Below are 72089 nucleotides of genomic sequence, written 5' to 3'. Positions count from 1 at the left end.
CAGCATAATCAGCACGGTCAATCATTGAAGCATCCACCTTCGGGATATTATTTGAAGAAACCTTCACGAAACCTGATTCCATGATAAGCACTTAAACGTATTTCCCTTTACACAGATCAGATCTACCAACTTTTTCTAATGCACACGTAGTTTATTGTATCATATAAACACGATCATAACACGATAAACACCTTGCACGCTGAGGAGATAAAACAGAATGACGTCACATACTGAGGAACCAATAGATGAGCGTTTTCGTCTGCCCAATATCGTTGCGAAAACAATGCATATTAAATATTAATTTTAAAAAAAAGTAAGCTACAACAAATGCTGTTAATCGAAAGTAATGATATTTACCATACACTTTATCGAATAAACTGCATTTCAATCGTATTCCTCCCGGGTGCACATACATTGACCATTAAATTTCGTCTAAACTGGGATTTTTAAAACCAAATAATTTGTATATTATGAATACACTAATGGTGGGTAACGAATCGCAATCAATGCCCCTCGTTTTCTTTGATGAAGGAAACTACCCTATTGTGCCAAAAAATTGTTCCCAAAGCAACAATTAATGCTGTTAATCGAAAGTAATGATATTTACGATACACTTTATCGAATAAACTGCATTTCAATCGTATTCCTCCCGGGTGCACATACATTGACCATTAAATTTCGTCTAAACTGGGATTTTTAAAACCAAATAATTTGTATATTATGAATACACTAATGGTGGGTAACGAATCGCAATCAATGCCCCTCGTTTTCTTTGATGAAGGAAACTACCCTATTGTGCCAAAAAATTGTTCCCAAAGCAACAATTAATGCTGTTAATCGAAAGTAATGATATTTACGATACACTTCATCGAATAAACTGCATTTCAATCGTATTCCTCCCGGGTGCACATACATTGACCATTAAAATTCGTCTAAACTGGGATTTTTAAAACCAAATAATTTGTATATTATGAATACACTAATGGTGGGTAACGAATCGCAATCAATGCCCCTCGTTTTCTTTGATGAAGGAAACTACCCTATTGTGCCAAAAAATTGTTCCCAAAGCAACAATTAATGCTGTTAATCGAAAGTAATGATATTTACGATACACTTCATCGAATAAACTGCATTTCAACCGTATTCCTCCCGGTTGCACATACATTGACCATTAAAATTCGTCTAAACTGGGATTTTTAAAACCAAATAATTTGTATATTATGAATACACTAATGGTGGGTAACGAATCGCAATCAATGCCCCTCGTTTTCTTTGATGAAGGAAACTACCCTATTGTGCCAAAAAATTGTTCCCAAAGCAACAATTAATGCTGTTAATCGAAAGTAATGATATTTACGATACACTTCATCGAATAAACTGCATTTCAATCGTATTCCTCCCGGGTGCACATACATTGACCATTAAAATTCGTCTAAACTGGGATTTTTAAAACCAAATAATTTGTATATTATGAATACACTAATGGTGGGTAACGAATCGCAATCAATGCCCCTCGTTTTCTTTGATGAAGGAAACTACCCTATTGTGCCAAAAAATTGTTCCCAAAGCAACAATTAATGCTGTTAATCGAAAGTAATGATATTTACGATACACTTCATCGAATAAACTGCATTTCAATCGTATTCCTCCCGGGTGCACATACATTGACCATTAAAATTCGTCTAAACTGGGATTTTTAAAACCAAATAATTTGTATATTATGAATACACTAATGGTGGGTAACGAATCGCAATCAATGCCCCTCGTTTTCTTTGATGAAGGAAACTACCCTATTGTGCCAAAAAATTGTTCCCAAAGCAACAATTAATGCTGTTAATCGAAAGTAATGATATTTACGATACACTTCATCGAATAAACTGCATTTCAACCGTATTCCTCCCGGTTGCACATACTCTAATAGAGCATACTCTAATTTCGTACTCTAGTAGAGTAGTACGAAAGAGTTTGGTAAAAATGACTGAACTAATTTAATACGATTCTGAGTTTGGTAACTTTCATCGAAGTTATGATTAATTTTACGAAAGTGATTGCTTGATTGGTAAAAAATTATCAAACTCTACATTGTTATGCAAATTTAGTTTGATAGAATTTACTAGGCGTTTCGTAATTTATCGAACGGTCTGTCGTTCCTCTTTTGTTTATACCAGTACACATTTGCCGTTGAAAGATTCTTAAACAGGCCTCACATAAAAGATAGGTTCTTAGAAATGATTTTGTTATCATAATTTGTGATGGCGATAACGTTTTAATTTTGTTTACGTTCATTTTTCTGTTTGTTCCTGCTTTAAATTGCAATGTTATCGTAAGCTGGTGCATCAAAGACGATTGAATAGCGTATTATCATGGATATTATAACTGTAAGGTAATGTTTGTGTATTTCGGCACATTAAAACTTTAATTAGAGGTATCCCTGAGGTATAACTATTCGTGATCATGTTTAATAACATGTGATAAAAGTCGTCATACTAGACCTAATCCATGCCAAGGATATCACTCAGCACGTTAAAGTAATTTCTACATCGATGTAAAAAGCCTGCAAATAAAGTTTTCTTGCAATATCTGCACTAAATATTCATATGGAGTAACTACGTACCTAATGCAATGGTGTGCATCAAGTATTCCTCTTAAGCTAACATAGGGAAACTGTAGTCACACTTTATTCACAATTCAAAGCAAATGTTGATTATTTAAAATAATATAATGTTATGGTGTTTGAGTAAGCAATTATTATGGCAACCGATTTAGACTAGTTGTTGGAGTCCGTCGCTACCTCGCGGGGAACCCACGTTCAATGCTTCATGCAAGCTTATTTTCTTCCACTTTTTGTTTGTATTCCTTTTGCAGAATCTTACGTTAAACTTCTGATTTTATGATTATCAATCAGAATAGTGTTTTCTGGGTTGAAAATCTTTCACATGTGCACGCTAAATCGGTTATATTATCCTTTCGATTTTGATAGTTTTTATCGAACTGCTGTGGCCATTTCGGTAACAATTACCAAATCAGTTTCATAGACTTTATCAAACTGATTTGGTAATTATTACTGAATTTTTCAATGTACCATATGAACCCAAAAGTTTGATAAATTTTATCGGAAATCGATAGTTCTAACAAAACTTTTTTTTCCGTGTAGATGTTGAAACGCGGGTCGTGCTATTTAAAATAAAGTGTGAAATAAAACAAAGTTATTTTATTTTATTCTATAATGAAGCAATTCCACAAAATAACTCCTGAGACCGTGTCTTATATTAATGTGTACTAGTTGTACTTAAAAACATACCGTAAGTTATTTAGGACATGAAAATGCCTCAATTTGCTTCGAAAACACACCTAGTATGAAAAATATGCACTTATCTCCAGTTTTAGGCTATTCCTGATGTCTATACAGACGAAAGATTGCAGAGTGAAATGAATAAAAAACACGTGTGGTAGTTATATAACAAGTACTGCTCTCGGGGGTGACTTCCCAAATCTCTAAAACTCAATGCATCGCCTACCTACTGCCTATGCCTAGCAACAGATCCCTGAACTACGTCGCTATGCTGATGTTGATAGCACGCAGAGAAACAAATTTCATTTTTCAGTTTTTTGGCTCAAGTTAGACCACAGGGCTCAAGTAGCCCGCGTTTACGGTACCTAACCATGAAACGATAAGACTGTTACAGAAGGGAGTGAGGGTCCCTATACGGATTCAGGGAAAGAAAATTCACTAATGTGCAAGTGATGCAGTTGCAGATGCAGTTGCAAAAGCAGTGAAACCCCGTGTACCTACCATTAAAAATAACCTCGATAAAATATTCTCATAGATAACGGCCTATGAAATGGATGTTAACACAATAGAATGCAAAAAATATAACCTCCGCGAGAAGCTGCAATGTGTCATGAGAAATATTAAAGAGAGTACAAAATAAGCCAAATAAATGGCCTAGGGGAATGCACAGAGGAGGCATACCCAATCATATTACCACAGAAGGCTGATATCTGTTGCCACTTCCGTCGCATTTAAATCGGTTTTCAAATATGTCCGCGGCGCGATGATGAGTTCAATGCGATCCACTTTTATCCAATATTTTGCAGTGTAATGTTTGTAATTGCGACGAATAGCATTGAAAAGTCATGAATTTGATTGATCACATACCATCAACTGTATTAATTTCGGTTGACACCCCTGATCATGCCCTATTTCCCCCTCGAACTCCGATCAACTACAAAAATTTCATTTCAACACGAGAAAACCTTCATACTTCCAACGGTATATCACAAATTAACACTGATCAAGCATATTTAGTCAAAGTCATATCAACGCAAAGTTTGAAATAACACACAAATGGTATCAAAATGCAAAAGTTAACACTTCCAAATAGATAGCGTAAAGTATGTCACTCAAGTTCACAATCACTACACTTGACGCGATGATACTGATGATACCTTCCGTGACATCCGCGGAATCTCGGTGTTTTTCTCAACGAATGTATTTTAAATAGCCCAAAATGTGAATTCAAGCGACAAAAATGTTTTCTAATTAAATAATTACCCTTGTGGAAGTATCGGACTTACGGCGAACAATGAGGCAAACGATGTAAACAAGCCGTGGCTCAAGATTAGTACATTGTTACAATACTAATAAAAATAATTTCGTCACTGCTAATCCCAAGAATACAATTATAATAAGCGTAGGTGAACAATTATGTAGCAGACAAAGTCCTCTTCAAGACAATTATACTTGAAAATTCCAATACATTGAGCACCTAATGTTGCCGGTGTTCTTCTATCAACGACCGTTGAATCCTTGAATATAAAGGCTTTTTTACTTGGGCTAGAAAAAATCCGATGGTAAATACAGCAAAATCTCGGAATACAAGCCACATCGCACCAACGGGAGTAAGAAATTGTGATCGCAGAGTGATTAAACATCGTAAATATTTCACAAAGCAGTGATCAACTCTTTTTAACTTCTTCGCGGGCTGACGAATAACAGATGGCGTTTTCGGAGCCTCATTTGTTTAATGCAAACAAAGGAGAAATATGATTGGTCGAGGCACCTAGCCTCGCGTGCGGGTGCCACTTTCGTACCGACAAAAGCATTACGTCACAAATTTGTCGGTTGCACCGACAATCTGTCAGTAGCGGGGTTTTGTGAATCACATTTCTATCGGTGCAACCGACGATCGTCGGTAGCTACCGACACCGACGATCGTCGGTATCCGTGTACAGAATTCCGCCCCTGGTGTCAAAACAAACTGATCAATACGAAAAGAGGGGCTAAGGTGGCCAGTCATTTCAAAACAGGTGAAGTAGGAGGGTGTTGAAAATCATGAAAATAATACATATATGGAACTAGAGCAATGGTTACGGCGTTACTGGAGGGTAGAATTTATCCATAGAAACTATTTCATGTATCATTAATTATTCAGCCGAATTTTCAATGATATTTCAGTGCCAAAACAAAATATTAATATTATTATTTTACGAGTATGTGCAACAAGAACTCCCATGATTGATACATATTTTGATTTATGAAACCATGCTTAGCTAATCAGAATGTTAAACCAATTATTAAACTTCAATTTTTCACCCATATTAATAATAGCTTCAAATTATCTGAAATAATTTGAGATTTTAATACTACCCGCCCTGACAACTAACAAAAATCAAACAATACTAGGGAGCCAAAGTCGCTCAAAACTTTACGCCTTAACGACGCAATAAACACCTATATACTTGTGAATCATTGATGCTGATTTTACCACGTGACTTCTTGTGTTCTATTCATAGTTCATGCCCCAAAGCTGGCAAAGACCCATCTTCCATTTATGGCGGCGCGCGCATGCACGAGGCAATCTCCGAATGTGGGGTCGAATGTAATTGGTCGTAAAGAGCATGGCCGTTGCGTTTGATACCACAGCGGCTTTTTCCATGAGCGATACCACCGCCGCGCAGCCGTGACAAAGGCCGGCATTACATAAAAGAGTCACGTTGCACGAAACAATTACATGAGGTGAGTGCGCAGAGGGTGGTGGGGGGGGGGAGGGAGCATTGAAAGTGTTCCGCTGGAGAACCGCGACAGAAAGGAAGTTGGAGTGAGGGGCTGTCCATCTCCAATTCAGCGGACACCGTGCTCTTTAACTTCGGGGGATATCATTCACAGACTATTTCCTCCCTAAATAAGCATATCCATAGAATTCTATTTGGGAGTGGGATGAACTGTTCATTTTTCACGATCAACTTGATTCTGTTCCAAAAATCTGTGTCTTGACATTTAACAATTAAATATTGTTTTTAGGGAGTGTCAAAAACATTACAGCTAACAGTGATATCAGAAAGAATGAGTGCAGCATGATTAAGAACTAGTACAGTTTACTCTGTTCTGTATCGGTTATCCTAGTGAAAGAAAATACATGTTTATTTGCGATGCTAGCTAGAAATGATACATTCATATCTTCTCTACGTCTGTTATTATTCATGTGTGTGGTGGCAGACAGTTATTGAACAATGTTTCTTTGATGAAGCATTCAAATTATTGTATGAAACGCCATATACTTCATAAATATTAGCAATAATAACATGAGAAAAGATAACAAAACAAGCTTTTCCCAAAAAAGAATAAAATACACTAAAAGTAATAAATAAGTTCTTCATTATGTTGAGTTAAAACTTTTGGGCTATGTCGCCGCGTCAGATTTTGGGTGGCCCCAACGTTTCCCGACCGATGCTGGTCGCTTTCTCAAGGGAATCTGAAGAGGTGGGATTTAAAATTGATATATATAGGTATACGTGTCAGGTGGTGGGGGGAGGGGAGTGAGAGGTTGGAGGAGTAGGTTGTCGATTATTTTTGCCGATTACGGGTTGCCAAGTACGGCTGATTTTAAGGCCAGTGTCTCTGTTGAAGTTGTTTTTCTCCTCTTTAGATATTTCTATTGCTTCTCTTACGAGTCTCTGTTTAAAGCCTTTCACTCTCGCAACAATTTTTGCTTCCTTAAGGTCGATTGTGTGGCCCAGCGCTGCGTGTTCGGCTACCGCGGACTTCGTTGACTGCCCCAATCGAATTGCTCTCTCGTGCTCCTCTAGACGTGTTTTAACCGATCTGCCTGTTCCGCCGATGTAGTTCTTCCCACAGGTCTGGCAAAGGAATTCGGTATAAGAAGTTTTTCATTACTGGGAGAGTTAAGCGTGGTTCCTTATTAGGGTTGTGAGAAATGGGTTTAAAAGAGAGAAGAATGACAGGTGAATAACGATTGCCACCCCATATTAATTGGTAAACACAATCAGTACCCACGCTCCGAGTGATTAGAAGTTCATTCCTTCCTTTTTAGTGAATTTTATACTGCTTTTGGAAAATTATTTTTATTACACATTTATCTTATACTTCATCTACATTATACCCCGCCAGCCGCCTAAAAGACGTGTGGCAGGGGGTGTTAGGACACCAGCCGTTTACACTTAAGGAAGTGCTATAAGGAAATTACGACCAGCATTTATTGAAATCCTCTATGGCTCGGGGGAAAAACGAATTCCCACATCTATCTGTTCGGCAAAAAATCTCTCTTAATTTATCGCTTCTATCGGACCTGGAAATATAGTGTGTCTCTAATTTTATGTTCTCTGTGCCACTCTTAAAGATATCCATTCTCAATTGTTCAAGCAATCTAAGCCTTGCGCACAGCCTCCGAGTCTCCATCGGCTTCCAGTCTAATTCGATTTACATCTGGGTACCACTGTCTGTACGCCCGTAGCAGTTTTTGCCGAACCGCGCAGCCTTCCTTTGTATTTTGTTCAGTTTGCGGATTAAGTCCTGCACCGGATCCCATACACTCGCTGAATATTCAAGGTGCGGTCGGACGATAGCGAAATAGCACCTTTCTTTTACTTTCTCATCCAAAAATCTTCCCACAATATACTTGACGAATCCTAATTTCTTCCAGGCTATGCGGCAAATATTTCTTACGTATGTGTTCGCCACGATAGGTTCGAGGTTATCGTAACTTCCAGGTACTTCAATTCGTCTGTTGCCTCTATATTAATACCATCCAGAGCTTAAACATAGTTTAAGGCCCCACTCTTGGGTCCACAAATGAACGTTGTTTAAGTTCGATGATAGAATTTCGTAGTCAGAGTGATCACTGATTTCGCGATAGATGACAGCGTCTTCAGCAAATACTTATTTTACTGCTAATTCGGGAGCAGAGATCATTAATGTGTATAATGAACAAAAGTGGGCCGATTACGCTTCCTTGTGGAACACCTGGTGTCACTTTAACTACATCATAGCTGATTTGCTCAAGAACTACTTTTTGTTTACGATCATTCATAAAGTCGCGTATCCAGTTTACCTCTGTTTCGTTTAATCCGCATGACTGTAATTTGCATAAAAGTTTATTGTGAGGTAGTGCCGAAAGCTTTCTTAAATCTAGAAACAATGCATCAACTTGTCTTTTCGATTCCCCAGATCTGAGAACGTCGTGAAGGTGTAATCATGTAATGTATGAAACCAGACATGTTAAAGAAATTTATGCCAAAATGTATAATCATCGCTATCGATTGAGAAACTTTATTTTTCTCATATGGAAATAGAATTAATTGATTAGAATACAATGCAACGAAAACTTCATATGTTTGATCATTGTATGCGGTATTGTCTTCAGAGGAAAGCAAGTGAGCAAAGTGTCAAGCCGATCCCACTAAAAATGGGAAGAGGGTTCAAAGATAAATAACAAGACTCCATTGATGAAACAGAGAAACAAGCGAAGCAAATTTTTTTATTCTATAGATTCGACTCGACAGTAGAACGTCGATATTTTTACCTTACTCACTAGAACCTGAGTCCACCGAGCAGGTCATAGCATGGGATTTGGCAATTTCGTGAAAACTGGTAACCATCCGCTATGATTTCAAGATTTTCACTTGCAATAAATACTCGAGGTTCTTGCAGTAAAATTTCAAATTTTACTCCTGCTCATTAGAGATTCGAGACTGTAGTTGTTTTATGTTGCCAGGAAACCTTTGTGGGCAAGAGAGCAGCGCTGTCAGCATACTTAAGTACGCCCGCTGTTTGCAACTAGATTGCGTGCTGAGTTGGATGGCCAGGCACAAGACATAAGGAGAGGAGTTGTTCCCCGTGAAATCCGGGTTGCTCTGCCGTCAGCGACACGAGCGGCGATTTTTGTAAACCCATTTAAATCCGCGTTGGATGGAATCACATTTAGCGGCAGACATGAGAAGCTCCTCCATTGGAATATTTTTGGCTGTAGCTTTGATACGAAGCACGGGAGTTTATGGAAGCATCTAATCGTATTCAGATGACCCAGCGTTTCACCGCCCGTGATTACTACTAACGACGGGACATTTACATGCACGTAATACCTGTGTTTTCGCAGCGAACGATGGCAGTGAAGTTTTCTCGGATATCACACCGGGTAAGATTCATTCTCATCGCAACGTAGGAAGCAGACATGGAAAATTTTACCCCGAGTGATACCCGAGAAATCTTCAATGCCACATGGATGTGCCTGAAGTAAGCTCCCCTCCCCCACCACAACCCCATGCACACCAACCGATTCACTGCGTTGACGGTCGAGTTTCTCCATTCAAAAAGTGGAATCTGTTTCCTATAAGTACTCGATCATAAGTAGGCCTCCTTCAAATGGTTTCCAGCGCGATGGAATTCAACCGAACCAGTCCTAAACTTGGCAGACTAATGCTAATACCACGAGAGCGATGCAACCCTGCCTTCAGCCTCTGATAGTGCCTTTTCTCCATGATGCTTCCCTACAGTCGAAGCGAAATACGGGCTGAGGCCATCCTTCACGACTCCTCCGTCGGAGCGTGACGGTGTTTCACTTACTTTTTCAAAAAGAAAAGCATCGGATAAGAGCACAATATTTCGCTAAACGGATCATTATTTTCAGTTATTTATGGAGCTTCGTTGAGTCTGTGCCTTCAAATAGCAGATATTTTGCCCTCAATCGGCTCCTTAATCTCATAGCAGAGAAGACATCCGCGCGTGGAAAAATGGCCAAAGCGGATAAACACGGCTCGGATGCAGACTGATTGCCGAGAATGGCTTCGCACCGTTTGCTGCGCCGCAGCGGTCGTCATATCGCCCTAAGTGTTTAATGGCGGCCGAGGATTTATCTGCCGAGGGCTCATAAGCGCTCGCCGATACCGCCACGGGAGGGATTTTTGAAGTCGCCAGAAATGAATGGGCAAGTTTACATCCTCGGTGGACCCTGCGACGGGTGGAAGGCTGAAAGGGAAGAATGGCGGCGCAGAACAGATGACGGACGATAAGGCGAAGACGGAAAAACAAAAGGAGAGAGAGGGGAAAAGGTAATGAGGTCGAGCGCACTGCAGACGGAGAGACCACTTTGACAAATCAGGAGGGCATTTCTTTCTAGTAATTCAGTCTCGCCCCCTCCACGGAACAAGGCAGCGCCTATCTATACGAGAGCGAGAAGAAATATATGGCAATGAGAGCGTCAGAGTGCTCCGAGGCAAACAATGAGAGGAAATAAAAAGGTGGAAAACGCGTGTATTACCCTGCCATCGCGAAAGATGGTGCTAGCGGCGGGGAAGATACTCCCCCGCGGCTCCGGACATCCCTCAAGCCTTTCCCACAAGGCGATGCGCGCGACTCGCTGCTCCGGACGCATTGGAAAAAAAGGTCCGTTGGAGAAGGGGAGAGTTCAGGTCGAAATGATGGAGACATCATTGGGAAGTGACGGTGGAGGCTGGGGGCCATTTGTAGCAGCCGCAGTCGAGATACGCATCGCACGTGATTTACGGGAGACTTCGACGCGCGCTGGAGACTTGTACGAGCGAGGCATCTCCATTAGCGCGGCCCCGACGGCAAGACATTTCAAATGGCCCAACCCACACTCCACCCCCCCCCCCCTCGTATTCTCACGGCAACGCACTCCCCTGCTGATGACACGAACGGCAAGGACCCGAAAACAAAGCCGCAAACCGTGTTCCATCCACGCTTCGTGGCGCCGCTCCCGAGGACGAAGGCAGCAGCCATGGTCCGTCCCTTTCTCAATTTAACACGCAGAGTTTATTTAGTAAAAATAAGCACAATGGCGTAAAGAAATAAAAGTAATCGGTTCACTCGCTCGATGCAATAACGTTGGTAATATTTACTGATAACGTATACGCATTGGAATAATTTTTAACCATTAGTCTCCTTCAAAGCACATTTACACAATAGCTACATTTAAATTATAATTCACTCAATTATTCTACCGGAAGGTTTGTTTGGATAGACGAGAGTAGAGCTCGCCCCGCCCCAGACTAAGCCACAGGCATTTGACGTTCAAACTCATTTCCCCTCGCTGTATCATCAGCAATATGCGCAATCTAACCCTCTGCCCAGAGAAGGCTACCTATGCTACCCTCAGGAGTTCTTAGGGTTTTAGAGTGAAATATTCATTCATTAAACGAATTACGGGCTATTTTTACTGCATTAACACATACATTCGCAAATGCAAATCATGTATATCGTCGGCATCACATGTCAACAACCTTACGATTGGTTTGACGCAGCTCTCCACTCAATTCTCGTATCAGCTAATCTCTCCACCTCTACGTATTTCTTCTCTTACAAATCCTTCTTTACCCGTTCCACATATATTACTCGAGGTGCACTGCATGAGCCTTTGGCAAAGTGAAAACATCGTTGCTATCCGTGTTGCCAACCCTCCCATTGATTTTGAAAGGATTAACAGCATCACAAAAAATGTTGAGGAGCGGCTTCTTATGGTCGTCATGTTGAGCTAATATTTAACGAAAATATATTGCGATTCATTTATCATCGGATTGGTGGCAGCATGAAAAGTCCGAACACTCTCGTTTATTTTGTGCGACCTTTGCACCCTGGTCACTTCATGAGAGTAGGCGCTGTTTAATCAAATGAAAAATTTGATGAAATTACAATTTTTGCAATAATTTATGAAATTGGGTTCTTATTACTCCATTTTAGTCTTACCTTAATCATAAGTTTCCCCTTCAGCGGGACAAGAACGCTGTGGAGCATGGCGATGCATAGAATTTAGACATACACACCAGAGAAATTAATTAACGACGGCAGGAACCGTTAGCTCAATCCAAATTCGAAACCGAATCTCCCGATCTCCGGTCAGGCCAACCACCATTGATACAGGAAAAAACAAAGCATAGTTTTCATAGATTACATCCGTGAATAAAATACTTTATTACACCGTATTTGCCCTCGCTGAAAAAAATATTCTCAGGGTTACTTTTTCCCCATTTGAATGCAAACAAATTCTCTATGATTACTAGCTCCGACACCACCAACATGCAGATCCAAAAATCCAGTCGTTAGAAATAAATTTTAAATTACACCATCATGTGGGGATTTATTGTGCTTAATTATTATTATTGCAAAAAATATATATTTACATAAAGAGGTTGCCTGTTTGTCTGTTCGCCATAAGTTTACATACGGCTCAACGGATTGCAACCAAAGTTAGTGCATATGTTCATCTCATGCTCCAAAATTCCGTACTTCTACTTCCGGTTGCTTCCGATGCATCGTTTCCTCATTACTGTTTGTTTCGTCGCGTCATACAACTTCTGCGATTGGGCATCCTGTGGAGTAGGCACACCTCTTCACTTGCTCACAGGGAAAACATAATTCAAAGGATACTACTTCACTTAACTATTAATCCTCTCGGCGCAAACCTATTTGCAGGGGTATGAAATGCAGAGGGGAATGTCGTGGAGTGGGGAGGAAGCTGGTCCCGTGCGCAGCGTACGGAAAGCGTTTTTCAGATTGTTTGCTGTTTAACGTCTTCCGCTCACTATCTCACTTCAATTTTGAGTCAAAAGAATTTGTTCAAGGGCACATTTGGAGGAGGTCGGGGTTATCATGCATACCTACACACCGTAACCATACCAGCTTTGTTCCTCTACCTAAAAGTCCTGCAATGTGACCATGAATTCCAAGTTTCCACTTCTCTGGCTACTATCCTTAACCCTAGAAGGGCACACTGGGGTCCGGTGGACCCCAGGAGTTTTTTTCATTGCTGTAACTTTTGTAATGCACAAAATATTGAAGTCTCATACCAATGTAAATTTCCTTTTATATCTTAGTAAAAGTTTCTAGTGTGTGGTGATTTTTTCAACGCGCTTATTGCTTTATAATTTAAAATTGAAAATGGTCTGGGGTCCATTGGACCCCAGTGTGCACTTCATGAAATTTTTTTGAAATTGCGAAAAAAAATTAACGCATTTTTTTATTGCCTTTTTTGCTGCAAATACATTTGTTATAATCGTATTTATACGTTAAAAGTAATTAAAATGCCATTTATCATTTTTTATCAATTTGGGATATTTGAGGGAATCAACTTTTTTGTGAAATTTCTTGGTTTCCTCTTTTGCAAATAATTTAGGAGTTTCGGAGTAAAAGACGTACGAACAAACTTCAATGGAATGGATTGTAGAGCAATAGTTTTGAACATATATTACTCATAATAGTAAACTATTCATCAATCATTGACGTTTGAAATCATTTGGAGATCGAAAGAGAGAGCGAAATTTGGTTTCGGATCTGCCTGGACCAAAAGGAGCAGCGCGCGACGTCAAAACTTCCCGGCAAGCTTGGAAATTACTGTTGGATAGCGCTTTACGAAATAAAATAATGACGCACACAAATGAGGAAACACAACGGCAGCGTCAAAATGTCACAATTCCTCAATCGTACCACGGTGATGTAGATGTTGAGGAGATTGAGGCTTTTTTTGGACTTCTATGTTTTTCTGGGGTGCAGAAGACGTGCAACACAAATTTGTATGAACTGTGGTCTACTGAGTTTGGATCTACGTTGTATCAATGCACCATGTCTCTTCACCGATTCCTGTTTTTGCTGTCAACCTTGCGTTTTTATGATAAAAACACGAGAATGCAGCGCAGATCGATCGATAAATTTGCACAAATTCGTGAAATTTGGGAAGGGTTTGTAGATAATTGTAAGAAATATTACATTCCTCACTGCCCCTTTCGGATATATATGAAAGGAAAGCCAGATAAGTATGGCATAAAAATTGTAATGATGAATGATGCAAAAACGTTTTACATAGTAAATGCCTGTCCTTACATAGGAAAAGTAGTTACCAATCCAGATGAAACTGTTCCGACATATTATGTACCGACATTGTCAACACCAATTCATGGCACGAATACAAATATTACGGGCGACAATTGGTTCACTTCTGTTGAGCTTGTAAAGAAGATGCTAAAAGATTATTCAATAACGATGGTGGGCACCATTTTTAAAAACAAGCGTCAAATTCCAGTGGATTTTACAAGAAGTGCTGTTGTTCAATCTTCACGATTTGCCTTTGACCCTGACATGACCCTGGTATCTTTCACACCAAAAAGAAATAAAATAGTGAATTCGTTGTCATCTTTTCATTTGGATGAAGCTATAAATGAAGACAATGGAAAGCCCGAGATTATTTGCATGTATAATGCTACTAAAGGAGGAACAGACACATTTGATCAACTTTGTCATGAATATACAACAGCCAGAAAAACCCTTCCATGGCCAATGCAGATTTTCTATGGCATGCTAGACCAAGCTGGTATAAACGCAATGGTTCTTGGCTCTCATGTTGATAGTAATGAAAAAATAAACCAGAGAACATTTTTGAAAAACTGGCTTTGTCACTCATCAAACCTCATTTGCATCAACGGATTTTGAAAAAAAAACCTGCGTTCTTCAATCAGGAGTACCAATGCGGAAATTTTGAAAATTGAAATATCAACAATTGATAAACCTGAAATACTTCAAAGCAAAATACGATGCAGCTTATGCCCAAGGAATAGAGACAGAAAAACAAGAATTATATGCTCATCGTGCCGCGCTCTGATGTGTGACGAGCACCGAAGTTATCTGTGTACTACCTGTACTGGAGTGAGAAATTAACAACAAAGCACTTTTTTCTAAAAATTTATATTTTACCTGTAAATAAATAATACTAATGTACATTTTTGAGCAATAGTAAGTCCTGATGAAATTTGTGAAAAAAATTAAAAAAAAAATTCACAGGAAAATTTTGTTGTTTTCAATTGTTAAAATTAATACGTTTTATGGAGAGAAAAAATATGAAACATTTTTTAAAATGAACTACACAATGTAATACTTAAGCTGTTAAAACTATTTGTCTGTACATCTAAAACATTCGTAAGAGTAAATAAAAGTAGGATTGGTGACTTTCTTAAAGAATTTTTATGTCTTTAGAATGAAAAATATTGTTTTAATTTCATTTTCATTTGTTTAAATAACTTATATTTTCATATTAGTGTAAAAAACACTTCTATAATTGATATTTACTATATTAATAGTAAAAAAATATCAGGGGGTTGAAATTAAAAAATTTAAAAGTTATGGGGTCCACTGGACCCCAGTGTGCACTTTATGAATGAAAAAAGAAGTGTGCACTTCTAGGGTTAAGGAGCAACGCCGGGTAACCTTATTAACATACATATATATTCGTGACGTTGATGGCATCCACATGTAACATTCGATCAATAACCGTTTCCGATACACACATATTTGATTATACAAAGGCCAACTACGATTTTCTCTCATGTTCCCATTATAATTCAAACAAAATAAATTTCTATTGCATCAATATATAATATGGCCTTCGTGGTTGATTTAAGATATAAAATAATGTTCCTTTATGTCCCGAAACAATAATTTTGAAAACTCCAGATTTTGACCAAAAATTAATGAATGAGTAAGTAATCCAATTAAACTAGCGGGTTCCGAAAATTCAGGCAGGAATCACGGATTTCAAGGTTTTCAAGTTCCCGCGGACAGCTTCTTTTTAAAAAATGCTTAATTTTCCCATCCGTCTTCCAAAATACAACCTTCTTTAGGCTTTCTTTGCTGTTCAAGGGCAAATTTCAGGCGCAAACACAGGTTAGAGATGATGACCTACCACTTGCGGTCTCCCACAAACTTTTGGCACAAGCAGAAAACCGCAAGACATGATACCAACTGGAGAGGATGAAAACCATCCAAATTACTCCTCAGGTCAACGAGTCTCGGTGGATTGTAAAATCAAGGCACAAATTTTAAAAAATGAACTCCAAGGCGGCGAGGGACGAGTGTGTTAGACACTTGCTCCGATTGGTTTCGAGACCGTCAGAAATTGCGTTTTTCGAAATTTGAACTCACCTCGAGGGCTCATACGGTCATTAAATGTTTTCAAGCACATCAAAATCCGGAATGAAAAGCAATCGGAAAAATTCACATCAGTGTCAAGCTATTCTACGGCGGATTCAATGAGATTTTCAGTTTAAATTAACTTTTACGCTTAGAATTCCGTTAGAAGATACTGCCAAAACCTGATATTGAGCTTTTGCTGGGTAGCACAGTTTTCTACGAGAGAAAGTGTTATTTTGAGGCTGTCCACTTTTCACTCCTTTCCAGCACTCCGCTGGCAAATTTGACTAATTTAAACCATGAGGAGTATGGATTCAAACGACGAATAGTGGGCTGAAATCGAAAAATGCTGACCACAAGCTCAATTTTGACCAGCCAAAATCAGCCTTGACCTCATAAATGTTGACATCGCGCGGTCGCAGGAAAACATAAATCCGGCAAGTTATGCAAAAATGTTTCGAGAATTTCTTTGCGAAGTTTCAACTGCCTACCTCGAAAAAAAGTTACTGAGGATTTGGCCGGCTCTTTTCGATTCCAGCGTAGTTTGAATTAATACCTCCCCCATATCATATAAATTAGCCAAATTTGCGAGCGGAGCACTCGAAAGGAGTGATCGCCTCAAATTAACACTTTCTCTCGCAGCAAACTGTACTACCCAGCAAAAGCTCAATACTACTATCGAAGTCATTTATAATTCAAATCGATCAATATTTTGTGCCGGCTTTATATACCTATTTGTTTAAACTTTTTGACAAGAATCAACTAAGTTGCAATTCTTTCGAAATAGGTGACATTATATTCGAGTAAAGAGACGATGACATCAGGGATCATTGGCCCTAAAATCTCAACATATCAGATGCATGTCCATTTTTAAATCTTTCCTACGGTCGTTCCCACAGACCCGAATAGGCATTGTACTAGTTTTGCAATTAAAAACAACACGAAAGTTTCCGTCCGCTTATCACTACCTTATCATCATCAGTCAACAATCCTAAGATTGGTTTGACGCAGCTCTCCATTTCTCTCTCCTATCCGCTAATCTCTTCATAGCTACATATTCATTCTCTTTTACATCCTGTATAACCTGTCCGATATAACTCATTCGGGGCCGTCCCTTGCCCTTTTTCCCTTCCACTTGTCCTTCAACGATTGTCTTCATCAGACCATCGTGCCTCAAAATGTGGCCAACTAAGTTGTCCCTTCTTCTGCTTAATGTTTTTAGGAGGCTTCTCTTTTCTCCTACTCTCCTTAGCACTTCATGGTTACTCACACGGTCAATCCATTTTATCTTCATCATTCTTCGGTAGCACCACATTTCGAATGCTTCCACTCTTGACTTCTCTGCTGCTGTCAACGTCCAAGCCTCGCTTCCATAGAGAAACATACTCCATATGTAGCATCTGATGAATTGTTTCCTTACTTCTATGCTGGCATTTTCAGCTGTAAGAAGATTCTTCTTTTTGTAGAAAGCCCTCTTCGCCTGCGCTATTCTGTGTATTTCTTTCTTGCTCCGTCCATCGCTGGTAATTCGGCTTCCCAGGTAAGAGAACTCGATCACCTCTTCAAGCTTATGCTTTCCTAGGTTGATGTTTGTTTTAGCCTCCTCTCTTTTACTGCAAACTAATATCTTAGTCTTCTTTTTGTTGATTTTCAACTGATATCTGGCCATTGTCCTTTCCATGTTTGTCAACGTCTTCTTCAAATCCTTCTCTGTCTCGGCTATGACTGCCATGTCGTCAGCAAATCGCAGCATACTAATTTTTTCTCCGTGGATATTGACATTATTATATGGCTTTCTCTATGTAAACATTAAAAATTAAGGGGGAAAGCGCACAGCCTTGTCTCGCCCCTTTTCTTATTCTCGCTTCTGCACCATTTGGTCCACATTTGATCACAGCTACTTGGTTTTTATACAAACTATGAATAATTCTACGATCATTGTAGAGTACGCCGATTTCTTTCAAAATTCTAAGCATTGAATTCCATTCCACGTTATCAAAGGCCTTCTCTAAATCGACAAATGCTATGAAGGTTGGTTTGTTTTTCTCCATTCTCTTCTCTATGATCATCCTAAGAGCCAAATTGCTTCCCTTGTGCCCCTGCTTTTCCAAAATCCGAATTGGTCCTCATCCAGGAATTCTTCTGCTCAATAGTGTCAGGCTCAACTTTGTGGAAGTTAAAGTTCACAAATGAAAAAACAACTTCGTTTTCTTCCACTAATTTATTTTCACGGTACGACATGTTTCGACCTTGAGCGGTCATTTACGAGTACCTCGGTACCTTTAGATACTCGTAAATGACCGCTCAAGGTCGAAACATGTCGTACCGTGAAAATAAATTAGTGGAAGAAAACGAAGTCGTTTTTTCATTTGTGAATTCTTCTGCTCTTCGTTCAATTCTCCTGTAAATGATTCTTGTCAGAATCTTCGACGCATGTGTCGTCAGGCTTATGGTCCTAAATTCTTCGCACTTCTCAGCTCTCTTCTTTTTGGGTATGAGAACGATGATGTTCTTCTCGAAGTCACTAGGTAAATCTCCTGTTGAGTACATATCGCAGATAGTTTTATACAGTTGAGTTAAGACCTTTTCTCCTGCATTTTTTATTAACTCTGCTGGAATGTCATCTATTCCTGGGGCCTTATTCTTTCGCAGGTCTCTTACTGCAGCGTCAAATTCCGATCATAAGATGCTTGCTCCAATGTCATCCTTTTCAACTTCACTTTCCTCTTCGAGAACTTTTGAGCCAAGTTTGCTCCGGTTGTATAATTCCTCCAGGTATTCCTTCCATCTCTCGGCTTTGTCTTCGTTTTCAATTAGAATGTTTCCATTCCTGTCCCTTATGCTATTACATTTTGTGTTTCGTTCCTTGAAACGGTTCCTCACTATTCTATAGGCCGCTTCCACTTTCCCTTTTACGAGGTTATTTTGTACGTCCTCACATACGTTCCTCATCCACGCTTCTCTGGCTTTCCTCGCTTGGCGGCAAATCTCGTTCCTTATTCTCTTGTAGCAAGCCTGTCCTTCCTCATTATTCGTATTCTTATACTTTCTCCTTTCTTCAATGAGGTCTAGGATTTCATCCGCGATCCATGGCTTTTTCTTAACACATTTTCTTATCCCTAGAACTTCTCTAGCGGCCTCCTGAAATCCACTTATTAAGGTAGTCCAGTTATTCTCAACTGAGTTTTCAGACTGATCTAGTCCTATATTGCGCTCCACTACTTCTTGAAAGGCCTGTTGATTTTTTGGCTCCTTAAGTTTCTCTAATTGCCAGGTGTTCTTTGCTGATTTCTTCAATTTCTTGAATTTTAGATGGCATTTCATCATCACTATTTTATGATCACTGTCGATATCTGCCCCCGGGTAGCTTTTACAGTCCTTTATCTGGTTTCTAAACCTCTGCTTCACTGAAATATAGTCTAGTTGAAATCTTCTTTTGTCTCCTGGCATTTTCCATGTGTATCTTCTTCGCATGTAATTCTTAAATAGAGTGTTGGCAACCACTAATTTGTGTTCTGTGCATACCTCTAACAGCCTTTCTCCTCTTTCATTTCTATTTCCTAATCCATATTTTCCGGTTATTCTTCCATCCTGGCCTTCGCCGACGACAGCGTTCCAATCACCTAAAACAATTAGGTTTTCTTCACCCCTTACCTTTCTGATTACTTCCTTTATATCATAGTAGTCGTCTTCAACTTCTTCATCCTCGTAGTCTGTCGTGGGCATGTAGACTTGTACCACTACGGTATCTACTGGCTTACTCTCTATCTTCACTATAACTATCCTTTCATTGTACTGTAGGAAGCTTTTTACACGCATTCCGGCGCTCTTTCTGAGCATTATCCCAATCCCAGCATTACCGTTCAGGGATCCTGTGTGTATAATCCTATAGCTTCCACTCCAAAAGTCTCCCTCCTCAGGCCATTTCATTTCGCTGATTCCTAGCACGTCGATATTCAATCTTTCCATTTCCACTTTAAGGTTTTCTAGCTTACCGCAAGTCCTGAGTGATCTCACGTTCCATGTACCTATCCTCATATCTTTATCACAATTGACCGATGTACCCTCTCGGGTAGTCCCCGCCCGGAGATCCGAATGGGGGACTAGTTTACCTCCGGAATTTTTTACCTGAGAGAATTCCATCATGTCAGACAATTTAAAGTTGGAGTAGCTGCGCCTCCTCGGGATAATAATGTGGTGGTTTCCCCTTGCCTTCCACATCGCAGTACTACAGCCGTTAAAGTAAATGTTACCACGCCTGAAGTGTAATGAGTGTCGCTGTACTGACCATCGTGATCTCCACCTTCACTCACATGAAGAAGAGCTGCTGCCCTCTCCTCCGGGTGATGTGAGGCATAATTTTTGGCGGCCTCTCATCGCCAAGTCACGGTATCTTCACAGGTTTAGTGTATCATTTAGATGGCCTATCTCACCCAGGGATAGACCCATACCACCTCGGATAACCGCCGCTTTTTGTCCACGACTGCTTATTCGACAAGTAAACTTGCTTATATCGCAGCTAACCTCTATATCTAGAGGTTGACCCACCATCCGCAACCCGGTGGACGCACTCAGTGGCTTAAAGCTCAGCTGTCATAAATAATTGGGCTCAGGCATATATTCGTTCCTTAAGGAATGAATCACTCTCTAGAGGATGTAAGCAACTACGATCCACGCGATGCCAGTGCAGAAGGACAATAAGTGGTGACCCACTCGGCATGAGTTCGTGACATCACCAACTTACGTACAGTTGATAAAAAGGCCGTCCATTTTTCACAACGCACAGCTGGAGAAAAAGGTGACAGATCGAAAAATGGAAAAATACTAGTGAGTACTTTGATACTTCTAACTATGACGATTGACAGTAGAAAAAATTAGTGATCGAGCCCACACTAACAATGAGACACCCAAATACATGTGGGCAGAGCTCAACAAACATTCGCACTTTACTCATTTGAAGTTCCGATCGAACACGGAAATAAAACCGGAATATTTGTAAGCAGCAGGTGGAGCGAGGGCTAGCGGGGTTACACTTCCGAGGGCCGGGTCTACAAGCCTTCGCTTTTCAACCTCGGAAGGGGGAGGAGAGGGTAGGAAAGGAGGGGCCTCCGCGATGAGGGGCCGACGACGCCTCCAGGGACAGGGAGAGGGATAGGGACGGAAAAGGGAATACCAACGCCGTCATTAGGGCTACGTGGGCCACCACTAACGAAACCATAATTCAATGTTTCTACGGAAAGGAAGAAAAAATCCTACGATTTTCCGTAGATATTAGTAAGAAGCAGTAGAGAAGAGGCCGAGGCAAAGTCTAAACTAAGAAATAAAAACTTGCAGAGGCGAAAGACTCTCCTTAACATTAAAAGGCCATACCAAAAAAAAATTGGGAAAAATAAATTTTTGAGGGATTTATTTAACACTAGGAGTCTTACACCTACACTATCCTCCCAGGGATTTTTGGGAGAGGGAGGTTCAACCCTTTCACTTAATATCTCAAATTGTTTGCATCGCCATTAACACCTTGCCTCCATTCCTTTATTCTCATCCCAACTTTCTCTTCATACGAGCTTATCACTTCATCAATTGCCTACATCCTGACAATGTCCACATGTCAGGGAAAAACCCACATCATTAGATAAAATTGCTTTGCATGGAACATGACCAGTATTTTATATTTATTATTATTATACTTTATTTTATGTGATCAGAGTTCCTCCAAGTTGTGCCTGAATCCCTCCTCCACCATGAAATATTGCCTCCACAATTGAAAATTTAAATTAAAAAATATCTCCTAAATTATGAGATGAGTTTATTTTATACCATCCCCCACAATTCTGAGAGGTGCTGCTTTTTAAAAGTGTAGTTCTCACATAGGTATTTGACCAGCAAGAATTTTTAAATGTAAACAGTTTGATATTATCAAGACTGGCAAGATTGCTGGAACTGATGAAAGATGTGGAAAGTTTTTCTAACCATCCTTCAAATGAGATTTTGATTGTATTGGCATTTTATATTAACATAAATTATGTCTTTACAAGTTAGAATTCATGAAAATGAGATTTCAAATATATCCTACCCTAGAAATTTTCCAAACTAGATGAATATGCATTTTCCACTGGAAAAGAGGTCAGAAAAGATTCGGTTATAAGGTTATAATTTAATTTTCGATTGAAAATTTCCAACAAGGGAGTAATAAAATAATATATCAAATGGATCAAGCAAGCCACTAGGTACTATTTATAACCAAGCCATGTATGCATTAAGATAGAAGGTATGATACAGCATACATTTGCAGTATTAGAGTAGTTAGGCACAAGGGTGGATCCAGGATTTTTTCTGGGGGGCTCCAGGGTCTGACAATGAGTAAGTGAGTTACTGAAAACTCAAATTACCTGTCCCGAGTACGATGAGAAAGAAGGATGATACAAGGTTAAGAAAAATGCAAGTGTATCATCAATCAGACTATCGGAGGAACAACCCCATACGCAAACATTCAGGCACTTCCGAATTAAGGCAATTGGACAACATCAAATGGCAATTACCAAAAACCAAAGAAATGCTCACAGAAGTCAATAATAAGAAGACGATATTAAGAATTTGTCTAAAATAGGTATCATCCAATGAATAAACATGAGGAAAATGCAACAAGACGTAAGGATATGTATTTCCAACACTCATCATCTTGGTGACGCACATATGTCTGCAAAAGTTACTGAAGGGCAGAAATCGACAAATCAATTGTTCTGATTGTAAAAAACACGAAGGGGTCACAGTGATATTGAGGGGCAATACAGTTTAGCCTGGCATTAGTCTCCACACATCACTTGTGGTTAAGCTGAGAAGTAAAGGTCAAGAAGCCCCTTTGAGGATGTTCACTTCAAACCTCCTGCAGTGTAATAAAGGCAACATGTACTACTGGGTGGCCACGAACCAGGCCTTGCACGAGGAGCCCTGCTCGTACAGAACACAGCAGATCGAGACAGATGCCTGGTGGTGGACAACAGCAGCCACCAGTACTAGATGGGGCCAAAGATTGAATGTGTGCGTAGGGCCCATATCTGGACATCATCTGGTGGAGCTGATGGGACAGTAGTATGACAGATAAACTTAATAAACTTCGGGGAAGGCAGGGCTTTAGGCTGTGGTAGAGACAGACTGTATAGGAGAGGAAAACTCCAAAATCACAGTACCTATTCCCTTGGTTGGGGGTTAAGTGTAGGGTAACAAATCCCTATACTATAAAACAAATTTGTCATGGATACAGATGATTTTCCGCGGTATAGGCCAGGAATCTTGGAACTCATCCAGTGAACAAATGGACTGAGTAAAGTTAAAAGAGGTACCATACCACGAAAGCGGTGGCTAGATGATGCAAAGACCAGCTTGAGAAGACTAGGGGTTGAGAGATGGAGGAGAGCCGTGGAAGATATAGACGAATGGCGGCAGATTGTTTTGGAGGCCAGAGTCCCACAGCACCAATGTTGACAAAGATGAGATACCACCAAAAATTAACTAAACTAAAACAGCAAAGCCCAAATGGCAAACAGAAAAACTGAAGGTGGTACATAGTGTGTGGTATTTCAAAAAGGAATGAAGAATAAATTAGGAGATCTGATGGAGAAATCATTAATTAGATATCTCTTTGAATCAGAGATGCATGGTCAGATCAAACACTCATGGAACGGATATTCATGCTCAAATGAAAAGTGGAGTAAGGAAAACCACAACCAGAATCAAGGACAAGAAATAGGGACATCGATGACCAACATTCCCAATCGATATATTAAAAACTGAGGAGAATAGAAATACGTAATGTGAATGAATAAAAAGACATACAAGGGTGGTTGACGAATAAATACATGGAGTGAGCAGTTATAGGTTGAGGAGCTCAATAAGATTTCCTGTTTTTTAAGAAGCAATTTAATTATTCATTTGAACAATGGCTTGAAGGAGAATGAACACAAGTGAACAAAGTTGTCATTCATGGTGTGGCATAATAGAGCCGTTATATCATGAAAAACTATGGATGACCTCACCAATGGAAAAACTATTGCACTATTGGTCATTCAGACTCCAATAACAAAGGATTGACCCTTGGCACATCAGATTTTGAACAAAATTAATGCATGTGTATTCACCTCAAACCAAACATCCCATTCTTCACACAAAATTTCTATAATTTATGCACATATAAATTTTATCATATTTTTGTTCTTGAATCAAACTACTGTTAATATTTCTCCTACCAAAAATTTTAGAGCAATGATTTTTGACTGATTTAAAAGCTTAGCCTTGGAAAATTATGTACATAAATTGATTTTACGCCATATCTCTATTAAATATTGTTACATTCAAGGGAGCTCAATACATAGGAAAAAGCGTAGACCGTCATGATTTTCATTGGCACTATTTTATTCAGACTTTACGGATAATTTTGATGAAATAAATTTGCAGAGTCATTAAGATATTTTTTTTTAACGTTGAATTTTAGAAAAAATAGACTTCGACCTTACTTTTTTCCCCAGTTTTACAACATATATTCACGCAGTTTTGATCTCAAAAATGAAGACGTCATGTAACTGCTACAAATATTGGTGGTTAGTCATCAAATTTCAATAGCCTTGTTTATGAAAAAAAAAAAAGTCCTCTTCTACTACTCATTAACAACTCTCTCCAGCTAGGAATTTTCCCAGATTCTCTAAAGAGTTCTAAAGTTATCCCACTTTACAAGAAAAAGGGTTCTGCTCATGATTTTAACTCCTTTAGACCAATTTCAATTATCAATCAGCTTGGCAAGGTTTTCGAGCAAATTTTCTACAACAGATTGACCTCTTACCTGGAATCAAATAACTATCTTTCTCCCCATCAATATGGTTTTCGAAAGAAAAGATCAACTTCCCAAGCTATTTCTCAGGCAGTCAATATAATTCTGAATGCTCTAGACAACAAAGCTGAAGTACTTGGCTTGTTCTATGACTTATCTAAGGCCTTTGATAGTGTCAACCATAAAATTCTTATGAATAAGATATCCTATTTTGGTATTAGAGGTATTCCATTTCTCTGGTTGGAATCATACCTCGCCAACAGATCACAGACTGTTGCTGTAGTGTCCAATGGTGTGAAATTTATTTCCCCACCAAAAGTTATTTCCCAAGGTGTCCCCCAAGGATCTGTTCTTGGCCCTATCTTGTTTTTAGTATATGTGAATGATCTCACTAACTTTGTCTCTCGATCCTCTGATATCACCCCAGTGTTATATGCTGATGATGCCAATTTTGTGGTTACTTCATCTCAAGTGAATAGCTTATGTACCTCTGCTAACTCTGTATCCCAGCAGTTGTATAAATGGTGTGTTAAAAATTGTTTGAAGCCTAATGTTTGTAAATCTCAACTTATCTACTTCACAAATATTGGAAAAAATAATAGGCAGATCACTGTGGACCTTAACGGTGCATGTATACCACAAGTTGAGAGTACAAAGTTTTTGGGTGTGACTATTGATTCTAATCTTTCCTGGGCAATGCATATCAGCGAATTGGCACGTAAGCTCAGTTCTGTGTGTTATCTAATCAGGTATATACGCTCCACTGTGTCACTAGATGTTCTGCTACTCTTGTATTATGGTGAATTCCACTCTCATGTTCTGTACAGCATTCTGCATTGGGGTTCATCTCCACATGCCGTTACCATATTCAAAATTCAAAAAAGAGTGGTACGCTTATTGTCCAACAAACCCTATCGGACACCCTGTCGGCCATTGTTTAAAGATCTACGAATATTACCTGTGCCCTGTCTTTATATATTCACCATACTTCTCAAAGTAAAGACTAACTTCCAAGACTTTGTCCCAAACGCCAGCATTCACACTCATTATACGAGGCAGCACAAAGATTTGCATGTCCCCTATGTACGGACTAAAAGTGCTGCCTGTGGTGAACAATTTATGAGTCTACTTTTGTACAATAAGCTCCCTATGGAGCTAAAAGATCCCATGAGTCAAGGGGTATTTAAAAACAAGCTGAAAGACTTTTTACTTTCAGGCTGCTTTTACTCTATATCAGAGTACCTGTCACAGTAATATTATATATGCTCACCTCACTTTGCTGTTTGTGCCTTATATCTTTTATTTGTACCCAACCTGTGTTTTTGACGTGCCTTATACAATTTATGTATTGCATATAATTGTCTTTCCGGCAAATAAAGATTATTATTATTATTATTATTGGCATTAGCAAATATCCAAAAACTACCCACCATATAGAATCCTTTGATTTATATCATCTCCAGTTGTGAAGCTCAGGATTAAAGCATATCGTCAAAACTTGAGCAGGTGAGTAAGTTGAACTATTTGGGCAGATCTGCTAGACACATGACGATAAGAGGATGGATTCCACCGATGGCAACCAACAAACCTACTCTGAGTGTGCTGTAAATGTAGCGATGGAATTCAGATACATATGTGGGATACTCACGCACTACTTACCTGGCACACAAGGTTTTTAGGAGCAACTAATTCTGGGGGGTATGGAATATCGGAGGTGCAGGTGCCCTCCCCAAGAAAATTTTTAAGATAAATGGCTCAAAAAGGTTTATGGATTTCTAAGGGATATTTTATTAATCCTTACACTATTCTATAAGCAATGACTATCTAATTAAGTGAAATAGATTAAATTTTAAAATTTCTCTGAGTTCAGGTGGAGTTTATTCCTCAAAACTCCCTCTAAGCTGCACACTGATACCTATTTCTTCTTTCATCAAATCAGTCAGTCCAATTGGTAGATTACAAAGCAGAGGACCAGAGATGGGTTCAATCAACACTTCTCAAACTATAATAATTAAATATTTATCTTCGCTATTATTCAAGATATTTTTAGAAAGGAGTTGAATTGAAAGTAATTGCTATTTGTATGTACTGAGATTTTATGCATACTGGAACTGTCAGTAATTTGAGCTATGCTAGCTACGGTCTACGTGCGATTCTCATTGGTTTTTTAGCATGCATTTTATAAGCTTTTTCTGGATCAGAAGATTTTTTTTCCAACAATATTGCTGACAGACCCCAGAAGACTATTCCATACTCTGGAGTAGAAATTTAAATGGTAAACAGATTTCAGCACATTGATACTGTTTCTGTAGGAATCTGACTTGATATAGAAACGAGTGTAAAGTAGAGAAGAGTTAGGTGACATGAGTTGACAAGTTACCCGACTGATGGCTGTGCAATCCCAAAAACTTAGCGCTAGATGATGTTGTGATTGTTTCGATCAAATGACAGATTACTAATATATTGAGTGAGCTGGTATGATTAAAAACAAGAAACTTAGTTTTGCTGGTATTTATTTGCAAATTATTATTAACATACCATTCTCATATGATCTTCTTAATTTCTTGTGCTGTATTATGGAGTTCTCTTATTCATTTATCATAAATTAGAAAAGTAGCATCATCTGCAAATAAAAGTTTGTTAAGTTTTTCATTAATCATGGATGATAATTAATCATATACAGTTGAGGACCTCAAATCCAGAAAGCTTGGGACCAAAGGGTTTCTGGATTTCTGGTCTTCAGCATGCAGAAAAAGTGGCACTTTTTTTTTAGAATTTTTATGCAAGAAAATCATTACTCAGAAATTACACATGAAAGGGATTTTAACATTAATTAGCATAAACCATAATCAAAAAGATCACTGCATTGAAGGAGGTAAAAAACTTGTTGTATAAGTCGTCTAATCGCAACCGTAACTTTCGCAGAATAAACTATGCATGCTTAATCCCATTGCTGCTGCTCAATCTCCGAAAACATACCCCTCACATGCGGTAAAAGTGCTGAGTGCATGTGAGGGGTAATAAATACATCTTTTTCTCCATGCTCAATAGCTCTCGTTGACAGCAATCCCTAGCAGCTGTTAGGATATCTATCGATACTTTCCTTAATCCGACTGTAAATCTGTGCAAATGCTTCTATGTTTTGTAAATTAATTAGAGTTTTCAGGTTCTTGGGCTTGATATTTGAGATCCCCACCTGTCCCTGCCTAGGTTGTTAGTGAATGTTCATAGTGTTTGCTAACTTCCTACTCATCCCAGAACAAGACTTAAAGAGCGGTGGCACATGGTGGCAAGTCAAAACACTATAGTATATATGCAGAGGAATTTTCAAACGTTCCGGGTTTCTGGATTTTCCTGATTTAAGGTCCTCAACTGTAAACAAAGTAGAATAGAAAGGGATGTAGTATTGATCCCTATGTGGTACTCAAGTCTGAACTGCACACGAATCAGACATATGTTTCTCCCCGATTACTGTAATTTCTACTCTTTGAGATCTTTCACTTACATATAATTTGAAGCAGTTCAAAGCAACATCCCTGATGCCTATACATTTTTTCATTTGCACAAAAGGATGGTATATAGTCAAATGCCTTGGAAAAGTCTATAAAAGAACCAAGAACCCAACTGTAGTTATCTAAAGCCTTGGTTTTGAAGTTGAAAGCACTATGAAGAGCTGCTTCATTTGATCTATCCTTCCTAAAGCCCAACTAACAGCCGGGAAGTATATTAAATTTAGATAAATAATTCGTCAATCTATTTGAGTAAATATTCTCCAATGATTTCAAAATTGTGGTACCATCGATATTAGTCCATAATTGCTCACATCATTTGTGTCTCCCTTCTTTTCGGTACACAGCAATGACTTTGATAATTTTTGGATTTGGGAAAAGCACCATCGTCTAGCTACTTGTTACAAAGATGTACAAGAGGATAGATGGTACATAATTTCAATAGTTTGTCATTAGTAGATTAATCACGCAGTATACCGTAGTAATAAGGACGCGGAAGCTCAACAGATTTTCGGCGTCATAATTATGTTTATAACGGTCAATAAAGAAAACTAACCTTTTCTGGCGGTTTCCGAGAATCAACACAGGAACATTACGGACGCTGAAATCTCCTCACCATCATCTTCCACCCAACTCTCGGTCTCTTGAAGAGGATGTAAGAACATTTTCAATTCCACTCAATTACGATAACACAGGGAGTAAATATTGATTGAGTATTAGCCGTAACAAAAGGAACTTTTACCCTTAACCACTGCCACCACCAGTTAAATGGAACCGTTTTACTCCGCGCCGCACCGGGATTCATAAAAAATAACAGAAGAATAACGAATACATTCGGGAGGGCAGAAGACGGCCAAAATCAGAACTGCTGACCTCTAATTTATCCTACTTAAATTTTCTTATTTAATTCTGCAGAAAAGGATATTTTAAAAACGAAACATTTTAATATGGGGTTTGCTTTGAATTTTGGCTGCTTTGGACGGTGTCTTGGCAAAGTGCCGACCCCAAGAGATTATTGAGAAACGCGTTGTTGAAATAGTAACGGAGGATTGGACATGATAATTACTCATATCATGAGTTCTGGCACGATGCCATCAGTTTTGTCTATCTCATCTACCCAAATCCTTACCTTGAGCAGGCCCGTCGCGAGGGCGGGGCAACCAGGGCATTTTGCCCTGGGCGCAGCAAGGGGCCCACCGTGTTCGCCGACTAAATTTTTTTTTTATTTTGACTAACAAACGTTATCCGCTTTGTGGTGCTCTCAGCTCTCTTCAACACAATGAAAGAGCTCCTTTACTTTCATAATCAATAACATATCTTTATTATGAAAATGTTTTCAATTATATTTTCAAATCTCCCGATTGCAGATGTATCAATGTTATGGGGTGGGGGGGGGGGGGGCACGATCCCAGTTTGCCCCGGGCGCCAGATCAGCTAGCGACGGGCCTGACCTTGAGGCCTGGTTAACGCAGTGGCGGATACAGATGGGGGAGCCCCCGCCCCTATTGCCGAACATTGTAGAACCACAGTTGCAAATTTTTTATATCGTTAGATATTGTCTTACATACGTGTATTATGAGTTTAAATAAAACTTTCCTCAACTTCGCAACATGGCTTGATTAATTTTTTTTTAAAGATGAAAGTAAAGATAGCGCAAGATATCCGTTGCTTTGACCCCCCCCATGAGTTTTTTCTGTATCTGCAACTGGGTTAACATTATGTCGGACTTCACTTTTTCCTGGCAAATTGTCGCAGTAAATTCTTCTCGTGATTTCATACGGCTAATCTCCCCAATTTTCATCGCTGCCGACGTTCCAATGAAATTTTTCTCCATCGCCATCAGGGCCCATGATGATGGATAAGGATTTCATCGAAACGTCGGCAGTGATAGAGATAACCCCATTTAAATCCCCCGAAGAATTTACTGGTTAAACAGCTTAAATGTAAGGAAAAGTTAATACGTATCGGTATGATTGGGAAAATGTGCAGATTAACTGCACAAGAAATACGAATCTATAAGCAACAGTATCTTCTAAAGTTCACACTAGTCAATCCATGATATTCCAAGAAAGGATAAAAGTAGCTTTTCATTCAGGTATCGTAGAAAATAACAGGAAGGGGAATACTCCACAGTTTATCACCAATGTCAACCCCCACCCCCAAGGTGACATCTGACTAGAGCATATGCATTGGAAAAAAAAATCACAAGTGTGGGAAATTAAAATCAATAGTATAAAGGCCGTTTTACACGGATCACATAATTCCTCAGGTTAGAACTGCATTAATTTCTGAAATGGCATAGAATTTTGCGAATGCATGAACAACATTAGAACTGACTATTTTGCCACCTTATGCCCACGCAGTCTTGCGTGTATTCTAGCATTTCACCGCTTTACAGGAATCAATTTTAACTGAGCCTTCGCGCACACGTCAGATTGTGCAAGTATGTTCCCCGTGAAAGATGGCCTTAATAGAACTGCATTCCTGATGGAATGAGAGGCAGCTTCATGGTTATCGTTTTTAATAACGTCAGAGTGGAGCATCTTCTAATCCTTCATAATATTTTTTTAATTTAAAAATGCCAGTAAGGATAAAATTCAGCACAAGGAACATACATATGAATTAATTTTCCAATTAAGTCGAAATATCTGACACAAATTTTGCACTGCAGTTTTGACTATTGAAGTAGCCATTGATTTGAAATTTTTTAACTCAGCTTTGTCATAGCATACAGAAGCAACACAGGATATTTCGATCATAACTTAAAATGTATATCTCATTAGTGGCACAGTGAAGGGGGGGTTTTGGGGAATAACAACAGTAAGAATAGTGTAGGACATAGATAATAACAGCAAATAAATGCTCCTAAATACATAGAATAATTTAAGGATTTATAAAATATCCCTCAGAAAGCCGTAAAACTCACTATTTATCCTAAAACTTTTCTGGGGAGGGGCCCTTCACCTCCCGATTACCCTGGCGGGTTTGCCATACCCCGAGACACCCCAGTGTTAGTAGCACCTTAAATCCATCCTAGCCTTAATTCCTAGCCGTGCCCCTGTATCTCATATAACGTTAACTTATAAAAAGATAAGTACCGTATTTCTCCAAATATAGTCCCTTCCCCCTAATTTTGACACTTGAGTTTCGGGGGAAAAAAATGGGTTTGAATATAGTCCCCCCTTTACTTTCACCATAGGCGTTTTGGAAAAAAAGGGGGGACTATATTCAGACAAATATAGTATTCAGTATGAGGTAATGCCTGTAAATTGAATCACTGGACAGTGATTGGATGACCAAAACACTCTTCTCTTAAATGAGAAACATACTATGAAATGGAAACGTGAAAATCTTCATAGTACATATGCTCATAATAAATCTGGAGTGGGTCTTGTGCTACGAGCATATTGTACACGGGAGGTAACGGAAAGAAGGTGGTCCAGGGAAAGGAACTAGCGTGCGCGATATTCACATGCTTGTGGCTCAGTATGCAGAGCTTTACCCTCACCTATCCAAACCAACCTTTCACCGAGTTACATTCAAAATCATGTATGACTGCACTGGTCTCACCAGCCCATGGAAAAAACTAAGCCTCGTCTTTCCGCCATCAAAGAGTCATAAAATGAATGCATGAAGAGGCTTCACGGAGGGAAGACAATATTCACAAGCACTTACCTTCAAGTACACAACAACTGGAATTCACCAGGAAATCATTTGCATAAATCAGGTGCTTAGGACAATTCCACTGAAAAACCAATAACAGGAGATTTTTGGAGGACTAGCTGGGGAAGAGAAAGGCTTATTATCCAATGAAAAGTTAATCCAGGGAAGAATAATGGAAGCTATACTATAACCATACATGTATATTATTTCCCAATTAAACTTCCTTTCTTTTTCACTTCTCTCAAAGATTCAAAGTATGCGATGGGACTAAAAAATCACAAAATGTATTGCAAATTTAAGGCATAGGTGGTATGTATAAATGAAGAGAAACAAAATTCAATTATCATCACCTGGAAAAAAGACATACGCAACTCCCGTTGCCAGAGAGGATACTAGACAATAATTGGAATTGCAATTTTTACCTGTGCTTTAACTATGAATAGGAAATAAAAACAACAGTGTATTAAAAGAACTGTATTACTAAAAACAGTGCTCAAGGCAAAAATGACATTCTCAGACTTGATTACAAAATCTTTCAAAGAAATGACCTATGGTAAATATTATTCTATAAAAATCATTAGATAAATCAAGATGGTGAGTGAGCTAGAGAGATATTTTAATAATTTCAAAAGCAATCAATGACCATGTATTCCATTAACAAGTAAATGCAATGACAATGTGTTATGAAAGACTTTTTCCCACAAAACAAGACTTAGTCAATCTAAAAACATTACACTTCAAACAAAAGATGTGGTAACTATTAGCTACCTAACCTGGTAGGCATTACTTAAAAAACAGTAACAGCAGTTGAGAGGAAGATATAAGACCATACTTCCTGCTACACTAATAACATTATGTTCCCACAAAGGAATAAATAGGTCAAAGTATACCAATACACACCCGGAGTCAGCAGAAAATGAACTTATAAAATGATGGCCTCTTTTTTTTTAATCTGGAGAGAGTATGATTGATAGCAGTAAAATGTGCTTCAGCAAAATGATTTTTTCCTCTTGTCCATTTATGAATTAATATTTACCATTTCAAGACCAAAAACCATTATCAAAACATGCACCCAGCATTATCAATACCAGTGGCAAGTGAACAGAAGCTGAATTAGCATTACATTTATTCCAAATGAATCCACTCATTACATTAACTTTTGTACAACAACGTCATCATGGATCGCAGATTACTCACTGAGTCCAAGACATATTTTTGAAGGCGATCACTTAGCGGCTCCCCCTTGCCTATAATTGTGGGTCCCTAAGCAACAACTTTCATTTAACAAGCTTTTTGGATAAAGCTATGTCATGTAAAGATTTAACTTTTATAGCATTTGGAAGAATAACTTAAAACAGATTTAAATACATTATTAATGCAGAAAGATGTGAAAACTGAGAAATAAAGCCAACCAATTTATTTGGTGAAATGAATATATGAACTAGAAGCACTTACAAAGAATAGAATTCCACATAACAGCCATGTTAAGAAATACAATCACTTATTCACATATGTTTCAAAGGTTTCAAGTGTGCCATACAAATTTAAATCATTGACCACTGTGGTCACTTTACATTAAGTCATTTTCTTCAATAAAGCACTTGGGCAGATATTACTCAAGTAAGAGAATACGTAATCTACTATTTCCATGGCTAAGCTACATAAAGTCTTAACCAACCAGCAAGTAATTTAAATTTCCATGACACTTTTAAATTAATGGAAAATTTCGAAATCAGACCAAAATTGATGAGACATGCTGTACAAGTGACCAATTGATTAAATCTTCCTTAATTTTATTTATCCACCTATGCCCGCGATAGCTTCCGAAGCGAAGTACTTAACATCATCATCAGCATCACTATTCAATCGATCAAGTACAGGCTTCACCTGGATTTGTATTGAGCTGCAAGAGAGGGGAGACTTATATGAGACATCTGCCACATCCAGAACAAATACAAAAAATGATGGCTGCAATTGCTACACCTTTCATATTCTTCGAGATATATTTCATTTGCAGTGGATAACAAATTGATAATTACTCGAGATAAAACTAAATCTACAAATCCTAGAATCTCTCAAATCTTGAAAAAGATATGATTCAAACATCCACAAACCTATATGTAATTCCCACCAATAGAATGCAAATAAACACCATAAGCGTGAAGTCCTAAGAAAAGCCTTGATCGATGAAGTGCACATTAAAACTAATAGGGAAACTGAACTAATGCTGCAGATAGGCATCATCAAGGAGAATAAGACTAGGGATCAAATCCAGAAAATGGAACGATGCTTAAGGGTGCAGTATTTTTTAAGATCATCCTTAAATTAGCCTTCAATGGAATGCAGCTGTTTAGCCTTTTTCCTTCCTTCATTCATAACTGAACAAGCAGGGTTGGAGAACCTCTTGACGATTTGAATTTGAGAAAATTAAGTATTCCTCCCCCCTCATAAATCTCTCACATTGAAGTCCATTTACAGCAAGCTGAAGGGCCAAAACTTAACTACATTACAAAATATTTCGCTGAACACGCAATGGCTACAACTTAGTCATAAACTAGATTTGGCGATCACCAGGTTTATTATAAATAGGCTCCATTCAATTTGTAATACCCAAGTGAGAATAGTAAAAATTACATTAGATACATTCCCTTGTTTAATATCGGTCAGTTTCACTCAAGACCACCAGTCTTAATTCTATTAAAATATTGAGTACAAGGAAGGGATAGATAAGTTATGGCAAAAGACAGATCTTCATTAGGCATTTTCTTTGAAAGTTTAAATTAAGAAAATGAAAAATTTGCCACCCACTTTCCTAAAGTTAGCGATATCAGTGAAGTTCTGGTTATTTGTGTGTCCACGGAGAGAATTTTCTTGAGGGGGAAAGAATCACAAGAGTGGGCACAACAAGAAACTTGGCCAAGGTGTAGAGGAGAGGCAGCGAAATGCATGGCATGAGCTCATCACTTCACAAACTTTTGCGCAAAAGGGTTCAAAGTGAGTGATTCTTTGTCGCAAATGCATCAAAAACACTAAGAACTATGGGTCTTCAAACACTGGAACAATGAAAAAATTGATAAATGAGCTCTTCCACATGATTAAATAGAAAAGAGCCTATGTTTTGGCATTGAACATCATCACCAAGTACAAACAACATGTACTCCTGTGTTTGTACAAGATGATGGCATAAAACCTACTCAGCTGAATCTGAATCTACTCTCATCAAATTACCTTTTAATTAAAGCCTTTCATCCAAAACCACAAAAACTTTCACACAACCACCACTACATGTTGCTAGGTATGTTAGAAGTTATACGTGTACCTCGATGAAAAGCAAGTTGCAATTCAAAATGCCTTGATAGTGAACCAATTTTTAATAATCATACTTTCAAAAATTCAAAGCCAAACCAGACATCCCCCTTCAAACAGGCACAAAAGCATTAGCCAAGATAAAAAGCTTTTTACGCAGTATTTAAGAGATTTTATTCACAGTAAACTCTCGATTATACAAAGCAGGATTTTACGAAGTTTTCGATGATACGAAGTGATATTGCGGTCCCGGCGAAAAGCCTATGCTAAATACATGGCGCTATTCGATTATACGAAGTTTCGACTTTACGAAATGTTTTGAATTTACGAACCTCGGATCGGTCCCCAGGAGCGAAAGGCATTCGTTTATACGAACTATGGCAAAATATTTGTCAACAAAACTAGTTATGCTGACATAAGTAGCTAAAAAATCAGCACTTCCAACTGCGGTACATCAAAAGTGTGACATTGTAAATGATAGTGCAACTTTGGAAATAAAGGGTTTGCCTAAAACCTCACAGTGGGAATTTAGGGGAAGTAGGAGTTCAGTAAAATATCGCGACTAACATAATGCCCCTAATTACGTCCCTATTCGTGAACATCGCATCGATAATACTTCGTAGTTTAACATGTCAGGAAGGTCGTGCGGGGTATTTCGTACACTCGTAATTAACCCTTTGCACTGCTGTGAACGTACCTGGTATGTTTGCAAGGCAGGCTGCTGTGACGTACTTCGAAGACTACTTGACTACTTTTCGCCAAAGCACTTCGAAGGTTCCCTAATCCGGGACCCTTTCCTCGACGAGCTCACCCTCGCTGGCCCCTCTCCTCGACCCTCCGAGCGGTGGGCCCCCTCCCCAAAAGTGACCGCTCTGACTGCATTTTGAAAATCTATCAATCAATGCCATCATCAAAAAATAATTGTTTGCATCGCACTCCTGCCAATCAGGCATTCAAGTACGTCTCTGAGCCGTGTTTCTGCGATGAGAAATAACGGTTTTGTTAACTTTGCTAAAATGGCCAAGTAAATAAAATTGTCATTTTTTCATCGCAGAAGCACGGTTCAAAGACCTACTTTATTTCCTCCACTACAATCGCAAATAGCTGGAAATCGGCTGGATTCCCTTTGATAGCTCATCATGAGGATGTTCCCGAGGTTGGTAATTGATACAACTAGCCTACTAGTAATTCTACTGCTATAATATCACGGCTATGGTTGATTCGTTACGTTATACCTTCAGGAAACTGCAGCGGATAAAATCGTGGAGGAGATTAGAGGCTTAAAAGATGATTTTGAAAAATTCTTGGAGAAAGCAGGAAGAGCACAGCGTGCAACATCAAACGATTATATTGCCCTTGACGATGATCTCCGGGCTTGCGACAATGGGACGCCAGTACATACATCGAAAGATGCAGCGGCTGGGACTGGTCAGAATAGCAGTGATGACGAAGATGAAAGTGAGGAAGTAATTCCACCAAATAAAAAAGAAGTACACGCTGCCCTCCAAACATTACGATATTTTGATCTGGCTCACGAGATAGGTCCCCAATTTCATTCCCATTTATGCAAGTGAGAAACCATGGTGGAAGCGGCGATGGAGAAGGGCAAAAAGAAAAAAAATAACAGATTTTTAGTAATATCTTTTCGTGTATATAACAGCCTTCCTGAATAAACAACTTATATATCATAAGTATTGGGCTCTATTAACCACCAACTTATTTTTCAGGCTACTCGTAATGAAGATGCACTTCTAACTCTAACCATGAACTTTCTTCACGCGCGTCTCCCCGTTTTCCCATGCCGAGGGAACTTCCTTTCCAAAGTCTTCGTTTACTTCCTCCCGCGGCCTTCTGCTGATCTTGCCGACACCCAACTTACGCATTCCAATCCCCTCCTTCCCCAGCATTTCCCATTCACTCCCTCCCTAAGGTTACGGAGCTTGAGTGCGTCGTACAAAAATACGCCCCCCAAACGTAAACTGAGGCAGAGCTGAAGGCCCTTTCCCCACCCTTCTTTCTCCTGCCCCCTTCACCCCACCATATGCTGACCACTTCTTTCCTCAGGCAATCCCCATCCCACTCTTATTCACCCCACCCACTGGGAACGTTCCCCGATTGTGGAGAAGGGCATGGTTCATCTTTACCTGCAACGGGGGTAAGTTATCAACCGGAGAGAGTCTCAAGAAGTATCTTTCACTATCAGGGAAATGGTGCCGCGCTCATAATTGTCTCTCTTCTTCTCTGCTGACGTTTCAATTGAAATTATTTTCTTTGCTCTTTCCACACTATATTTATTTACGATTATGGCGCGACTATTTTTTAGTGCTAAAGCTAAGAAAATCTTTTCTCTGTCAATGATCCTTTGCATAACTTTCAATACGGCGGAGAAAGGGACAAGAAAACTATACGAGGTGAAGGTACAGGTTTTTGCGTGTCATTTTTGGGAATTCACGCAAGTGAACCAATACTTCACCCACGTTGAGAAATGATGAAACATCTCTTGTAGGAAAACAATCAATGTGGATAATTACGCTTCTCTCTTTATTTCTCCGATAATGGAAGATGTTTCTCCAGTTGTTTTCCGGTTGGAACCCTGCTCCTGTCGGCATAAAAGAAGAGAGAAATACTATATGAACATAGCACCTCACACCCGGTATGAAGAATATGGTCCTGATGAAGAATAAAGTCTTTCGTAGCAACGCCTGCAAATATGATAGAGCAAAGTATCCGGACGGAGAACTCAAACAGAATTTACTTCAAATATTCGCCAGAAGATATCCTAAATAATTTATGATCGTAACCGAATCTCAATGAAAATAACTAATTGAAAAGATAGCACATTCAACTGAAAATACGGAGTTACTCGAAATATTAACTTACGAAGGTTATTTTGGAAATGGGTTAAGGCCCTCATTTTTCTTTTTTTTCTCGTCGCTGAGCGATAGAGGGTGACATAAATGGCGGTTAGGCCGGCTGCCGCTAAAATTCCGTGGGTGCTGGAAACAAATATCTATCTTACGCGTACTTAATAGTTGTTATTCGCTCATAACCACAAATTTATGACATTAAATTCTTATAATAAACTTTGCAATTCATTATTTGATAACGTTTTCTAAACTGGTCGGGAACTTCTTAAGCAATCGTTGATGCTGAAGTATGAACGAGAAATGGGAATTTTATGGTGGTATAATTATTTAACGATCTTTCACAGTATAAATCGATAACAAAAAGCCTTTTCTGTGAATAATACCGAAATTAACCACCGATAAAATTTAAATAAGACCACTAAAGACAAAAAACGGCGCAAGAAACAAAAGCGAACATTTTTTCGTGACTTATGAAAAAGGTTTGAAATTACGAAACTCGATTTTACGAAGTGCCAATTTTCTGGTCCCCCTGACTTCGTAAAATCAAGAGTTTACTGTATCTTCATTCACTAGAGATCCTCTAATTGGTAATTTTAAAAATAACAAATTAAATCAACCTCAGTTAAGCTAAAACTCTTACCATCAATATTTTTTTTTAAATATTAAAAACTAATAAGGACCTTACCTCTGATCAAGAATAGGGGCTATTTTCTGTAACGTCTTGGCAACATTAAATCTTACATTTGGCACATTATCATTGGCCATATTTAAAACCATTGGAAGCATTGCTTTGGCAGTGATTTCAGGGCCACAGGCTTCAGCTAAAACCTAAACACCAAAGAGAGTCCTCACAATTAGAGAAATAAAAATTATATTATGTTTATGAATGACAAAAATTAATACTTCAAGTAACACAACAGTCACGAAAACTAAATCCCTGAATCAAGTTAGAGCAACAAATATGGAGGAATTTTCATCTATTGTAGCAGAACTGACTGCTTCCTTCAAAAACATTTCCAGTTCTCAGTTTCGTAAAAGTTACCTTCATTCACGTCCAAAGATGTGGTGGCATTTTCCCAACGAATTAATGGCATATATGTATAACTCTTCCAGTACATTGAATTATCACTACACAAACTTCTGGATACATAAAAAAAAGTAAATAAGCCATATTTTCTACTTTTTGTGCCATATTAATAGGGAAATATTGACTTTGATAAATATGCATCAACTATTACTATACATTACACACTATAACAAGTGATTTTTCAAGGTTCTCCAAAACTCGTCACATCAGACTTCTACCATTTTCATGAGATATTTTCAGTGTTTTTAAAATTGAAGCCGATCAACAGATATCCCTGACCACAAGGCTAGATCATTAGAAAATATGGAAACACGTCTTAAAGAGTGGACATGGCCAAATGATTTCTGATTCCATACTAGCATGACCAATTTCATACTTATCCCAAAAATAAAGATGAGCAGCATAAACAGGGGTTAGCATAGCAAAATTAGGATCAATTCTTTCAACCATTTGACATTAACAGGCCCTGGGGTTCACTATTTAAAATTGTTACAGAGAAAAAATTCCACAGATTAAATAATTTGCCTTCACCAGGATATCCCAAATTTATGCCAGGTAAAAGGCAACTTCCTTCCTTGTGGAATTTCGCTGACAATAAAGAACATGGTGGTTTAAGCTGCAAGACATACAACATCACACGGAAGTAAATTCATGGTCCCCGTGCCACAGTACCGCGGATAAAGCCAGAACTTTAGATGCTAAGGCATTCACCATGTAGACATTATTCAAGGAAATAACCACAGACTAGCGGCATTACCCACAGTTGGACTGCAATGCAAAAATTCCTACAAAAAAATTTATCCCAGACTGGGATTTGAACACAAACAAATAATTGAAACTGGTGTTACAGAATGAAAAAAAGATTTCTTTTGCCATTCAGGACTGACCTCCCCAGCGAGGTAAATTGAAACATCAAGTTCTTTGACTGTATGTTGATGTTGAAGTACCGCATATGTCTGCATATAGTCCCTCCTTTTTTTCCGAAAATGCCCAAAATAAAAGTAAAGGGGAGGACTATATTCGAACAATTTTCTTTTACTTTTCTCGAAAATGAAGCCTCAAAATTAGGGGGGGGGGACTATATTCGGAGAAATATGGTAATTATGATGCAAGGTCAAATATGACAGGGATAGGAGAAGAGCAAGTTTATTTAAACCTAAGTTTTCAACAACCTATCATAGAGCAGAAGGTGTGGTCAAAAACCTATCATAGAGCAGAAGGTGTGGTCAAAAACCTACCATAGAGCAGAAGGTGTGAGGTAGAGTCTATGCAATTCAACTCGGATGGCTACAGGGCTGAATGTGCAAACACTTTTAACCATCACTTATAACACAGAGCAATCTTCATTTTTAGAATCGAGTTATTAACACAACTGTAAAAATAGTAAAACAAGTGAACAATACTTACATTGACACTGAATAAGCACGTCATTCGACGCAAATAACTTTCTTCCCGGGACATATCCAACACCTTCGGAATGACAGTGTTCTGTGCCCAATCTGAGCCAAACTTTTCCACAAGCTTCTTTAAATTTAATGTTGCAGCTTCCCGAATGGCATACACTGCAAGAATCAAAACGATAATGACATTACTAGCATCCAGCACTAACAATACAACACCATATTTAATTATGATTACACACGAAATAATGTGATTTGTTTCTTTCCAGAGTAAATAAAGTGGAACCTCGACCTATCGTTTTTCAGGGGGATGGATAAAAAAACCCATGAATGTGGGAAAACGATCGATGCGGGAATGTTTGTACGGGTTGCCTATGTCCCAGGAAACGCTTAATTTTTGCGAATTATGATATTCATTAATGGATTCAAACAAGATTTTAGCTGATTACAGGAATATTATTACTTTATCAAAACACTTAGGTCATATTGTTGATTCGAATTATATCTCTTTCAAATATCCTAAAGGAACAAAGGAACAGGCCTTGCTAAAAAATGTTTGCACTCCTCTCGGAATTTTCACCACTATTTCACTGTAAAAATTTCTTATCCATCAAATGCCATTTCAAGTACACGTATTTACGAGAGAAATGTGCATGTTATACCTCAAACAACTGATTTCGCCGTCGCAATGATTGGTTATGAGATGGATCAAGAAGGCCAAAAATAGTTTATTATTTGAAATGTTCCTTTCTAGCAATTAAATTTTTAATATGATTGAGGCAATGTGGCGTTAATCGTCAGCGGCACGCCCACCTGATCCTAGGCTTCATCCCACTTCTTGTTTTCACCAGAGATCTTGCTCTACCCCCACCCCTGCCGTCATGTGCCAGCGGACATACCGAGGCGTTCTGCAATATTCACCTATTTCTAGCCCGAATTCTTGTCTTCATCATCAATTATTTTCAGTCCATATTTTAAAGTTCTCACTCGTGTCTTTGGACCACTCGTACGAGGTGAAGTTCGGCACTAATGCTATCGCGTACGGCGTAAGCAGAGCTTACTGCAGAGGGTGAAGCATGACCATATGAATGGGCAATGAAATTTTTTATCCTATAGAGAAAGCAACTTATCCACTCATTTCTAACAAAAAGTAGCGTAGCTCTAGATGAGCAGATGAATTCAGATTGCTAGTAGGGAGATACAAAATATCCTGACAAGACATCGCTTCGTTAGCACCTCAGACAAGTGAGACTTGTAGCATAACTCGTAAATTGTAACCAGACGCCCTGTTTTCGAAAAAAATCCGCATCAACTGCCGTGAAGCTCACTATCAGCTGCAAGGATATCGATACTTGCCAGAAATCACCATCGTATTATTCCAACTATTTCCTTGCTTAAAATAGTTAAATAACGTTAGAAATACGTCATGTTTGGTATCATTCTTTTTTGAATTACGTGCACGTCACTAATATCTCAATCTAATAAAAGTATAATACCAATTGCCGAAATTCATTTTTACACACCTTTCAGGCTAATCGGTGATTCATGCAGCAGTTGACCTCCAGAGGTGGGGATCTTTGAAGCGAGTCAGCGCGTGAAAAAGTTTTCTTTTGTTCTCGAGTAACTTGATATTTTCTTTCGAAGCTAAGGTCGTCGTAATACGATCCCTGCTCGAGCTGGGACCTTTTATTATTTCAGAGAAGAAGAAAGCTTCAACCGGGGGGAGGCGAGTGCTGAATGGAGGGGGATACCGGATCTTGGGAAATGTGCTAATGTAACTATCCCACGGCACTCTGCTTCTCCCTATCGCATTTCAATCTCCTTGGGAAGATTCAAACTATGTGTCTGTTGTTATTAGCCATAAATAACACGTTGTAAACACTTCGTCTCATTTTTATCAAACGACGAATGCGGAAAAATTATTCGACGGGACCGCGATCTTCAAACGATCAATGCGGGAAAACGATACTTCGGGGAACGATAGATGCGGGAAAAAATTACATTGTGTTTTTGGAACTTAATTTGGGACCAGGAGCGGAAAACGATGAATGCGGGAAAACGATGAATGCGGGAACGATAAATCGGGGTTCCACTGTGTATAAAATGAAAAATGTCCTATTTCTTTCTGTAAACATGTTGACACTCCACCAGATTATAACTAACACAGCTCTTTTGATGTATACTTTTCGTTAATTACCATGGAAAGAAAAGAAAAACTGTAAATAGGAACGACTATGAGAATTAGGTGGGTTTATTCAACACCTTTGGATAAAAGAAGCACTCGCTTCAGCGGGAAATTTTCAAGGAATTATGAGCACTCGTAATACTGGGCTTCCATGGATAATGAAACAAAGCTTGATAATGTGACACTTTGAAATACAATACGTTCTTGCCATTGCAAGTGAGACAAAATGCAGCACAGCTTACCATGATCCTTCAACCACGCCATACAGAGAGAGTTCAACTTCTCATCGAAGAACTCAACACCCAGCTGTCCCGCCAACAGGGGCATGTATTCAATGATGGCAAACCTCACTCGCCACTTGGAATCTTCGGCCAACTCAACAATAGCAGGAAGTAGGGACTGGGAAAGCTTTAAAGTCAGACAAAGAGACATTTTTTCATCAGCACGTACAAAATTAATTGTGTATCCGCTTCTTCAATATGCTCTCTAATTCGATTTTGAAATATTTAAAGAACTTATTTAGACATAACACAAATTAAGAATTACTTCTTGCTTTCCCTTATCACCGTAAATGAAAAAATATGGTATTAGTACTAGTAAAACATTTTTTTTCACTCTTACTATACTTCACAAGACATTATGACGCTAAAAATATTGCAAACAAGATTTCCAAAACTGCACATTTTCAGTGCGCAATAATTTTGTTTTGAAGAGTTATGCTCATTTATTGGCCATTTTTTTACTTTTAAAAAATGAATACTACACATTCACAGAGAAAAGTCGAAGAAATAGCTTGGGTACCTAGGAAGATGTTCTGAGAAAATATCAGGTTTCAGCTTTAAATAAGGCACTTGTAGAATTTTGGAAAACCTGGCTTAAAACCCTTATCACTGAGAAGTGGCATTTTAAATTAACTGAATTACTTCTTGCTTTCCCTTATCACCGTAAATGAAAAAATATGGTATTAGTACTAGTAAAACATTTTTTTTCACTCTTACTATACTTCACAAGACATTATGACGCTAAAAATATTGCAAACAAGATTTCCAAAACTGCACATTTCACAAGCTGCATATTCATGAAGTTTCAATCAAAACATTTCTACAAAATGAAAAATATCTTAAACTTTTTAAATCTTAAAACTTCATTCAGCATTGCAACTTACAAATAGAATGTAAAAACGAAACTCACTTGTTGGATTCCAATGACTTCATTGACGCAGTCAAGGTTAGAAATAATATTAAGTCGAACTTCTGGGCACTCATCTTTAAGCTGGGACAGGAAAAGGGGAAGCAGATGTTCGATGGTACTGAAACAGAAGTACATGGATGAAGAAGTTCATTTACATACGCATACAAATGCTAGACTACTTGTCAACAACTTTGATAACTTAATTTCAATTTCTTTGCAAGGCTATTTCAAGGTTGTACCAAGTTTTAAAGGCTTGCTCACTCAAACGACATATTACTTTCAATTCATATTTCTTTATCAATACGTAGCCATAAAAGCAGGAGACTTTCTTTTAAGGACTGAGACAGATACAGTAGTCTCTCATTAATACTAACCAAGTTATTACCAAGCAAATCATCGGTCCCGATGAAAAGGCCAACCCAATCTATTGCAAAAGACACGTACTTACGAAATTAAAAACCTCAGTCGCAGTCCCGAAGTTTAAAAAAAAAGAACTTTATTACGAAGTTCCACTAATAAGCAACAGCATTTAGGAGGTTAAACGCTATGCTACATTATAATCATTGCACTACTTTCAAGTTCTCCATGTGCTCTGTGCCCAAGAGTGTCAATTATGATTCTTTTCTCAGTTGGAGATACTTCAGAGTGCACACATCATCATATTCATATAGGCTTCATTCCTGTGGAATCATGGTGACCCACTCATTACCACTCGTAAATTGGACATACATGAAGTCCTCTTCTTACGAACATTTGATTTATGAACTTTCAGAGATATGACCAATCGAAAAATTCAAGCGTGCTCAAAATTTCAAATTTGGTGCCTTTGGAGAAGGCCGATGTGGCATCGAGGAACTTGCACTTTGGGCATACTCTGAACAAAGTGTCACTTAATCCGTTGTGAAGTAATGAACTGTTCAGCATTTTGCCCATTCTCCCTTCCTGCGGATAGCCATTTTTTTTCAGCCAAAGCCATGTCGCACGTGCAGCTAGATCATTTTGTCACAATTATGAGTTAATGCACAAATGTAATGCCGAGTTGTATTCTGCAGGATAACCACATGTTTCGATTCCTTGCAGAGTTTTATCAACTTACCAACACCGCCTTGGAATTTTTATATGTTCGTTCGTATACAGAGGACTTATTGTATTCGGGAAGATTTCAACTCTCTACTATGTCATGCCGCATTCTCCTATTGATAAAAACCAAACGAATGTTCTTGCTTTTATATATTTACACATAATTTAATCGTGCATATCATACACATTACTCTGAAGCTATTCTCCAGCGCGACTATAAGAACAGGATATTGAAGAGACAAGAAATTTCGACAAAGTATGTTTTTTAACAATTATTCCTAAAAGACACGTTCATACAAACTTTGTTGTTATAAAACTCCAGCTTTTAGGTCCTGTGAACTTCGTAATAATGAGGGTAGCACTCGACAGCAACAGAGCCCACGAATCTTCAAATCACTCCATAGAATCATTTGAATTGATAAATCAGAGAGCATTCTTACTTCGGCAGATTCATAGGTCAAATGGTTTTGTTTCCATTGACTCCCTAATTTCTAAAGGCCGCTATACACGATGAATGATCATGCTGAATGATCAAACGAATGAAATCACTTACAGTGTATAACGGAAAAATTTGCTAATGAACCGTCACGCACATGATCATTCAGCGAAAATTAGAACATGTTCTATTTTGCTCGCATGATCCTGTGAATGATCACGTGATCATTCACCGAATATAGTGGCCTTAACCCCTTAACTGTTTCAATTCAATTTCCTTTGCTATCGCCCCTTGCTTTAATTCTGGTGGTATTTAAATGGCTGAAAGTCAAGTTTCAGGAAAAGCAGTACAACTCCTTTATTTATTAGAATTTTTTAATCAAACAAAAAGGGATATTTAGAAAAATTTTACAATTAGTCAAATTGATCGTTATATAGTTTTAATAGTTTTTTTGTGTATGGTATACCTTGAAGCAAGGTGCGGCACACAACCCTATATTACAATCTTTGCAATGGTATCGGGACTCCTTTCTAATATTTGTCCACTCCTACCATGTTTTTGTTATAATCATCGATTGATTTTGGAATTACCACCTCTTTTCCTCTCCTTACTACATTTACTGATTCATCCCCTTTGTGAAATGTGCTGAGCATCATAACATCCCTTCTATCTTTCCATTTCATGACCATCAGGGAATCATCAGCATATCTGACCTCCATCTCTCCTTTCTTCAACTTCCTCCCCACAACATCTTTTGGAAGACCTATTATATTTTTGCGGACGGTTCCGCAACAGTCTGTTTTTCCTTCAACAATAGGAAAAGTTCTGGGCTTGAATAAAAGTTGTCCATATATATGGAGTACCCTTTTCCTAATAGCTTTTCAGCAACTGTCATCACGACATTTGTTGCATGCCCTACATTTTCTCTAGCTACCAAGTCAGTGTCCTTTCCGCAGTATACAGTCATATTCCAAATATACCCTGAGTCTGATTCAGAGAGGACATAGGTTTTTATGCCAAACCTAGCCCTTTTGATTCTAATGAACTGCACAAAACCTAAATTTCCTTTCCACAACATCAGACTTTCATCTATAGTCAAATTTTGATTTGGGGTATACACTTCACTGAACTTTTGATTCACATATTCAAACACCGGTTGTATTTTGAACAATTTTTTGTTTAGACCTGGAGGAACATTCAAATTATCCACAAAATCCAAAAACTTCAACAACAATACTAACCTATTATAAGACATAATTTTTCGAAAAGATGGGGTTTCAAATAAAGATTTACGAGTATAATAAGAACTCATTTCAGGTTTCCAAATGATGCCCATCATCAGGAAATAGGCTAACAAAATCCTGATTTCAGCTGAAGATGTGTTTCTCCATTTACGCAATCTTGAATATTTCAATAATATTTTATTGGAGAGTTGTTGTTCAGCATACCTGTTTGTTTCAGTTGCAATCATTTCCACCAGTTGCTCATCAAAAAATAACTCGAACAACTCGAGAGAGTCATTCGCAGCTTTCACCTGTACGTTCACTCCAGGTTTTCCTGAAAACTGGTATTTTGAAATGCACGATACACGATCACTCCACTGTAAAAGTCCTTTGGATTTCGAAATATTGGCTGTTCTCCTTGATCCTGAAGAGCTTCTTCAAAGGCGTCAACTTCCAAACATTCTGAATCACTGACTGAGGTATCACTCTCAGAATCATTTTCGGAATAATCTATTGCATATTCCTCATCACTTGCATCATCTAATAACGAAAGTATTGACTCCTTACACAGTTTACGTTTACTAGGGCCAGCCATGCTTTCAGAACTGATGAAAAAGTAAATACGGTATTCTTCTGTTCACTTTAGGAAGGGAAATAGTATCAGTATGTCCTAAACCGACTGAACTATGAGCTGATAGTACAAGAGAGACCCTATAGATGGCAGTAGCATGCAGTCACGGCATAGCGAACGAAATAAAACGTCAAAAACACGACGAATAGGAAAGACTGCACCGGAACGAAATATTACGTCAAAAACAGAGCGTCTGCAATTCTATGTCGCGAAATATTACGTCAGAAACAGGTAACGGGTTAAGAGAATAAAGGGCATAAATTAGGAAAAAAAGTAAATTTCCCATCTTCCAAGGAATGCACAGTAAATAGAAGATCATCATGATGACCACCAATTTCAGGAATAGAATAGCCTCTTCAAAACAAAAATTTTGGAATCCCGAACCAAAATGGTCAAATTTTCACACATTTAGTGGAGGGTCATCATCAGAGTTACAATTCCAGCCATTCGAATGACACTTGAATTTTTCAGATTTAAAAATATGGGTAGTATGGTAACTAAATAATTCAAATAAGATTTCTATCGAACTTGTTTTGTTCCATGAAAACAAAAAATGTTATTTTCACCCCTTATCATAGTTTTCCCAAACAAAAGTTATTACTGTAAGGAGATTCTCTGCCGTACACCTGCCGTATTCCTTGCCTCACATCGTCATTCCTCTCTAATGTCAGAATTTCCTATTGTTCCCACGTTCCCAACCCCTTACAACGTAAGGCAAGCCTGTGTATGAGATCTTCCGGTGCACTTGACCTAATAACAGAAATGCTGATGAGAAAAGTCGGAGAGCCTAATGCACGAATGCTTCAAAATCTCTGTGTGACGTTGCAGACTACATTATCAGGCACCACGCCACGTTATCCCGTCTTGCACAAGTTGTCCACGATGCAACTGGTGCAGGATGCAGTTGCATCGTGGACAACTTGTGCAGGATGCCGATCGTGCACCGTGAGGCTTGGAAAACAGAAACACGGAACTCCCGTGAAGGCAGCGGGCACGCAATCACGCCATGGCGCAGCAGCAGTTATAAGAAACCAGGACTTATGGAAAATTGTCTACGCAGGCCAGTGCCCGGCTATGACTCATGCTATCTCTAGTTCCATTTTCCCCCGCTGCCTTCACTTCCAGTTTGACCTTAACTTAGCAGCATAAACATGCCCGAGTACAACAAAATATCCGGTTCCCTTGGGCCGTATTTAACTGCATGTGAGGCCGCAGCAATAATTGCGATTATGCGATATGAAATATACAATTAAAGATCATAAATGACATTTTCTTAAGTTAGGTTTGATTAAACAATGAAGAATCTTCAAAAAGAAATCAAGATTTTTTTTCTTGCGGCTGATCATAGTCAGCACTGCTACAGCAGACGTCCAAGTACTTGAAACATTCCTCGTCAGCTAGTACATAAAATAATTCCATTTTACTAAGGTAATTCTAATAGAAATAATAAGTCTGGCGTAGCCTTGCATTATAATGCAAATACCCTAGTGCTTTTACATCATTTTAATTTTTTTATGAAGATCGTGGAAAACATCGAAAAAGTGTAAAACTCATGCATGAATAAGCCGCAACACGGATAAACCACAGCCAGATAATGGGAAGTCTGCTGTAGTACTGGTGACAAACAGTGCTAATCTAAAAAAAGTGTTAATCGGAGAATTGTTGACGATGGATCACATCAATTACCAACAAGCCAAATATGGAAAAGAGACAACAATAAAAAATTTACACCGTGTAACAGGCAACAGTACGAATAGAAAGGATGCTGGATAGTTCTGATTCTCCACAGAGAAAAAATTGAAAGACATGAAAATAAAAACCAAGAGAATAGGCTCTAGTCATACTCAGAATTACTTACTTGGCCTTTCCTAAAATTGGACTCAACCCCATAATGACCGATGCTAGGGCAGATTTGACATGTTGATTAGCATCAGAGACAAGCTCCTTTACACATGGCAAAATGCTAGTCATAATAATACTTTCCTGCTGGTATGGATCTAGATTTTGGCAGAACTTTTTGACCTGAAATATATAATTTACACATTTTAAATTTCCATTAGCTTTTAAATAAAAAAAATACAAACATCTTCCCAGAATACCAAACCAACCTTGTTTGCGGCAGCAGCTCTGACTTCTGCTTCACAATCCTTCAACAAAGACTGGAAAGCTGGAACGAGGTCATTTTTGGTAATCTCTGGACCAACGGCTTTTTGGAGCTGGGGATTAAAAAATATAAATGTATTACACAACATTAATACATAAACCATATACATACTGTGACGAAAAGCCTCGTCACGGCTCATTCCGCGTTCGTGTCCTGCCCTTTTCCCTGTTCAAGTTTGCGCACGATCGTAGCAAGTAATGAGCGACCTCTTTTTCTCGTCTGGTATCATTTAGTATGTCTTTTGTTACGTTCAAATGGATATATAAGGCCCGGTATTGGGTGAACTTGGGGGATTCCGCAGAAAGCAGGAGACATTCCGCTAAAGAGTGTGAGAATAATCTCCAGCGGAAAGGTTGGGCAGAGACTGACCAAGTGTGGGTCAGGTGACGGAGACCAGAGGTGACACGGTGAACATGCTGAGGGGGTGCAGAAAGAACAAAGCTGCTGCAGACGGGCATACGGCATCTCGGAGGTCGGGGAACGAACCAACGGAGAAGGCGTGCCGGAGAGGAGAGCGCAGAGTGCAGGCGAGGAACGGGAAAGTGTCCTCGCCGCATCAAGACAACGTCCTAGGATCCACGGGATGCAGTTCCCCGCGGTTGACGGATCGTGATGCAGCAACCAGGATTCGGACCCGCCATTTGAGACTAATGTACTCTAAACCCTCTCCCGGGACAGGGAAATAATCCCGCTCCTCCCCCGCTCCAGCCAGCCCATATGCCCTCGAAGAAAGTCCCCAGTGTGCATGTGTGTCGTCATAATAACCTAGTGGTCTCACAGATAAACTCACGTCATTCTTTCCCAGTCCAAAGACCGTCTCCATTGTATCACGTTTCTCCCATTCTCGTCATTCCATTAGGATCGATGTCAGATTCATTTTGATAAAACAGAACGTGGAGCCTGTTATACTTAAAGTAAAGCAACGACTTTATCTAAACCTGTCTTAAAATGAAGTTTGGTGGATTTGGTCGCAATTTGAGAAAGATAACGAGTGCCCGTGCCAAGTCCATTCTTGAAATGTGGTATATTACGTGTAAAATTTCTTTCCTCTTGCTTCTTGCGTATTCATCATTTTTGGCATATTTGTTTCGTTTTAGCAGTGATATGTATGTCATTTATGTCTCGCCTAAGTCCGCATCACTCCATCTCTCATTAGTGTTTAAGAATTAAATTGTTCACTTTTTTGTTTAATAAATGTGTATGATATTCAAACGCTGTGTACGAGGTCCTTTATCTCCTTGCTGCGCCATTGCATTCAAAGCTGCGTCCTTATTCTGAGTTCCCATATTGACCACGAGCTGCAGGATCCACGTAACTTTAAGAACTTAGATCATAATCTTTGATCAACGACGATGCACGATAAGCAGGCGTGTATCGTTACAATATTATGATTATTACTTACTACGGTAGGTTCCAATAGGACCCAATGATTCAAATAACATTGAGGGCCTTAGAAGCCAAAGGGAATAAGCGTAATTTTTTAGATAATATTTGGTGGGGTACACAACATTGTTGTAACAAAGAGATAAATCACTTAATCTAAACAAGCCCTAAAGTATCCCTTTGCCACAACAATATTGTGCACCCCGCCAACAATTATCTGGACTTATCTCCAAAAATAAAAAAAAGCACTTATCACCCTTGGCGTCTAGGGTCCTCAATTATACTAATTACTAATAATTCAGAATATCTTAAATATACTTTTTTCACAATGGACATCTTACAATATTTAAAACCACATTTATGGTACACAACATAGAGATAAGCAAAAAAACATTTTCCTGCAGCTTACGACAACTGAAGTAATACAGTGGAACTTGGCTAGTACGTTCCTCCTTAGTACGATGATTTCTCTCGGTCCCAGTACCATCCGAACAAAATACAGGTAAAACTATTTGGTTAGTACAGGCATCCCCCGAGTTACATATGTCTCGACTCACGTAAATCCGAACTTACGTAAGCGATAACCGTATTTCAAATGATTACGTTAATTTACGAACGCGAGCGCGAAGTAGTAGATATTCGCTCGTACATCCCATGGTAGAAAAAATATCGAATTTTTATCGAGTTTTTTACGTGCTAAAAATAACAAAGTGACCTATTTTTGTCATTCCTTGAAGGAATTTTCATTAATTTCTGTAGAAAAATCGCTTATAAATCCCAAGTCAGCAATCAACGTGAAAATTCGCGGTTCTAGCGATGGATGTGGTTGCGCTCATTCCTGCACGATAAAACTTGTTATACAGTATGCACACCCGAACTCAGACTTTCAACTACAGTAAAACCCCGTATTTGCGTTATCGGAATTTACGTTTTCCCGCAAATTGCAAGTTTTTTTCTGGGTCCTGTCATATTTCCTATCTCTCCAATGTAAATAGAACCCTGTATTTACGCCGTGTTTTTTTCGTTTTCCCACCATGTGCATCACGACGTGCCGACTAAAAACAATTTTTTTGCGTAGTAAAACAATTACTCGCGCATATCAGCCCTTAAAACTGTCTTTTGGCTTCCTTTCGCGCATTTTTATTTAAAAATCTAAGAGAGAAAGACGTAATGAGAACTATTTTCGGGAAGAATTTGAATGTGGCGGGACAGAACGCCACTAACGTCGGAAAGTTGAACTACGTCCTCTCGTTTTCTGTCAGCGGCGAAAAGATTCACGATATGAAAGTAGGTGTATTGAGCAATCGAGCTATGTATTAATTATAATGCAAGAACTCCTGAAGGAATGTTGACAATAATCATGTAGTCGATAATTTGATACGAGAGTTTGCAAGGGAACCAGACGTGATAAATGCCAGAACTATATAACTTGACCGACATCTGGGATCATTTGCGCTGACTTCATTCAACAGTTGCGTAGCAATTATGGGTTAATTAAATACTTTTGAAAAACTTATTTAAACTTGAATTATCCCATTCAAATAGCAGTGTATCGCAAACTATTGTAAATTTAAAAAATTATGAAGTCCCATGACAGTTTGTACCACGCACTTGATCGCGGAGGAGTATAGGTCAGATACTCGTGTGTTGCCGATCGGCAACTCGAGTTACCCTCAACTCGTACGGGAAATAGAATTGATCCGGCTTGAAAATGGAAATTCGAGGTGAAAAACGGACATTTTTAATTGACGAGAAAATGAAAATTATAGAGATAGTTGATTCCCACACCGGAACCCGCATCGATTCAAACGCTGGCGACTCGAATGTTGGGACTTGGCAATCCGTTCGGATTCCCAGTCTCAACATTCAATACCGTGGTGAAAAATCGCGATGCCATTGTAAAATATGCAAACCAGTGCGGACATTTATCAAAAAAGAGAATATATGAGAAGAATTCCAGGTAAGAATAAATAGAACGAATTCTAAAAGAGTAGTTTTTAGGTGCAAGATCATCAAATGTCCCAGCAAATGGTGTCATCTAAAGGCCTGTTTACATAGTACATTAACCCGTACAAGTTAATGTCTAAATTATGAACACGAAAATGCACCGTGTATTCACCCAACTTGTGCGTATATGCACGAACAGAAAATAGAACCTGTTCAAATTTGGTTCATGCATTCATAGTCGGATTTAGGGGATGGGGACGTGCCCCCCCACATGCTTAAAAAAAGAGATAAAATTTGAATACGGTTATCATAGGAGGATATATGGGGGGGGGGCACGTGCCTCCCCAGACTTAAAAATATGCAAGATTTTTAATACGGTCCGGTTATCATTGCGTTCGTTTTGTATAACGTGGTATCATTGTGCCCCCCCCCCCCCCACTCCAGATCAAAATCCTGGATACGGCATTGCTTGTGCCCCCCAGAAAGAAATCCTGGATCTGCCCCTGATGGTCATCATTATGTTCGCTTTGTTTTGTGTATTACTCAAGGAGGCTCAATCATTTAATTCAATAAGAATAAATTTGATATAAAAATAAAGAGAATTTTGTAAAGTCTTTGTTATATCTTGTTTTTAATCTCAATTAAGACAAGATATTTTGCCTGTCAGGCCCTCTAGTGCCCCTCCCAGAAAAAAATCCTGGATCTGCCCCTGTCTACATTCATACATATCCCGTTCCGGTCCACAAAAATCATTCATGCAAGCAGAAATTAACTCGTACATGTTAATGTATCGTGTAAACAGGACCAAAGGCCCTTGAGAAAAAAGTATTTTCCCACAAGATTGGGAATCGAAGATTCCACGGCATCTATAATGGTTGGTTGGGCAGATTCAAAAATAGGTACAGTCTTGTATATAAGATGGTGAGTGGTGAAAGCAAAGATGTTAACATAGAGACAGCAACTCAGTGGAAAGAATCAGAATATATTAGAGTTCTGGAAGGTTACAGCCCAAAAGATGTTTTCATTGCAGACAAATCAGGATTATTTTTTAATTTTTGCTGCCAGCAAAAACACTGTGCTTCAGAGGGAAACAGTGTTATGGCATAATGCTTAGTGAACAATTAAAAAATTAACATTTCCAAAGCCAGTATATGAATAAAAGTGAAAATTCTCTATTTCCCACGATTTGCATTTTCCCGCAATTTACACTTTTTTTCTTGGGTCCCTAGAAAAGTGTAAATAAGGGGTTTTACTGTATTTAAAAATTGTACCCTTAGGATTGGACATTTCCATCTGTGGAATTAAAAGAAAATGAAGTTCAAGCACAAATCTTTATTGTAGAAAAGAATTGTTTAGTACCCACGTAACGGCATTGAAATTTTGAGTGTTGGCAATGAAGGCCGCGAAAAAGTTAAGAAAAAGTTGACACATGATATTAATTGCATAATTGTTTACATGTTTCTGGCGGAAAATTTTAGTAAGCTGCATTATCTTGTTCTCTCATATTGTGTGCAACTGTAAATGAATATTGCGTCATTGAAAGATTTTCCCCACTAACTTTGTTGCATGTTAATGACGGAGTTGGCTGAATAAAAAGCTCACTTTTAATTAGCTTCGTGCTTTGGAAATACTCATCGATGTTTCCAGCGAAGTAAATATTCAAATGATGATATTTTCACGTTATTTTATTGAGACATGAGAGAATGGAAGTATGTTTCCGTGCATGAAAGATTGAGTGTATGTGCGTGTGAATGTATCTAATGTAGTAATATACTGGCATTTTTTGGTGTGTTATTTGCTCGTAATCCTAGACACTCCTACTACGTGTATTAACTGTGGCAGTGAAGCCACCAGATTCATCGATCAACCTAATACAGTGGAACTTGGTTAGTACGTTCCTCCTTAGTACGTTTTCCTCCTTAGTACGGCGATTTCCCTCGGTCCCGGTACCATCCGAACAAAATACAGGTAAAAGAATTTGGTTAGTACGTTTGAAAAAATTGCGCTTTCCTGGTTAGTACGCTCAATTGCTTGCCGTGACGCAACCCGCAATTCGTTCTCTAGTGTCTTCTTAAGGGTCGCATACGTCTGAATTCATGATTTAATTTATTATTATTAGCCATTAACATTCTTCCATTCATTCCACATCTCTTTCTTCTACCGTAATTTATCCAAATGCATTTCTGAATTCTTGTGACGTGATGAAAAATAAAATGCGCCCATTTTTCGGGAATGTCTGACTACGAAAAACTACAGCCAATAAGAAGCCCCAATTTTCCCCACCCCGAGCTCCTCACCTTCTGTTGCCTTTGGAGCGCTTGGGAGTGCCCATTGCTGCGCACAAAGTTCGTGAGTGGGCAATTGTTGCTATTGCACGAGTTATCATGATGAAGAAATGAGTCTTAACGGTATTAGACAATTCCCACATTATCTAAAGCAGTACTGCTCCATAAACTCGACGTCGTGCTTATTTACTTGACTACTGTTGCGGGAGCAGACGGTCCTCTGGATCTCCACGCGAAGCTTAGCTTAAAAATACTTGATCTCGGAACGAAAGCAGACGACATTAGACAAATTTTGAAAGTATATTTCAACTGTCTAATATAAAATTTTCTTGTAATTACGTCGTAATCTAATAATCTTGCGTGTCATCAGTCGATATATCGATCGATTTTACAATCGAAATGGTATCATTCCAGAAGCGAATGTCTACGGCTGTTGCCGTAATTTGAAAGTCAATATAATTTTGCCCAATTTTTATGATGTTTAAAAAACCAGTTGACTTACTCCGGGTTGTTGTTATATTCTCCGAGTACGCTGTGAGAAAGAAAAATGACTTGTCTGAGCTTCACTCGTCCTCGTTCTGTAAATATATATAGGATAAATCACGGGAGTTAGACGCCGTAATCATGGAATCGTCTTCGGAAATCTATGAAAAATTGCGATTTTTATTCACATGGTATTGTTTTCCAATGTAGCGCTCATTTTCTTGATTTTAAATGTGAAAAGAGTTCAGGAAGGCGATCCTATGAGAACTACCGATAGTAATTGTAATTATGACGACTTTTTCACTGATTGCAATAACCCCGACTGCTACTATTTACTTTCCTCGTTAGTACGTTTTCCTGGTTAGTACGTTCATTTTTAGTGGTCCCTTCAGAAACGTACTAACCAAGTTCCACTGTATATAAAAGGCAGAAGATATTATGATTAAAGGTAGGTAGACGATGCATTCTTTGGGCCCTTAAATCGCACCATAACATAATGAATCAATTTAAGTACACCCATGTCTCGTATAGCGCAATTTCGATTAGTGCAATTTCGATATAGCGCAAATTCGTTCCTCGGGGAAACATTGCAACGCAGTGTAGCCTAATCAAAAATCTTAAACGCTCTCGTGATAAAACGTGAACTTGCGCTAAGTACACACGAAATTTTTATCATTTTACGCATATTAATATTATTGCTTGCCTCAAGTCTTCTTTTTTGTTTATACATTAATCGAAATCCATTGCTGTGCAATGGCCAAAAGTATTACTTGTCATTGGGTCCAGATAGCCGGCTTACCGAAGTAATTTATCTCGTCTCCTTAACAGAATGAGTTAATTTTGATCATTAATTAAGCGTGGGGCTAGTGGTAATGAGTTTTTTTTTAAGCAATACTGGTTGAGACGTAATTTTTGCCGTCATAGGTTATCGGGCGATTGACTTCCAGGTAGAGGGTCTACGCTAAAGCCTTCAAGGTCATCGGTATTCACGGGGGAGAAATGGAGCGGTGGCCGAGTTGCGCATGAATAGCATCAACATATAAGAGGGTCCGCTATAGAATCTCAAACACAATGGCTTCGTTCCCTCCCCGCAGTCATAGGCCCTCTGCGTCTCAAGAATACAGTTCAGCAGTAGAAGGTGAATTCGATAGAGCCATGCAGAGTAAAAACCAAGAGAAAATGGCAAAAAAATTCGAATGCGGGTAGAAAAATCAAGAATTTAGCAAGAAAAACCATAAACCTAGAAGAGAAATTGATATAGGTCAATTGCTTTGAAAATGGAGAACGTCAAAGCGATATTGCGTGGAAGTTTAAACGCACGATGCCTTATTCTGAATAAAGACTAAGTTAAAACATCAGAGACCTCAGCCGCACCAACTTCAACCAAGCGGTCTACACATACGGAAAGTTCACAGTGAATCAGTACAAAAAGACGAGAGTGGTAATCGCTCCGAGATATTTAGTGAATGCTCCGGTTGGTTCCAGAATTTAAACGGCAAGCAGGTATTTTCAGTGCGGCGATATCAGGTGAATCTGCAAGTGTTGATAGCGCAGTCACCACAACATTTTCTGATGAACTCCAAGCTGTGATTGAAAGTGGCTCCTTTCCCCCTCAACTAGTTTTTAGTGTTGACGAGACGATATTCTTTTGGAAAAGAATGCATTCTCGTTCATTCATTTTAAGGGAAGGGAAACCCGGTTCAGGTTTCAAGGCATTTAAAGACTGTTTCACGTAGCTGCTAATGACTCGGAGGACTTCAAATTAAAGTGATTTATCATTCATAAACTCCGCTAGCTATGAAATGGCATTCAAAGTAGCATTTGCCTGTCATTTCGATGAGCGACAAAAGGGCCTGGGTGACACAATAGTTGTTTTTAGACTGGTTTGAAAAATCGTCAACTGCCGGCAATGCATTACGAACCCCTGAGATAGCAGATGTTAGCCCACCCGCACGACAGGAGGGAATTTCAAAAGCACGTAAGAATTTTTTTTAACGTGAATAAAAGTCTTCAAATGCGTGCATACTATCTTTAAAGATGTTTTAAACTATAAACATTTATATAAATAATTTTTTCTAAGGCTATTTATGGGAATATATATGTTTTAGAGGAAATTCAATACCCAAGACCTATGCTACCAGGAACGCATCCCTATCTTCCCAGTGTTAAAACGCTCTCGTATAACGCAAATTCGTATAGCGCAAAGACCCCAAGGAACGCATCCCTTGCGCTATACGAGACATGGGTGTATTCAGTTTAGTAATGTAGCGTTGAGATACCGTACTTTCCCGAATCCATGTGATCGGTCAACTCTGGGAATAAAATTACGCATTTTGATTGGCAATGCTTGAGATGCAACTCTCAAACTATATTAATGTTTATCGATTTTGTATCTAATAACGTAAGAATACGCGGTAGAGTTGATGAATATCGCAGTGAATTGAATGAAACTTCACCGAGAATTTACCGGGCATTTCTCTGCTGAGAATTTAACCGCGCCGATTGCAATCTCTGAGGCACTAACACTAAGGTTCGACTTACGTAAAGTTCGACTTACGCAGAGTCTGCCGGAACGCATCTCTTACGTAACTCGGGGGATGCCTGTACGCTCAATTGCTTGCTGTGACGCAACCTGCAATTTGTTCTCTAGTATCTTCTTAAGGGTCGTAAACCTCCGAATTCATGATTTAATTTATTATTATTAGCCATTGACAATCTTACATTCCACATCTCTTTCTTCGACCGTGATTTATCCAAACGCATTTCTCAATTCTTGTAACATGATGAATAATAAAATGCGGCAATTTCTCACGAATGTCTGACTAACTAAACTGCAGCCAATGAGAAGCCCCAATTTTCCCCACCCCGAGCTCCTCACCTTCTATTGCCTCTGGAGTGCCCACTGCACACAAATTTTGCGAGTGGGCAATTGTTGCTATTGCATGAGTTATCATGATAAAGAAATGAGTCTTATCCAATTCCCACTTTATCTAAAGCAGTACTGCACGTACTCCATAAACTCGACGTCGAGGCTATGGAGTGCGTGCGTATTTACTTGACTACTGCTGCAGGAGCAGACAATGCTCTGGATCTCCACGCGAAGGTTAGCTTAAAAATACTTGATCTCGGCATGAAAGCAGACGACATTAGACAAATTTTTTAAAGTAAATTTCAACTGTATAATATAAAATCTTCTTGTAATTACATCGTAATCTAATAATCTCGCGTACTATTAATCGATATAACAATCGATATGGTTTCATTCCAGAACCGAATGTGTACGGCTGTTGCTGTAATTGAAGGTTAATATAATTTTGTCCAATTTTTATGATATTTAAAAACAACCAGTTGACATACTCAGGGTTGTTGTTATATTCTCCGAGTATGCTTTGAGAAAGAAGAAATGACTAAGCTAAACTTGTCCTCTTTGTATAAATATATATAGGATAAATCACGGGATATAGACACCGTTCTCATATAATTGCCTTCGGGAAGTCTATGAAACATTGTGATTTTTATTCACATGGCATTGCTTATCAATGTAGCACTCATTTTCTTGATTTTAAAGGTGAAAAGAATTCAGGAAGGTGATCCTACAAAAACTACCGATAGTAATTGTAATTATGACGACTTTTCCACAGCTTGCAATTACCCCGACTGCTATTATTTACTTTCCTCGTTAGCACGTTTTCCTGGTTCATTTATTATGGTCCCTTCAGAAACGTACTAAACAAGTTCTACTGTATTTCCAATCAGCTCATGTCTTTGTAGTCATTTACATCATTCGTTTTCTGGTAACAAATTGGTAAAAATAATAACCACAGTGCTCACCGGTATTAGGATTGTGGTTACAGGTTTAAAGTGTTTTGTGATGCGGTCAAGATGGAGTTAGATTGGGAAACAAGTCTCAATACCACCTTCCTCTCTAATGACAGAGGCCATAGGCTTATTTTTCTCTTGAGCTTACAGTCTTAGAAGAGCCAAAATATCAAGGCACTGCCCCATTTACTTAAATGCAGTTGACTCATTCACAGCAACAACTTTATTGAACAGTTTTCATTATCAAGGAGTAAAATCATGATCCCGACAAAGGGATATGTTAAAATAGAGCAAAGTCGTACTCCTAACAATATCAAAAGAAACATTGTTACCAAGTTCAATGCCCACACTATGGATCAATTATGTCTGCTAAACTACAAAAGACAAAGCTGTAGGTTCTAAGGTTTTCGCAGCGTTGATCAGATGATCTCTGCATTCTCTTCGGGTTTTCACCGCGTCCGTTGGGTTTTAGCGAAAACAGTTTCGCTGACATTGCAGTCAGCGTCTCGAGGTCGAAGGTGACCTGCAGGGTGTTTCAGAGTCTCATAGGATTGGCAGTGTCGGAAACTGATTCAGTCGGAGTCGATCGGGAACCTATCCTACGCTCGTCTTCCGTACATTTCACACATGCTATCGGAAAGCATTCTGCTATTGGTATGACTTCAACAGTCATCTTAAATGGTAAACGAGAAAACGTCACAATTTTCAAGAGACAAGTGAGCAGCGAAAATAACCTCCCGCAAGGTTTGACACTTCACAAGGGAGGCGAAAGATATATACGGGCATGCATAAGTGCTAATTGATACATGGTCACATAATTGACGTTGTTGAGGGGTAAATTATTTAAGAATTGTCCGTCTGTAGTTTTTTAAAAGTAATACCCTTTCGTTTAGAGCAAATTACGGGAATGAAGGAAAATTTTGAATGAGTTTGTTCTTTCATTCTCGTGGGAGCATAGTTGATTGTTAAGTTCGTGTATTGTAAGAACTAAACTACAGGTAGTTGCGAAATCCATCATTTTTTCCAACAACATATGGTTTACTTACTCAATCGTTTAACCAAATTGTCATATTTTCATTCAGTATCTCAATTAAATATGAATATTGACCATCATAAATGATATTATGGCCTTCATGATATGCCGTAACACCTTACAAATTTTCCGTGAAAGTGGAGGTACGCTGGAAGGAAATACAGTGATTAAATTAGGTTGAATAGTGTCCATTAAAAGTAATGGCTCGAATTATGTACATTAAAATAACGCAAAATAATGTGGCTAATTTGTTATCTGTTTAGCACGTACTCAGTTATTTTTATAACACCATTTTATTTGGTATGAAACTGACAAACAGTTACAATTGTTGCACCTTTAAATATATCTTCTAAATTATATTTCAGTGTTATATAATTCAACAGAGAAAAAAAATAATCACTGCAAAAAGGAATTGAACTCTTAACCTTTGCTTCATAGCCTAGTGCCTTAACCCACGAGATTCAAATGATGCCACCATCGCTTCTTGGTCGAGCGTCGAAATTTGTAGTCGACTATAGATGACAAGATGGTGTGAGGGTGCTTCCGTATAGTTGTTACCATGGCTATTCCCGTTATGCTTGAACTAATATTTCATATTAAAACGAATATTTAGAACGTACACCATGGAATCAACTGAATTAGGTACATAACCACGTCTAATTTCGATGTAACTATGATACCAAGGCACGCACACAATCAAATCAAATTAGACAAATCGTTTCCTTCCAAACCCACGGACACGTATTCAATGCATTATGCTACCTACATATTTGTAAGTCATTACGCCATGCATTCCAACTTGTTTCACGTTCTTTTTGCCAAATTACTTGTCCAAATAACAATGCAAACGAACTTGCACCTACAGTGATACAGTCTGCACATTTATTGTCAAATTTACAAGATAATTAAAGTCACTTACACCTATATTACTCTTATCAGAATATCCACATATATCAGCACTCATGAAATAAAGTGGTATTATTTTATAAGAGCCAAATATTTAATAAAAAACAGCATTATAACATATCACCATTCGCAACCGGAATGACTTTTCAGCACCTCTAGCCCACTCGACTTCTATCACTTCTATCCTATCGGAAAGTCATCCTTGAGTCGATAGGAAGCAAGTCTGAAACACACAGATTGCCTGGCCGATAGTAAGTGATGTAGAATCCGTATCAAGTCTCCCAATCCGCTCAGAAAGGGAGACTCTTAAACATCCTTCTGCAGATGCTGACTGCAATATAGTTGTTATGTTGCAACGTCAGCAAAACTGTTGTCGCCAAAACCCACGGACGCGGTGAAAGCCCGAAGAGAATGCAAAGATCAAAAGACGAAGCTTTTTCATTCATTTACAATATGTCCTTGAATTCTAAAATCTCTGGGCAAACAACGATTGCTTTGGAGAAGCAATTACTCAAGTTGAGGGCAGATGTTTCCCAATGGATTAGTGATCCTTGAAAGGCAATGAATGTGTCCAAGGCATGAAAGTGGCGAATAATTCAAAAGAAATAAAGTGGAAGCACTACTTTTTTTATGTATGTGATTTTAGAAATGATGCAAAATGGGGAAAGGGTCCATTTAACCATTCTCGTTATGGTAACAGTTGAACCTTCCAAAATAATGAATACAATTTTTCCATCTTCATCACTCATAGTTACCATTGCATGCAGCAAAACGTAATTTTCACTCCATGAATGTGATTATGTAGAGGGCCTGATGCTTACCATGGTTAAACAAGAATTCAGCAGGAAAAATTCAATAAATACTAGGGATCTAAATAAGGACTAATGGATTTCTATTGGGCCAACGACTACATATTTATCTATGGCCATGAATCCCTGGCTGGAATGTTATGAATCATCATGACAGGCAAGGTCAAGGAGTTTTTACAGGAAAATAATAGCAGGGAGTTTTAAAGCTGTAAGGGCGAAAGGCTATTTAAACCCACCATGCCATAAAATGATTATTTCAGAGGAAAGAAGTCCAGAGTGGGAGGAGAATGTCCTTGGGCTAGATAAGCAATTCCTTCATTCACTATGAAGACAAAAAGCTCAAGTTTACACATGGATAAAGGCTGATCAGATGCCATTCAAAAGAGGAAGAATACACTCTTTTGCCTAGGAAGGAAATCTAATTGTCAACAGGAACACCAACCCACCCTTCCAGGTTTCCTATGTGGAGGTTTACCTTGGACTGCATAGGAGTGTGCGCCTGGAATATTGGAAACTGTATGTGCATGGGGAAACTGTGTGGTAAATACTGCATTGCCTCTGGAGACTGGGTTAACGCATCAAACAATGCACAACCTCAGCTGCGAGGGGTTTGACAGAGGTCACGCAACGGAAGTGGAGAATTTTGCATCTGATTGTAAAATGAGTCCTCTCTTCTGCCAAGGTTGGGAGGGGGGAAAAACCTCAACTTAAGATTGGTGGCAATACAGAAATGGTAAAAATTCAAGACTTGGATCAGAAAATCACAAATGACTCCTGGTTTCTAAGATTCCAGAATCATCCATGTATTTCAAGGTTTGCAGTGGATACTCTGAAGGATCAATATTATAAATAAACTAAAATTTACCTCGGTAAACTTATCCGCCACCATGTAGCGAACCCTCCATGACTTGTCCTCCACGCACTGCCTGAGGGTTGGCATGACAAGTTGTTCCACATCCTCTTGCTGCAGAAGAGACGCAATGCTCACGCATGCATCAACAACCAGAAGTCTCACAGAGTCCTAAAATAACAGAAACATAGCTATAGAAGTTCATTTTTGGACTTGGAAATTAGATAAGATTGGGAGAGTAGATATTAGGTGCATTAAAAGTGATTAATTAGGTGAAAGTGCTTCCTTGATCAGACTTCCTTCCCCATTATTTCAATGGTCAAGACTACAAAGTCTAATATTTAGGTAAGGATATTTGAAATGCTCACACGAGAAGGGCATGCCAAGAGCCTTACCCATCATACCAGTCTTCTTCAAATGAAGAACCATTTCCCACAGCACAAAAAAGAGAAGTGCTACCTTACATTTTAAAAATAACTGAGCTAATTGAGATCATAATTACAGATTAATTCATGATTATCAGAACTCTTATATTGCTGGTTAACAATGGTACAGTGGAAGCCCTTTACAGCAAAGGAGGCTTCCTGCGATAGCATGTGATATTAATGATCTGCCAAACAGCATATGTTTTACATGTAAAATAAATTGGATATAACGAGGCAAAAAAGTTCCTTCCGCGGTATAAGATTGGTATTACAACAGATATCTCTTGAGGGTGATGAACCACTGAGCAGACGCTAACTACAGTGCAAGTTTGTTATAGTGAATTCTGCATACATCAAGAATCATGTCATAACTAGTGATTGGAATTGTATCGTCAAAAAGCCTATAACTAGAGGTCCGTGAAAGTGGTTTTATTTTTTGCTAAAATTCGTTTTAAAATTATGTGATTTCGGTGTTATAGAAATTGTTGGCGATGCTATTAAAATGTTATATTTTTTGCACTTTTCGAAGGTGTTTTATCATTTTTTCGTCCATGTTACTTGATTGCTTACACTTTTTTTAAGCATTTTATATAACATTTAATACAACTTCGATTGTACAAAATTTCTGATGAAACCAAATGAAGGAAATGGTTCAAGTTACATTGGTTCCAGATGTATCGAATAGTTCAAGCATCAATATTATAGAGTGAGCAAGAAAAGGTGCACCGTGAACACTTCACTTTATTATTTGTCTTTGTGAGGAAGACAAGAGCAAAAATTGACCAATAGTACTGAAATTTATTTTCAGTTTCATTGTATTAGTTTAGACCACTAACACAATATTTAAGCTCTTCCTACTTCTTTTTCCCTAAATCGGGTTGTACCTAATCTTGGCTAATACGATTGGCAGACTGCAAATCCCTACTACCCTTCATGTATGTACTTTGAAAGCCATTTCCAAATTTTTGGATTATCAAGTTTCTCTACACTAATTCCAGCATTTAAAAATGCCTCAGTAGTAGCGAAAACAAAGTCCCCTTTCTCCTTCTCTTTTTTAGAATGAATATCTGTCTGTTCAAATGATAGCAGCTGTTTCGCGGGTCCCGTTTCTTTTGCACGTTTATGTGTATCGCTCACTGATGTGCTTCAAGTCGATCTGATTCAAGTCTTTTAATGCAAAATTTGCACAGTAATACTTTGTCTTTCACATAAAATCCTTCTGATCCGAATTCACTCTCCCTCTAACACTAGGTTTTCGACATTTTAAAATTCCTTTCCTTCAATTCATATTTAAATCTTTAACGCTGTAACTGTGATAAAAAAGTCTAAATGTGAATCACGACCACTCTTGATGGTGTGTTCAAACTGAGTGCTGAGTAGCGACAGTATAACCATGGGAAATGTATAGCTTACATTTTGGCCAGAATTTCTCATGTCATGGGCTCCCTTATTGATACCCTTCACCCTGGTGCCGAAGGAAGGTAGGTAGCAGCTAGATTCAACAAAAATCGCTCAGTATTGATTACAGCTGTTGCCCATCAGTCAAGAAGGGCAATGAAAGGAGCACGCATAACTAAACACAATTGGATACAAAGAAACTTGAACCGGGGGTGTGTCAAAATGATTTTTTTTTGCATTGAAGCTCAGTGGAACGTCGAATATCCGACGGTCCATCTGCCGTAAATTTGCACCCCGTCTCCTCCAATCCTTTCTGTTCCTTCCTTCCCCAAACTGTGGAGGGGAGGGAGAACTCACCAAATAAGACACACTCGCCTCACAGCTCCATCTGCTGAGTCGCACATTTGAACTCGCACAGTGCCCCTAACTAGTCTGCACACGCCTGTCATCAATAGGGAGCAATGTCCAGAGCTCACCGAGGCAATGCACCCGAACTCTATGCTAATAGCTAATAGCGAATGCTGCAGATGGTGCAGTTGCTCTCTGTGCTCATGGGACCACGCCTAGCTACAAAGACTACGAGTTTGACATAGCACCTAGAAATTGGTTTCAGCCGTTGCACAGCCATTTGATACTATCAACAATCCTGGACAATACTAGATCCAGGATCACGTTATTACACATTGAATGACGTGCAGCCACGGATGCATGGTTTTGTGGAAACAAGGGCAATAATAGTCTGGCGACATTTTACTTTCAAAATTATGTACAAATAAACAAGCTAAGGCAAAAAGGCAGATAATATAACTTCGTGAAATAGTGCCAAAATGAAAGGAAAGCTGTCAGTTAAGTTGAATACGAGAATAGAGGAGCTACGTCTTCACTTTTGATTACATTGAGCAGCCCAGACAACAAGCAGTTTTCCAGGGATTTTAAGCACTCATTTAACCAAGCTTCCAATGTATCTTGGGAAAGCAATAGATGGCACATGAATAGTTTAAAGTGAAACCTTGATTTTATAAGTTGGGAGAACCAAAACATGAGTACTGCATAAAATCAAAGCATGTAAAATCATAGCCTAAATAAGAACAAAGAGAGAAATAATCCAAGTTGTCTGTAACCTTAAAACTTTTCTACTTAAGAATGAAGTAGCTGACAACCTTACCTGCTCATCTTGGGCTAAATTTACGAACATGGGAATCAACTCTGTCTTCAGGTACTCCACTTCAACGACTTTGGCAAATTCTCCAAGTTTCATGGCTGCCGCACGTCGAGCCATTGGCGTATCATCTTGACAAAGCTGACGAAAGTGGGCTCGAAGCTCAGCTAAAATAAAACAAAAACATAGAATATCATAAGTGTTTGAGACATAACCTAATCTTCAAATTATTGTCAGAACATTGCAGATGGGAAATTCATAGCTGTGACATTCAATTTTTTTCAATCTGTCATTCCACACTTTACAACAAATAAGGGCCATTCATAAATGCTTCAAACATTAATAAGGAGCATTCTTTACTTTAGAAGGGAAATAACATGCATAAAATGCTCATATGAGAATAGAAAACAAGAAAATGCATGAAAAAGCATTTTTTAAATACTGTACATGCTAAGCCAAGTAAGATATTATTGAACGTCATCATAAAATCAAATACAGCCAATCCTTCAAGGCATCCTCAATGGTATAACCTTAACAGGTTCTCATTTTCAATCAAAGCAGACAGCCTGAGGTTTCCTATTTATTTCCTTAAAGAGGAACTTTCATTACTTATGCATTACAATAATTTGACGCAGTAAGATAACTCTTGAGCTTGACCATACAAAAAACTATGATAAAACTATATAGTTCTATTCTCGATACCTTTGACACTAGGGTTAACTCTTGGATAGCAGACACTGAATAGACCACACGCTGAAGTTCGGGACGTGAACCAGTCACCGCATGCTAGCCTCAAAACCAACGGAACAAAATGGGTTTCCAAGTCCTGGGGGCTGTGCTCTGCAGCGATAGCTCTCAATGATTCCACAGCCTTATCTCTCACAACAGTTTCTTCGACAGTGGCAAGTGACTCCAGTGGGGGCTGAGATAAGAGCAGAAAAATATTACCAAATATTACCCACAAAAAGGTTGACGCTGTGAAAACCTAAAATGTCAAACCTTAATAGATAAAGCCTTAATAGATAATTTAATAGATAAAGGGATGATTTCATATCATAAGACAAATCTGCATTATTGAGCAAGTGAGTACAAGATGAAGCATGCATAATCATAAGCCATAAATACCAAGAAAAAAAAGGAAACAATTTTGGTATGTCTTTAACCTACTCCAACCTCCACAATGTTTTTTCCAGTCCACCCTCCCACTCCCTCAATCTCGTGTTGACCATTTTCCTGCCTGCAATAGCCCTCTCCTGAACTCCCGTCACTTCAATTCTCACTCCTTTCCCAGCTGCCATTTCATGGACTTTTCTCCCCCACTGTCTCCTTGCCTACAACTCCAACAATTCTCCCTTTCTAATGACATTCATGCCTTTCTTTCACCCCACCCATTCCATTCTTCACCATTAGGCCTTCCCATATCCCTCTTCTACTGCTACATGGGTATTACTAGATTCCTATCTCTGGTTTTTCTCTATCTCTTCAGGATTCCATTTTCTCACTGCCTCCCAACCAAGCTTTTATTTCCAACCCTTCCTCAAACTTTTTAAATCCTCTCCCACCCCTTCTTCAAATGTATAAATATGATTTGCTCAAATTATACTCCTATTGCCTTAAAATTTTGAGCAGTACAATGTAGATAATTTCAAATGCCTAAATAAAAATTTCATATCTCTCTTCATAATTTCGTCTTACTTCATCTGATAATTGATGGTTGACTGATTTGATAATTGCCAGTTCTGAAGAGAATACCGTTGAATTGATTCAATGAAGTTAGTTTCTTTCCAATCTCAATTTTCAAGAGGCAGAGCTCACCTAACATTTCAGAACATTTATCAACTTTTAGCCGTTTCTTTTAAACAGCAACAAGTGACGCAGATTTCTTTTAATTCCAACTTGCTTCAGAGACTACAACAATTCACCAAAATTGAAACAAACACTATGTCAACATACTACCAACCTTTTCTCGATTTAATAGGTATATCCTACCAAAATCATCTCCTATATCAATTTCAGTGTATAGTTTTCTGCCATAATTAGATGGCCGGGTATGTACTCATGGCAAATATACTATGCTCAGTTCATACCAGAGCTAATGCTAATACAGGCTTACCAAGCATGAAGATCAGATGAAAATAAATTAAGATAGTAAAGGCATTCAGGCATCATATTTCACAACTCATTATGTAAATTATACACTACCAAATTAAGGAATGTGTTAAAAATTGCATTGTAACTTATAGAATGAATGTTGAATAGCTTTTATAGAATATGGCAACAGAGAGTAACCATGTATGCTACTGTTAATTGGTTAAGGACCTATCTTCCTAACAAGATCAAATGACATGTTTTGCACAGTGATGAAAATAATGCTACTATGAACAATATGTATGGAGCAATTGGGCACTTGTGTTCCTTGGCCCAAATCAAATTGCTTTCCCATCTGATACGCAAGGGATACACTGCCCCAACGACTCCAGGAAATCTTTATCAAAATATCCCTCGTAGATCTGAGGGTGATATGATTCCAACGGTGTTATTGCCGGCCAGAAGCAGTGAAATTGTTAAAATCCATCAATGGCGAATCAGGGGCCGTATTCTGTATTTCGTCGGTGCCGCACCGGTCGGTTTCCCTTTCAAGCCCACCGACTGGACATCAAACCGTACCGACAAACGGATTCCGCACCGACGACGACACTTTCAGCGATTCTGTAAGGTCGTCGGTTTCAAACCAGTCGGTACGGTTCCCCTTCCTTCCCAAACAGGGAAAATTCGAATATATCCGAAGTTTCACGTGTCTCCACCAATGAAAGAAGGGTAAAAACAAGTGAAGACTCATTGGCACAGTTTGTTGTCGTCATTCTCAATCTTTTTATTTGCGGAAATTACGACTTAATGCTAGATTAAGATAAACGATATTGGATAAGTTGTTAACAATGCTTATATAATGTGTGGTAGTAATGCTGTACCTACAGAATCGAAGGAAACAATATTACAACATCACAATAAAGTTTGTATGTGATGGAGATTGTTGTTGCTGGAATGAATTATTGAAACTATCCTTGAGATCGTAGTTTCTTTTTTTAAATATTGGTTCCGTATATTGCTATTTATTCATGATTTGGTTATATAGTTGTCATTAAGTAAGTTCCGTCTAAATGTTATCAACAGAAGGTTATGCCATTGGCACCGTAGCAGACGAAAATAACATACCATGGAACGTGAACGTAGGATTCAAAAGCAAATGTAAATGTCATACTAGAGGAACGAGTTAGGAAATTGTTATAAAAATATGGAGCTGGGTGTAATTAAAAGAAGTGTAATGACGAGGAAGTAAATAAATTGTTATTGGGTGAAATACATATGTATAAGCTGCGCATTCCAAGTGAGAGAAAATGATAATATTGCGGTAAACCTCATCCTTATTAACAAATATCTTCTTTTATCGTCAAGGGAATCAATGGCTGACGATGAAATGAAATATAGTTGCCTGTTACAAATGAAAGAAACTGATACCGTTGCGGCAAACTTCATACTTAAATAAAAAGATCTTATTTCTATGCCGAGAGAAACGCCAAATGATGATTGAGTGAAATAATAGTTGCCTATTCAGAGTGAGATAAAGTGATAACATTGCAGAAAAACTCATATTTAATCAAAAATATCTTTTTTATGTCAGAGGAGCAAATAAATGATGATAGAGTGAAAGAAATCCTATTACAAGCGAGTGAAAGTGGTGACATAAATGAGAGAAAGCCATTATATAGTGGCAAACCTCATGTTTATTAACCAATATCTCATATTTATGCCAAGGTAATCAATATAGATGATGACACAGTGAATTATAGTGGCCTATTCGAAGGGGCAGAAAAAGATAACATTGCAGCAAACCTCATTATTTACTCGGTGATGAGGTAAAAACAAAATAAAACGTACAATGCGCACCCACCGTTCATGAAACCCACTAGTCGGTGGCCGTACCGACACCTTTTTGCTGTCGGTAAAGCTACCGACGATCTCTCGCCCTCACGTCGGTGCCGCACCGATCGGGTTCGTACAGAATCGCACGACTTCTTACCGGGAGTCGGTGTGACGTCGCACCCGACGAATCGGTGCCGCACCGATCGGTTTGGAGTTACAGAATACGGCCCCAGAAAAGAGTTCTTAATGAACTTAAATTGTGGATCAAATGCGTCTACTTTAACTGCACTATCCCCATACGCATACGTCAAAAAAATTTAACGCCTCGTAGATAACGCAAAAAAGTGTGAAAGTCTTAATAACAAACAACGGACATCGAAGAGGTGACTTCCGCTCGCTTCCTCACAAGTACCTTGAAATTAATTCCGTGCAGTTTGTACGATCAGATATTTGTAAGCAATAAGTGTCTTAGAAAAGATGTCGAATAAACAAAACATTACAACAACCTGAGCGTGCAGACTGACAGTTGTAGAAATTTTCCACGCACATTACATTGGGCTCCAAAATTTTCACCTTCACTTAAGAACAATAAAAATGTCAATGCATGAGACTATGGCGCGTACCCGTAGGTTGCACCACTAAATGTGCAGCTTACGTCCACATGCTTGTTATAATCCCCCTCGTATTCATGAATATGATATTATAGGCGTCAACATAACATTAGTACATGGTTTCTTCAAACAACAACTTATGAAGAACAAGAAGACCAGTTAGGAACCGCTCAGCAACGTAAGTAGGCTTACGTTGACAGCTGACAACATTTCATCGTGACGGCAATTAACTGTACTAGAGACTAAATATTAACACACACAAACTTATTTACACGAAAGAAAACAAATTAGACCAAAATTGAACTTACCAACAAACAGTGAACGTATTCCGGGCCACCAACGAAGGGTGTGAATTCCCCAAGTTGTTCAGCCAAGCCCAAAAGAACCTCATCTTCATCATAAATGGTTTCCGTAAGAAAATGTATCAGCTCACCTCTTGTTCTTTCAACACCAAGTGCTAGGGCTATCGTTGACAGTTTTTTGATGGAATTCAGTCGAAGCTATGAGTAACAAAAATAATCAATACATAGCAATCGAGAAAAAATCAACTTCAACTACATTAAGGTGCCGTGATTTAAAGTAAGTAAAATAGATCAAGTAGAGTGCAAAAATTTAAGCGTAAAGTAGCAGACAAACATTTACATTAACAAATACCGGTGATTTCATCCACTACATGGTCTACGAAAACGTCGAGGGTAGGGGGCGTATGACCAAAGCTTAATCATAAATACCTAACCTACTGATATGATTACATACAATTTTAATTCCACCAAATCCTAAATTACTAAAAAACATTACCTGTACATCGTCATTCTTCAGTTCGTCAATCAAAACGGCGATTGGATACAAGGAGTCATCGGTGGTGGTATCGCTGGCAGCCATTTTGTCCTTGTTAACATCGATGCGTCGATTACACACTGGTGTTGAAAATTTGTCACTAAAATAACATGTAGAATAGCGGGACCTATTTTATTTCTAAAAAATAAAGAATCTAACCTAAATTTAATCCGAAAGGAGAAAATATAGGTACATTTTTCCTTTTTCCAACGATTTTATTTAAATTCTCCCACGCATGCGCAATGGCAATTTCTCGAAGATGTCACTAGGGGGCCTACCAATACGTAGCTCTAATCAAGGTCGGTAAAAGGCAGGTCGTGTCACGCTCCCATAGTGCATTTCGGTTTGATCATCTTGGTTCCCACCTGTCTGTTGTTTACATGGTGTTTGCATAGGGCATATGAATTAATTTCAAAAAATTGTGTGCTGCAGTGCTCCGATTTGCTCCAA

The 72089-nt window shown here is 38.6% G+C and overlaps 1 protein-coding gene and 1 long non-coding RNA gene across 2 annotated transcripts; both read right to left on the bottom strand.

The window, feature by feature from the left end:
- Nucleotides 1-27527: 27527 nt before the first annotated feature.
- Nucleotides 27528-29325, bottom strand: LOC124156945. The gene is made up of 2 exons (XR_006864461.1): nt 29097-29325; nt 27528-27654 (listed from the first exon to the last, which is right to left on the bottom strand). It is a non-coding gene; the product is annotated as an uncharacterized LOC124156945 (long non-coding RNA).
- A 3337-nt stretch (nt 29326-32662) lies between these two features.
- On the bottom strand, nt 32663-71802 carry LOC124158050 (serine/threonine-protein phosphatase 2A 65 kDa regulatory subunit A alpha isoform). Its single transcript, XM_046533216.1, has 12 exons — nt 71601-71802; nt 71111-71302; nt 66973-67192; nt 66277-66437; nt 63304-63459; nt 49718-49825; nt 49468-49631; nt 44240-44357; nt 43291-43456; nt 40871-41025; nt 39062-39204; nt 32663-34106 (listed from the first exon to the last, which is right to left on the bottom strand). The coding sequence occupies exons 1-12, from the start codon at nt 71682-71684 to the stop codon at nt 34001-34003; spliced, it is 1773 nt and encodes a 590-aa protein (XP_046389172.1). The 5' UTR covers nt 71685-71802; the 3' UTR covers nt 32663-34000.
- Between the last annotated feature and the right edge of the window lie 287 nt (nt 71803-72089).

Source organism: Ischnura elegans, chromosome 4, assembly GCF_921293095.1.
Source record: "Ischnura elegans chromosome 4, ioIscEleg1.1, whole genome shotgun sequence".
Taxonomy (NCBI): Eukaryota; Metazoa; Arthropoda; class Insecta; order Odonata; family Coenagrionidae; genus Ischnura; species Ischnura elegans.
This window is presented reverse-complemented; position numbering and strand designations above follow the sequence as displayed.

Bases quoted from the DNA above. Each gene is read 5' to 3' on its own strand.
- LOC124158050 (XM_046533216.1), bottom strand. From the start codon at position 71,684: ATGGCTGCCAGCGATACCACCACCGATGACTCCTTGTATCCAATCGCC. The intron at 49,826-63,303 runs GTAAATTTTAGT...TTTAATCCCCAG, and splicing joins TGGCGGATAAGTTTACCGAG to CTCCAAAAAGCCGTTGGTCC. The intron at 43,457-44,239 runs GTGAGTTTCGTT...CTGACTTTAAAG, and splicing joins AAGTCATTGGAATCCAACAA to CTTTCCCAGTCCCTACTTCC.